Source organism: Anastrepha ludens, chromosome 4 (assembly GCF_028408465.1).
Source record: "Anastrepha ludens isolate Willacy chromosome 4, idAnaLude1.1, whole genome shotgun sequence".
Lineage (NCBI taxonomy): Eukaryota > Metazoa > Arthropoda > Insecta > Diptera > Tephritidae > Anastrepha > Anastrepha ludens.
Window position 1 is genome coordinate 111,717,963 of NC_071500.1, and position 72,089 is coordinate 111,790,051.

Below are 72,089 nucleotides of genomic sequence, written 5' to 3' on the forward strand. Positions count from 1 at the left end.
TACTTACTTATTTACTGCTATCATCTTCTCCAAGTGCAAGTTTGAAATGGCTAAAAAATCGCGTTGATTCTGATTTCCTGGCGGTCTGGTGCATTTTTTTGAAATAACGAAAGCTTATTATTTTTTTAAACAGAAAAAACATCCGACATAAAATATATAATAAAAAATAAGTATAAATATATAATGAATAATAAGGTCGGTGGGCGATTCCATACAAAAGCAACTGTCGCCACTGTCCATACATATAACGTCTCTCTGATACATGCAGATACCAGCACACTTCCCCAACTTTCCCTTACTTTTTCCGACATTTTTGTTTTGTCTTCGCAGTTACAGCGCCCGTCGTCTACTGCGTTTATTGGTGCGGCCACCAAAACTGTCCCTCCTCCTCTTCAGTTTCATGCTATTGGCTCGTTTTCTTACGTCTCTATGCCGAGGTCTATCTTTTCTCCGCCATACGTTTTCAATGCATCTTTTAACCGCATTCCGGCTGTCCTCCTCTTTAAGTATTTTGCTGATTATATTGGCGATGTCGCCCATCTACTCCGTCAGAGCACCTCTTTCCACGAGCCGCCTGTCGCTAAGTAAAAAAAGTGCACCTGTGATCGCTTACCTCACCCATGCCGTATATGTATTTCCGGAAGTGTACGTGGACCGAGTGGATATGAGGCATGAAATAGTTCACTCCCCTGAGCACATTTGCTTATTGTTAGAATGAGTTTTGTCGTCCATCTGCCTCTCGATTCAGTGCCCCACCGGCTTTGCCGTCGCTGCACTATTAACGACGGAGTACCTAAAGAAATAACTGAAAATGTAAACAAATATATAAATGTAACAGTAAACAATGAACTATACAAAAAAGTCACTCTAAGCACTTAAATAATAAAATAAAATAAATTTAATATCACCAAAAAAATGTTTATTAACAATTTCGGTGTGCAGTTCAATAGCCAATAATACAAAAAGCACTCAGCGGTGTTTAGCTACCCAATGCTTTATTAAATGCATAATTTACTCTAACTATGCACCCACACACATACATGTGTACATATTAGCATACAAATCAAATGCTTGCGCACACGTGCCACTCAGTTCGCCTTAAGCAGCCAGGGCGTATGCGGCAAAGCTGTCGGCTGCATCGCCGGGTGCGAGCGACAATCAATTTCCTACCTGCCTCACCTCAAATGCCCGCCCAACAGCGGACAGTTAGCAGCCACGCCATACTGCCATGCAACCACCACCCACCTCAAAATGCATTACAATTCGAATTATCTATTCAAAAATGGCAGTGGCATACTGGTTTTTGTTTTTGCAATAATTTTGTTGTTTGCTGTAGTTGCTGTTGATTTTATGGCGCGTGTGTGCACTGCATCTGGTACAGTATGCAAATTTAGGGGCACATGTGTGTGTGTGCGTGCGTGTGTGTAAGCAATTGCTTTACTCGACGACAGCTCGTTTTACTGCACTGCCACTATTCCGCACCACTTGCTTGCCCTTCATCTCTTATGCCAACCGTTAGTCAGTCACGATTGCACATTCAAAATACCTTAAATTCAATTTCACTACGTTTCATGTTTGTATAAATACATAAATAAAATTTGATTCGCTGCGCGTACATTACAGTCAGAGCCACATGTTGCACGCATGCTGCCACATCAACTGTTGCTTGCATTTGCAATTTTGCACCACAACGAAAAATCGCGCTATTCAAATTGCGAAACTACGCTGTACACACACCCATACATGCACATGCACATACAAAAATACATTGCATAGACTCGTAGATATATGAATAATTTAGTCTTTTTGCTATTGAATTTGGTTTGGTGTTTTAAAATTCTTGCGGTGCATTTCTGTTCTATTTTCTATTTATTCAGAGAACTGTTGTGCATGCTTGTGTGTGTACTCATATGTAAGTAGGTACTTGTATTCTGATTTCTCATTTCTGGTGAATTGGCGCCAAGCTCACGGTAAATTTATGTTGTTGCTCCATTGCAATTTTCATTGGGTTTCTTTGACAATTTGTAGGTGTTGAAATTTGGAATATTTGATATTTAGGTCATTTAAATGTGGGTGATTTTTTTATGCCGACATTTTGTCGCTTAATATATTCGTAAATAGTTTTTTTTTTAGCACATTTACATATTGGGCCGATTTACGGGCGCTTCTGTATCAAGGTGGTGTATTTTGCAACAACGCAGCATTCGTACCTGTGGCGCGTAAAACTAATAAAATCTGTGGTCAAAAGCAATAAGCGTTTAAGTAGAAAATCATGCTTTCGAGATAAAAACATTTCATACTTGCATGTAAACATTTACAGTACATATATTTTCTCTTAAGCGGTCATTTTTCTCAGTACCACATAAGGGGTTTTGTGAGATTTTTAAATGTTTCTCTTTTAAGCGTATACCCTCTCATACCCGAACTCACACACTTTTTTCCCCACCAAAAGCATTTATGTTCCCGCATAAGCGAGCAACTGTCAAACTCTGCCTTAGGGTTGTCAAAAATAAAAAAATGTGTTAGATGTTAATTTCTTATACATATTGGTCCTACGCTCTATCCGGAGTTAAAGGATATTTTAGCACCATGACGCTCTAAGTCAGCTGATTTGAGTTCTGTTTTTTTTGTGTTAGGTTGCCACTTGCCACTTGTGATCAACAGGCCTACCAAAATTGTATCGCCATTACTTGACATTAGTAAAAGTTACGCCGCCTTGAGTAAATTTACTTCTGCAGGTGCTTTCGATATTTTACAGTTCTAAAAATTGATTTGAATTTGCAATAACGGGTTTGTATTGTAAATTTTGCGTTAAAAATGGTGCGATCACTTTAGAAATGTTGGGAAACTGTTTCAGTAATGAGACTCTAAAAAAATACGGCTCTTTAAGAGTAGCATGAATGTTTCAGAAGAGATCGTAAGTACATCGAGGATGATAAACGTAGTTGCGGGCCGTCGACGTCGAAAACTGAAGAAAATATCAATAAATTAACCATCAAAGGGCTGGCAGAGGTCTTGAATATTGCTTATGGCTGCGTTCAAGACATTGTAGTTAATGATTTGAGTTTACGCCGTGTTGCTGCAAAGTTAGTCCTGAATTAAACGGACCGCGCTGATATCGCCAAAAACCTGATTTCCAAGGCAGAATCCCACCCAACATTCATGAAGCGCATCATTAGTGGGCACGAGAGTACGACGCGCAATCCAGACATCAGGTGAGTGAGTGGAGAGCTGCGAATGAACCAAGACCAAAAAAGAGAAAGCGATGCTCTTGGTTTCTATGGATTGCAAAGCTATTGTACACAATGATTTATTGCCAGCAGCTCAGGCGGTTAATGAGGACTACAATTTGTGCGTTATTAGGCGTTTACATGAAGTAATTCGCCAAAACAGGAAAGGATATGTGTGAAAACAACTCCTGGATTTTGCAACACACGCCGTCACACTGTGCCCTAATTATCCGTGATTTTTTTACCAAGAACGAAACGAATACCATTCAACAGCCATCCAGCCACCTGAAATGGCAAATAAGCAGAGTCTACGATACAAATGAGTCTAAGATTCAAAGAGTAAAATGACATAGGTGATTGGCATGACTCCTTAAAATGAATTGGAGTGCCTGAACCAACTCATGAAAATTTACTGAGCTATCCATCCCCCTGCATTATACTTGCTCAGTGCCGAATTGTGCAGCCTTAACTCAAGCATCAAGGTTCAAATCATCCACGCGTGGAAATTTGATGTGTATCTGAGTCTTAACTTTTTTTATAAAATTTTTAGTAAAAGTATTATTCATTCTACGTGTTAAATATCATGTGATATCACGAGTGAATTTCAAAAAAAAACAAAAAAAAAAGAATCCTAACAAAATTTATTTTAAACATTTATGAGATAACATTATCTCTGTTTAAAATTTGCAGTCAGCTCTAATACAGGGGTTTTCATTGAGAGCGCTTGAACTTTGAAATTAAATCATGTAAACAGTCTGCGCGATAGCTACAGTTGTTATATTATTATATTATATAGAGAGCTGGATTTTTCGATACAATGGCACTTCTTTGAACAATAGCAAAAGTGCATAAGTACGATGGAGACAGTTTTAATACAATTCTAGAATAATTTTCCAATGTAAGTATTAATTATTCAAGAACTAAAATTAAAGCCAAAAATTAGTACAAATTTATTACAAGAAGATTCATCTATTCGAACCTGGAAAATTTCCTTGTTTACGAAGCCTTTTAACCAGAAATGAGTCTCAACACTGGAGACAATTTTTTTCCCGAACATTTGGCGAACAGATGACTGATTTTAATAATAAACTTTAACAATTTCGATACGTTGTTAAATTACGAAGCACCCATTAGATAAATAACAAGACTCAGTATAGCGATCACCTATATCTCGCACAATTTGTGAGCGCACCTATTGAAAACCCCTTTACTTATTCCAGGCTAGTTAACTTAGGAATTGCGAATAAATTCACAATCTATTTGAACGATTTAAAATTGCGACTTTAATCTGCGACTTTTGTGTAGTAAATTTTTGCTTTTCATTTTATGGCTGAGTAGAATTTTTGGGAAATTTGATAATTAGACGATGCAGAAAGGGCCGGAAATGGCATTTAAATTGTTAAAGCGGTTATATCCGTTTGTAAGGAAATTCCAAATAGTCGGGTAAGATTTACAGCAGGTGTTTTTCATTGTTAAAAGTATTTCAATGATTGTGTCATAGGAAAATCATTTGAATACTTTGCTTTACTGTTTCTATTCGACACTTAGGTATACGCCATCGCTTCTAGCCCGCGAGAAATGATAAGAAACGTCTAGCGATGGAGCACAGAATTTGACTTTGAGAGCCAAAAAAGTTTCACAGTGCCGAATCGAAGGTAAGTGTTATTTGAAAAAAAATCTATATCGATTTAAGTATTTTGGACATTTGTCGTCAATTCTTCTAAAATTTGCTTTATTTATAGGAATAAAATGAAAAACGATTGAAATTTTTTTACTAATTTTCAGATTTATTCAGAAGTGAAAATTTTGGTTAGATTTTTTTTTAAAGAGAGGAACCTTAGATTTTTTTATTTTTATTTATTTTTTCATTTTTACATTTTTTTTTAATTTTTAATTTTTTAAGTCGAAATATGCCTTCAAAAATAATTTTTTTTCCCAAAAAATGATTTATTTTTAAATTTTTGAATAGATTTTTTCTTATCTTTTATTAATAGTTTTGACTATATAAAATTTCCAAAAACACCTCTTTCGTCAGATTTATTTGGTATTAATGACACATTTATTAATATTAATTTGACTAAGCTAAATAATTCCGTCAGCTTTCATAACGGCATTCGCATAATTAGTTTATAATTTTCAGATTTATTCAGTATTGAAAATTTTGGCTTACAATTTTTTTTAAATTCAAATTTTGTTTTTAAACTTTTGTTTTTTTAATTTTTGAATAAATCTTTTTCTTAGATTTTTATTATTGTTTGACAATTTAAAACTTTGCAAAACTCCTCACCCTCACATTTTTTTCAAATTAGTTTTTTAATAGTTTTCTTTTATTAGTTTTTTATTATTTGAATTTGAATTTTATAATATTGACTAAAATTTAATGCGCTATGAAGCTGCGTACTCAGTTTTTTTTTTAATTCTAAAAATTCTAAAGCGCTAAATTTCATTGATAATTTGCGGAATTTATGGTGGTTTTTGTTGTAGTATGAACTGCATTTTTACTTGGTGCTTTTATAATTTTACAACGGTGTGTGTTTCCAAATTGCAAAAATTGCTTCAACCAAAAACGGAAATGTGTTTTCCGCATAGTTTCATTAAAAGTGGACGATGTGGGACACGAGAAGGTTACTTTACAATATTTTTCGCAACCGGTCAATCAACATTTTGAAACACTGAACTGGAGTGCCTCAAACCCACAGGTTAGAAATTGCTCTTTCTGACTATCACAATTGCCGGCAGCGATTTTATTTTTCAGAAGAATCAAAGAAGCAAAAAAATATCTCTTTGTGGTTAACGAGGCTTTTAGTTTCATTTTTTAGTATGGTAATACATTCATTTGGACGAGAAAAACGTAGAACTGCCATTAGAAATTCCCCATTAAAGCGTCAATTTCGTTAGCATCCAAGTATGGATTTGCGAAAACCTTTCTCAAACAATTTCTCGCTATGCATTTGTATGTGTGCTTTAGAACACGGCATTATCAACATCTCATTCAGTGTACTGTCTAAATTACAAACTATTTAATCTTATCTACTCGGGAAAAAGGAATGCCAAGCTCTTTTGGTTGGTGTATTTGCAAAAAGTACAAGACAAGTCTTGGATATATTTATTTTAATAAACAAATATCTGCAGAATTAAACAGGTGCTCTGTTTTGGCACTGGATATCTTTTTAATGACTTGATTCAAGTGCAGCGCTTGGCATGTAAAGCATACCCATTTGACATGAAATAACCGTCAAACTCCTGATAAAATTCTTGGCCGTGACATGTGCCTTTGAAAAATCTCGCAACATGTTGCCGGCAACATGTTTTCATCGCTGTTTAAATAACATTCGCTATTTAACATTCAATCAATCAATCAATCAATCAAAAACTAAACAGCTGTTCATCGAACTAAACAGCTGCAATATACACACAGCGATTCAGAATCAATTTTTTTCTTTTAGTAAAAAAGTTATTCAAAAACAAAAATTTATGATTAATTTTGCGCCATCTAGCACACAGTACGTGTAGTTAAAAGCCATAGGTTTGGACTTATACATATACTCGCACTTATACATATGTATATACATATTTAAAACAGTTGCAAAATTAACGAGGCCTACGGCACGTCTAGAAATCTCGAGTACTTTATAATTTCTCTGCCTACACTTCAGTCGGCGCGAATCAAAATATAAACATTTGATAAGCGATAATAGAACCTAACAATAGCAATAAAATAATGTCGTAAGACCGCAATAAAAGCAAAGCCGCTACGCCAAATTGAACAAATCGGATGAACTGAAATGTAAGCGATAGCGAAATATAGTGCGGTAGTTTTTACAATCCACCCTACTCTCTGATCACTAAGTATAGGGTGGGCCATGTAAAATTTGCTTTTTGAATCGCCTATAAAAAAAACGAATCAATATTTTTTCAAACTTTCTTTTTATTTTGAAGATTGAACATTGTCATTTATGAATAAAAAATAATATCGTTCAAATGACTGCCACGACTGGCTTTACAGTAGGCCAATCGATCAATCCAACTTTTAAGCACATTTTCGATTGTTTGGGCTCCAATTTCATGAATGTGTTTTAAATCACCAATCGTCTCTGGATGGTTCGCATACCATTTGTCCTTAACGGCTCCTCACAAAAAATAGTCCAACGGGCTTAAATCACAGCTCCGAGGCGGCTAATTGATATCGGAATTTCGGCTGATTATTCGGTTTTCAAAAACGGTAGCCAAAAGTTCGAGTGTAACTTTGGCAGTGTGACAAGTTGCACCGTCCTGTTGAAACCAAATGTCGTCCATGTCATCCTCTTCAATTTTTGGAAACAAAAACTCGTTGAGCATGTCACGGTAAAGCCCGCCATTTACTGTAACCGTAGAAGAAGAAGAAGACTCACCACTTTGGAAATAGGTTTTCAATATTTCCCAATTTTGTTCAAGCGTATAGCGTCCCATTTCGTAAATGTCAAACCTTTAATTAAATTATGAACACATTTGACATGTCATTTGTGTTACCATTCTCAAAAAAATAGGTGGTTCAAAAAGCAAACGCTATATGGCCCACCCGTTATTAGTTATGACCTATAGTCGGAAATTCACGAATTCATACATAATATTATGGAGTAAAAAGTGCTGACCAATTTCCGTTAGATATGTGCCTCATGAGCCATTGCATTTGTCCACACAATATGAGCGTTTAAAGGTAATATTGCGCTACAAAGAGACAGGTCAAGGTTCAACCCGGAGCGTCACGCCAATTTGATGATGATTACTATATACCCCAAAAAATTTCTTCAACAGTTTAGTATTTAAAAGAGAAAACTCTTCAAAACTTCAATACCACAACGACCGAGATGAAAAATCGGCGCAGATGGCCAAAAAAAGTGTGCCATTTATGAGCCCAATATAATGTCGAAAGCAACAGCAAAGCGGTGATTCGTGATTTCGTTTCTAGTAATATAAACCTCGAAGATGAGGTCTCCAAACGAAGCGGAATGTTTGAGTGCAAAATACTTTTCGGACTATATTGACGTATTTGCTGAAACGTAAAGAAGTCGATTTTTTAAGAGGATGGTAACTGATGATGAAAAATTACATATTACGTACGAGATCTTAATTGCATGTTAGAGACTAAATACTTCTCACGACTATGGAAAATTGCTCAAATTACCGCCATACCCAAACCAGGAAAAGATGCCACCAAAACTGCCTCATATCGACCCATCAGCCTATTGCCAATTCTTTCAAAAGTGTTTGAAAAAATATTGTTCGACCGACTAGAACCAATTTTGACAGCAAAAAAAAGTGATACCAAGCCATCAATTCGGATTTAGACGGCAACACTTAACAGTCCAACAAATCCACAGACTATGCAATATATATATACCTAGACATTGCAAAAACCTTTGATAAAGTTTGGCATAAAGGACTTTTGCATAAGCTAAAACGAATCTTTCCACAAAACTACTTTGAACTTTTGAAGAGCTACATAACTGATCGAAAATTTTATATAAGATATGAAGACGAATATTCCGATATTCTACCAATGACAGCTGGAGTACCGCAAGGCAATGTATTAGGTCCTCTTTTATATTTAATATACACCGCAGATGTGCCAACTCCGACAACCGATAATACAATGATAGCAACGTTCGCGGATGATACTGTATTAATGGCCTCAAACAATGACGAAAAACTGGTGACCTTTACACTTCAAAAATTAATAAACAATACAGTAAATTGGTTTGACGAATGGGGTATAGAAGTTAATAAAGACAAAACTATACAAGTTATATATACAAACAAAAAGACATAAAAATATAATCTTACCTTAAAAAACAACAAAATAAAAATCTGCCCAGCAGCAAAATATCTTGGAATAACTATTGACGAAAAACTAACATGGAAGCAGCATATCATTAACAAAAGAAATAAAATCAAGGATAAGTACCGGCAATTAAGTTGGCTAATCGGACGAGCATCAAAACTATCACTTTATAATAAGGTGACTATATACAAAACAATTATTACTCCTGTCTGGAAATACGGAATAGAAATATGGGGAACGGCTAAAAACACAAATATTCAGCTCATACAGCGAACACAATTCAAAATATTACGAAATATAACAAATGCTGGATGGTTTATTTCCAATGAAGCCATACATCGATTCTTAAACGTAGACCCTATCCGAGCAACAATTACAAAATGTAGCACTAAGCATATACGAAGAAATGCGTAAAATAGCAGAAAATATCAAACGAAGATTAAAGCGACTCACACCGACTGATCTAACTATAAGATTTACAGTGTAATCACAAAAAACAATAATAATATTGTAATAACAGATTCTTCTTACATTGGTAAAAGAACGTAATAGACCCTAATTGTACAAAAAATTGCATATTGGTAATATATAACAGACTGTAATAAATAAAGGGGAGATATAAAAAAAAAAACAAAAAAAAAAAAAAAAAGTACGAGATCTAAAGCCGAAAAGCATGGTGATAAAATGGCGGTGAGTCGGCTCAAACGAAGCCCACATTAATGGCCAAAAAGGTTTTGTTGCGAATTGCTTGTGGGATTGCGAGAAAGTTATCCACTATGAACTGCTCGCATCGGATACTTAATACGGATATCTACTGTCAATACTGTCAACAACTAATGAGGTTGAAGCAGGCGAGTGCCCGAAAGCGGCTAGAAATGACGAAAATGAAGAGTGTTGTGTTCCACCAATACAACGCCAGACCGCATACATCGCTCATAATGCTCTAGAAGCTATGCGCGCTGACATGGGAAATTCTAACACATCAGCCTTATAATCCAGACCTGGTACTAGGCGGTTATCACCTTTTCAAGCATTTACAAAATTCTCTTACCTGGAATAAATTGTTACCTGTAATAAATTTTAGCACATGACGCCCCCCGCCTCCCCCCATACTAATGCTGCCTAATGCTGTGTTCTACGGCACGTAATTTGCTCTTCCATTCGTAATTCGTTCCCCCGTTCGTAATTCACTTCCCAATTACCCTTCGAATTACGTAATTCGCCAAACAAAATTTTTAGAGCGAATTACCTAATTTTAAGTAATTCAGCCTCAATTACCTTGTAAGACTATTCTCCATAGACTTGTGCATTTCGAGGGGTTCCTGAAATTCAAGATAATTTCACCATTCAAGTGGAAGTAGTACAAATTAATAAAAGTATAAACACTTGCTGGAAAAGTTTTGCATTCGCTGAAAAAATAAAACACACTTTTATAACAACTCAGAAAGTGGAGTCTACGTGACAAATTAGCTTATCGCTTATCAGATGGTAAAGCGCCACTGGGGGCCGAGCGTGTGCTTGCATATTTCGCAATGAATGCAAACTGGGAGTTCAAGTGCATACATACATACAGTTTGCAAAGTGTACATATATTAGATATGACTTAGGAATTTGATAGCTTTCTTTGGCGAACACTTGCATATGTAAACAAATAAAGCATTCCAGTTAACGGGGAACTTGAACTTTTTGTACCCACTGCATTTAGTTAACAGTGAGTATTACTATGTTTACGTGACACTCTACACGCATATCTTTAAGATGGGTAGACTTAACCTATATTCAAAAAAGCTTTTTAATTTGAAAAAAAAAAATGCAAAAATTCAAACAAAAAAATATTTTTTGTTTTCATAAAATGTTAATATAATCCTTTAAGAATATGTAAAAAAAATTTTAGAACGTAAATTTAAGTATTTCTTATAAAGGGCGGTTAAGTTTCAAGGGCCGGTATTGATTTTGATTAATTTCTCTTCATTATGATAATACTGGCATGGCTCAATTACGCATGAAACAAAATATCGGCCAAATTTTTCGCGCAAAAGAGCCATTGTTTCGTTAGCTGTGTGACAAGTGTCTCCGTCCTGTTGAAATCACACATCGTCCACACCCATATCTTCCAATTCGGGCCATAAAAAGTTCGTTATCATCTCACGATAGCGAACAATATTCACAGTAACTGCCTCATTTTGGAAAAAATACGGCCCAATGATGCCGCCGGCCCATAAACCGCACCAAATAGTCACTCTTTGTGGGTGCATTGGGTTTTCGGCAATCACTCTTGGATTATCATTCGCCCAAATGCGGCAATTCTGCTTATTGACGAATCCACTGAGGTGAAAATGTGCTTCATCACTGAAAATGATTTTGATTTTGACATGAACGCCCGTTTTCATAATAAGCCAGAATAACTTTAACGCGTTGCTCGATTGTGTATCTTTCCATGGTTCAAATTGAGTTAATCTGGAATTGAAAAATGTTGAATGAAATGCAGAAAAAAATTTGACGTTTAGGTGTGGTTCACATTCAACATCGGCCCTTAAAATTTAACCAGCCTTTATTATAGATCGTCAACCGTGACGACTCTATTCTTTGCGTTCGAGCGCTGGGTATAGTTACGTTGTACTCGTATTCAAACTTTAGACGCGCACACGATAACTCGAAAAGTTATTGACCGATCTCCCTGAAATTTTGCACATATCTTTTTTATGATACTACTTTCAATGTGAATACAAGTTTTCGAAAAATTTTCCAAGCAAAAGTAGTAGGAAAATTCGCCCCAAAATTCATTTTTTTAAGCATTTTCTCCAGGATTTTTTTTCCATTTTTGTTTAATTCATGTAGAAATTATGACATTAATGAATAAGCAAATTTTTAGTTTTTTGTACTCAGGTCACGGACGCCGATGCTACAATGCCCGCCGATTGAGAAGCCCCGCTGCGACCTTTCTGGAAGAGTTGAGTGTACATCCGCCATTTTAAATAATTAAAAACATTTTTTTATATTATTTTAATGTATAAATAAACTGTATGCCAATTTTGAAAAATATATATTGACTTCTTCATTTCAAATAATTTTAATGAAAATCAGTGAAACTACGGCCGTTTACAGGAATCTGTCCCCTTAACAACTAAAAAGTGAATTCAATTTACCAGGTAGTGCTAAGACCATTGGAAGTCGAGCAGTGACGGCCAGACTGTTCAGTCGATGATCAACGAGAAAGCCATTTATTTCGCCCAAAAACACGAAAGCAAGACTTAAATTTGCCAAATTCCATCTTAACTGGACAGTTCAGAAATGGAAAACAGTGTTGCTTGCTTGCTGATGAATTCAAATAATATAAAAGATTCAGACGGTGTAAGGCGAGTAAGAAGGTCAAAACAGCAACGATTAAATCCCAGCTCAATTTGCCGATATCAATCAGATTGAGAACTTATGAGGGATTGTAATTTTGAAAATTTAGAGAGAAAATCATACAACAAAGGAAGCTCTGTTTGATGCTGTTAAAGTAGTTAAGTAGTTAGTAGTGGGAAGTTATCAAGAACTTAATTTCTTCTACGCCAAATGTCATAGACAATTTTACCAAAAGAATCAACACCTACGCTCTTCTACTCCATATGCCAATAAACAGACAATGATTACCCATTGCAGAATATTATCTTTAATCTAAATTAACAAAAAGATACACGAAATTGTACGATACAAATTATTTTGGGCGTAAATGTAAAACTATTTTTATTCTAGTCAATCTGTAATCCATCTGTTGGGTAACACTACCTTTTATGAGTTGTAGCCCACCTTTACCAACACAAATTAGGTGCATACAACTTCTAAGCTTCAATGCATTGGGTATAATAAGTATGTATGTATGAACTTGTGAGAAGCTACAATTATTATATGGAAAAACTTTAGTAACTGTGAATTACTAGTAATCATACTACTATTACACTAGTCCACAAGAGAAATGAACCTAGATGAAAAAGTGATTTCTAGTGCAATTTTGGTTCGCTTTTTTCTTATAGCGGCCGCCCCTCGGCAGGCAATGACAACCCTTCCGAGTGTGTTTCTGCTATGAAAAAACTCTCCATAAAAAATATCTGCCCTTCGGAGTCGGCTTAAAACTTTAAGTCCCTCTATTTGTTGAAAAACATCAAGACGCACGCCACAAATAGGAGGAGGAGCTCGGCCAATCACCAAGAAAAGGGTGTACACACCAATTATATATATATACTCGTATATATAAACAAGAAAATGTAAATACACATGTTTTTTCATAACAAGTTTCCAACCTTCACACAAACTCTTTGATAGATATATAAATAATATATTTTTTGTGGGAGTTGACGTCATATGCGCAAATTTTAAAAATATTTATACATCATGCAATTTTATATTAATTTTTGCATTCCATGTAAAATCGCTTTCGGTCTAAGATAAGAGTTTTTAATTAAATTTCTTAGTTTGTACTGCGTTGAGTCTTTCCGCAATCGCATCTAGCAGCAGTCACCTATCTGGCCTTCTTCTCAAGCCCATTCATATCGCTTTCCAATTGTTGTGATGCCCTGATCTATTCGCTTTGTTTAAGGCTTCAGTTCGAAAATGGAAAAGAAGAAAGAAGAAATGGAAAGAAGAAAGAAGAAAAAAATTACTAGTAACAAATACAAAATTACAGTTAATACACAAGATAGTACATTTCAAATAGTCTGCATCAACGTTTCTATTGTTTCGCAGAAAATCCCCATTTTGGTCAGTTGCGTTACACTGTGCCTGTACTACATATGCATGTACATACCTACGCACATTCATCCATGGCCTTGACCGTGCACTCATTTCTTGATTGAGTCATTTATGTTATATATACATATATACAAAGTTATCTTCTACCATTTTACTTTGCGGTGCATTATTATTATTTGGATATACACAAATGGTCATTGAAATAGGTGCCCGGCCTTTATGAATCGACATCCTTGCGCCCGACAGCCTGGAAAAGTTTAAGACCATTATTGAGACCTAGCTTTTTCTATAAATAGCATCACTGCTTTATTGTTGGCTTACACGCCGTGCCATCCTGTTGAAACCAAATGTCGCCTATGCCACCCTCTCCAATATGAGGAAATAAAAAATCGGTTAATCTGGCATGGTAAGACTCACTATTGACTATAAAGGCGGCTTCATATTCATTTTCAAAAAAAAAAAAATTTATACAGTTACGCCGCCCGACCAAAATTTGCAACAAATGTTGTAGATTTTCCGACCTCCAATGCGAGAATATTTTTTTTATTAAAGCGGAAAATGGGGAAAATTAGTCTCACAGTGTAAAAACGCTCACCCTCAACCAAGCTTTCTTCAGCCCTTTATCTTTAATATTTACAAATTTCGTTTAGGCCTAAAGTGACCCATTTTTTAAATGTCTAACTACAAACTAAATTTCAGACACATAGCGGATGTTACCTAGCTGTAAAAGTTAGAACAATCGATAGCTGAATTTGTAAACCCTGGATGGACCACCCAAATCTTTGGGAGCTGAAATAGTTTATAAGCGCGCAGTGCAGCAGTAGTTTTTATAAATCGAGTGATCATTAAAAAACTAAATATCCCCAACGCCACGAAAAGCATTATACGTTCCGGCCCATGCATTATGCAAGCAATTTATAAACTCTATACTTCAACACAACATCCTGATCTGGAAAAAAACAAATACATCCGCTTCGATTTCTTCCCTTTTTCATGCAGTTGCACTCGACTAACCCAATATTTGTAAACGAGTGTTGTCGCATGCTAGCATTTCCTACTGCTACGTGAGAGCGTGCACACCTATTTTATTTATAATTATCAGCAATTATCTCGGGCAAATAAATAATTTAAGAGAAACGTGCAGCGGGGCATATAAATTTTAGAAATAAGAATATCTTTCACTGACAGGTCTTTTCCGCATATTTCTATTTATTTATTTAAATATTTATTTAGTAAATTTAGAAATACCTGATTTCTTACAGACCACAAAAAAACGGAAATCTTGTAGTTTGTGCATAATTAATATTTATTTGAATAATTCATTAAGCGGTAATTCCATAACGAAAAATCGAAAGCCTAGGAATTTGAAGCTTGATTAAATTTTCTCAAAGTTCTAAGTACAGCAGCATAAGGGGCATAAACTGTTCCAACTCGTTCCAGGATGGACAAATCATAAATCAAAAATGACAAAAAAATCTCTTAATAATTTTTAAGACAAAAAATTTATTGTCTACAAATAGACACATTTTCAGAAAATCCGACGACAATATCCAAAATACTTGGATCGTGTGGCATGGAATCGCTCAGCGGTAGTCGAATGGATTGGTGGGTGACTACCATTCGGCAGTGCCTAAGTTCGAATCTCGGTGCATGAAAGAACAAAATAATAGAAAATTTTTTTTTCGAATAGCGGTCGCCCCTCGGCAGGCAATGGCAAACTTCTGAGTGTATTTCTGCCATGAAAAAGCTCCTCATAAAAAACCATTTGCCGTTCGGAGTCGGCTTAAAACTTTAGGTTCCTCCATTTGGAACAACATGACGTCACACACCACAAATAGGAGGAGGAGCTCGGCGAAACACCTAACATGAGATTGTAAGTCGCCTCTCAATTTCAATTAAATCAAATATTGTGGAACAGTTAAAAAGTGTTATTATTTCTATATCGTTGCGTGCAGGTTTTAGTCACAATTTTAATTCAATCACGAAATGATAGTCTTAATTGAGTAAATAAACAACTTTAACCTATTGTTAAAAATTTACCTATGCCTTGTTATATCGACCAATTCTTTTTTAATTCCACAAGAAGCAACCTTGGTTGGACGACTTTACGGACGACTTCTAGTATAGGCATGTAGACGCAGGCACGGAGGATTAACACTTCTGTATGAAAGGAGAGTTTGCATACCATTTATATGCCCTCAGTGTGAGACGGTGGTGCCATGAGAATCGGTATAAGATAATGTGTTTTGACATCTCTGAACTGATTTCAGGAGCTCAAATGCACGAAATTGGTGCTCCAAGATAACCTGCCTGCCTGTCTGACGCTTGCGTGGTGGCTATATACCTGAAAACATTTTCCCTTATTCGCTTCACCGATTAAAAGAGTAGTTAATTTCTCGGTATTTAGCAAAACAATACACTTTTGAGGTTCAACTTAGCTAAATCGGCTCAGATAATTTAGCTATACTTATCTGTGGGCCTATTTCATTGCATTAGGAGTATTGCAATCACCGTGAAAAAGTACAACAATATCAAAAACAATGCATGTACTTGTACATATGTATGTATGTATGTACATTAAATCGCATTTACTTGCGTGAACTTGAACACTTTTTTTCGTGTCACTCGATGCTTTGAGATAATTTTCTTGTAAATAGATTGCAAAATTATTTCGTGCCTCAATTGTTGAACGGTTGTGTAAGGTTGACATTGAATTTTACAAAATTTCTCACAATCTTAACAATCCTACAAACATACAAACACTTGTACATATCTATGTGTGGGTATCTACGTAGTATGCATCGTGCCAACAACACTTAATGGTGAAATGATAATTGTTCGAATGTTTGGATTTCAAAACTATGCATTCCCATTCATGAAATAAAAAATTGTGAATATACGAGTATAAAAAATTAAAGAGAACAACAATGAGTGGGTGAAAATTACGCCAAATGCGCCTTGTCATACCCAATTACGCGAATAAGCGTGACACTAAAACATGAAATACAAATATACTTATCACATCCACTCATGAGACTCCCTAACCCATTGCTCCACAAATCCGAAACGATTAACTAATTTCAATGCAGGTTTTTGTGTGAACTTTTTTTAACGGGTTTAGACATAATATGACTCAGAAACATTCCAATTTTTTAATTAAAAATCTCATTTTGAGGTCAGTTCATTCACAGATAATTAATAATTAACACCCACTGTGCGGGTGTTGTAATACGCACTCATGAGTGGCTGCGAGTACGAGTACTTTAATTGCAGCTATTCGGTGCATTTCAATCTTTTTGAATTGTTCAATGAACTTGAAAATGATGTAGATGTGTATGTGTGTGTGCAAATCGAGCTTACGTCATTTTTGGCATGTGTACATCATGCATTTTCGTTATCAGGCCTGTAGGCGCAGACCATAAAAAATTAGGCGTGTGAGCTGATAATAAATGAAGGTGACAAAGTTTTTTTTTTCTTATTACATACGAGTGAAATGTTTGGGAAATTTTGTTCAATTTAACAGAACAGAGTGTTGTAAAAGCACAATGCGATGTGACGAAATATTCCATTAGATTTTATAGCTCTTAAATTTTTGTCTTACTTTATTTGATTTAATTTAATTGAAGGGAATTTAATTTTTTATTTCTTTATGTTACTAATTTATTTTATTATTTTTTATTAATAGAAATACAGTTATAAATAATGGTAGAAATACAGTTATAAAACGTTACATGTACTGCGAAAAGGCACTTGGTAATTAGACTTTCGACACTAGATAATAATTTTTTATTGCACTTTATTTTATTTTGTTTTATTTTACTTTAGACTCTACTATAACTTGACTTGTTTTTAAATTTATTTATTTATAGAATTTTATTTAATATTGTTTAACTTCATTTTATTTGATTTTATGCATTTTTTTATATTTAATTTCATTAATTTACTTATTCGATAAAATTCCTATGATAAGAAATTACATATAATATATGTATCTACAAGGAGCTTTATTTTATTTTGATTCATATTTTTATTTGGAATTTAATTTCAATTAGTTTTGTTTAATTTTTTTTTTCATTATTATTTTTTATTTTATATTTATCTTACAAAAAATAAAATGATTTTTGATTTTATTTTGTTTTATTTTAGTATATTTTATTATTATTTATTGAGTGTATTTTATATTTGCATTTTATTGAATATAATTAAATTTAATTTGATTTTATTCAATTTTATTTTATTTGGTTTTATTTAATTAATTTTAAATAATTTGATTTTATTCAACTTGATTTTATTCAATTTTATTTTATTTGGTTTGATTTAATTTAATTTCATTCAATTTAATTATATTATAGCTAATAGTATTTCATTATATTTTATTTTAATAATTTGCTTACTTGTATTTTTGTTTCCATTTGTTTTATTTTATGTTTTCCTCCCTATTGTACGAAAATTAATTTGTTTTTAATTTTTTTATTTTAGTGTATTTTATTTTTATTTAATTTACTTTTTTTATTTATTCAATTCTATTTTATTTGATTGTATTCAATTTAATTTCATTAAAATTTATTTTAATAATTTATTTATTGGATAGAATTACTTATACTTATATTTTCAAAGGCACTATATTTTATTTTATTTTTTATTTGTTTGTTTTGTTTTATTTTTATTTCTATTTTTTTATTTTTATTTAATATAGTTGAAATTAGGGTTGCACTGTTAATTGATTACTTTAAAATTTTAGTTGATCATAATTCAAGTTACGCAATTAATTCATTAATTCTAATTTTCCATTAATATTATTATTCTGTTTTCCCTTTTGCTCCCATTGGAACGTCGATTAAATTTTAAAAAATTTATTTTTCTTTAAAAATGTAAGTTTTATTACAACAAAATTCATATAACGCAAAGTTTAAATTTTTTTACCAAATTTCATCAAAACTTTTAAATCTTTAAAAAGAATTTTTAGAAATTTTCTGGGTATGCAGTTTATAGCTCATTGAATTTTAGTATAACAAAGTGCAAGTTTCTAGAGACTGCAAGTCTTGTAGTGCAAGAGACTACAAAACGCTGTTGAATTTTGAAATTTTTTTTGCTGAGATGTCGCACCTTTTTCATACAAGTACTTGCTCGAATTCGAGAAGAAATCGTACGGGTGCGAATTAATAGTGCTTAAGGCTGAAAGCCCTTTCGCTTCAGTTAGTTTTCTATAGCTATTTGATTTTTAAGCTTGTTCATGTAGGTATACGAACGAAATGAACAGTTTTTTGAATAAGCATTTTTAAAATTATTCAAGTAGTGTTCGTTTTAAATAATCAAAACTTTTGTCTCAACCGAATAATTCAATAACTGAGCAATAGTCTACTCAACTTACTCGAATATACGAATAAACGCACAGCCCTAGTAAAGGGTTTTCCAACAACAGGTGTTACAGGTGAATGGATTGCGCTATCGAGAGATGATTAACGATTTTTTATGGCTGGAAATGAATGGTATTGATCTGGGCAACGTTTATTTTCATCAAGACGGCGCTACATGCCATACAAGCAACGAAACCATTGGTCTTTTACGGGAAAAGTTTCCGGACCGTGTTATCTCTCGAAGAGGTGATCACAATTGGCCACCGAGATCTTGTGATTTAACATCTTGTTACTTTTTTCTTTGGGGCCACGTGAAAGAGGAGGTCTACGCCAACAGCCCAAGATCGATTCAAGACCTCAAAGATGGAATTCGTGAGGCTATCGAGGACATAGGGCAGCCACTTTGCAATTCGGTTATGGAAAATTTCATGAAAAGGATATTGTCCTGTAAGCGTGGTCGTGGTGGTCATTTGCCTGATGTTATTTTCCACTATTAATGGCATACCTTCCTTTTTATAATGAAATAAACATCCGATCATTTATATTAAAAAATAGCATATTTCTTTGAATATCAAAATAACACCTCTTATTGGAAAACCCTTTACAAATACTATTTTATATAAATATATCACTATACTATTTTCTTGCACTCCTTTATATTCTTATTTTATAAATTATTTTTATTTTTCTTATTTTTGTATTTTTTAAGTACTTTAACAAATTTTATTCCATTTTTCTTTTAAATTTAATTTAATTTATTTTATGTGGAGCGCAGCAGTTGAAATAAGTTCCTAGTGGTCTTTAAATATTGTATACTGTATACAAATGAACATACATTCATACATACATAGGTAAATGCATGTACGAGTATTCGTACTTCGGCCCTCGTGTAGTCGTTCTCTTTGTTGTACGTTTTCAAAGTCAGGTTGCGAAATTTTATTACACGTGTAGTACATGCACACATCCATGCACTTATAGTATGTGTAGAGTACAAGTATGTATTAGTATGTAGTAAGTATTTCACGTATTTGCGTTGTGTTTACTTGCCATTTAAGTTTATCATTTTACTAGAGAGCGACCGAACATAGACTTTTAAAGCCGAACCAAACTTCGGCCAATTCCAGCTGAAGACGAACTGAAACCGAAGCGAACGCTTTAAAGGGTCCAAGTAATAGACAATCATGCCTTTTTAAAGTGCAGTATTTTTATTAATAAAAGGGTACATAAATCTCAATCGCATTGATTAAAAAAAATTGTATATTGTACTGTAAAAAAATTGCTTATCGGAAATTCGCCACACTCGTGAAGGAGCAGTTCCCATGTCAGTCGGTTATACAGCACCATTTCCCGTTCATGTATTGGGAATGTTTATGCTGCTACAACAAAAAAGAGATGATATTTCAAAGCAATTAAAAAAAAATGGATTTAATATTAGTATTCGGCCGACGTAGCCGGTGCGTGACTACTAACACCTAACAGACCACCAATTATTTATTTATTTTTATTCGAAAAATGTTACAAAATCTATAAGTTGTTAGAATATTTGAACAAAGTTTTTTAAAGAAATGTTGGGTTAAGGTTTGCGTCTTTTTTGGTCGAAGTCGAACCGAAACCGAATAGAACTTTTATGGCCTAACATCGCCGAATCCGAAGCACTTGCTTATAAGCACAAAAAAAAACCAAAAAAAAATATCTACAACTTGTGATATAGTTCACGCGCTCATTTGCTCACACGCTAAACTCCAACGCTTTTGACGAGCTCGTTTAGCGTTCCCCATTTCCCAGTTTTCTCCCCGCTCCGTCATTCGCACCTATTGCTTCCAGTGCGAAGTGCGTCGAAGTGACAAAAAGCGCTCGTGTAGTCGCAAAAATGTTGGTGTGAACGTGACTTATTGTACTGAAAAGCGTCAGCACATACATTTTACTACACTCGCTGCCGCTTTTTTGGATATATCGTGGAGTTACGTGTGCTTTCATTAAACACGCTTTGTTGTTTGGCACCTCCCGTTTTTGCGTATCTTCAGTAAATTATCGGGGTAAGCTTATAGATTGAAACTCGTGCTCTTTGCAGCTTAAAAACATTGCGACTCACCAGCTCAGCTCAACTAGCCTAGCAAACAGCTTGTGCCCTTCGCGCCAGCGTCAACGAGCAACAGCTTTTTAGTGAATGAGTGCCAGCGAGCACGAACGCCAAGCACTGTGCCAGCTTACTACATTGCGCTAGCGTATTGCGAAATTGAATATCTGCATGGGTATCTTAATATGCGAAAACTAGACAATTTCTACTAAATATGATTTTTCGGAAAAGGTACTTCATGCTAAGCGATTTTTAAAGGTACTCAATGCAAATTAATTCAATTAAAATAATTAATTTCAGATTAGTAGACACTTACTTTCCACTTGTTTCTGATTATTGAAATGTAATTGAGTGTGTGTGCAGGTATTATTTATGTACATTCTGTAAAAAAAAGTACCGGGAATTGTTCAATAAAACAAAAAATAAAGGCTCCATTCAAAGCAATACACATATGTCAACGATAAGACCAGTAATCAAAGACCCTTTTAAACACGTTTGAAGAGATCTTCTTCAGCTCCTTCAGCGAATTCTCCTTAATGGTCTCTATCGACTCAAAGCGGCGTCCCCGGAGTGGCAATTTAAGTTTTAGGAAAAGGAAAAAGACACAGGGGGCTAAATTCGGTGAATACGGTGTTTGTTCGATGCTATTTGTCGAGTTTTTGGTCAAAAAAGTGTTCACAATATGAGCTTTCTGAGACGGTGCGTTATCATGGTGCAAGATCCATGAGTTTTCTTTTCACAAATTGTGCCGTTTCCTATGCACATTCTCTCTCAAACGTCGCATAACTTCCAAATAATATTCTTTATTTACCGTAGAATAGAACGAATTCCGAGTGCACAACACCATGATAATCAAAGAAAACGAGTAGCATAACTTTCACTTTTGACCGACTTTGATGTGGTTTTCTGGGTTTCGACTCATATGGATAGCCTCATTTAGCCGCCTGTTGAATGGTTTGCGTGTCAAATTCGCCACGTCTCATCACCTGTGTGATGAGCTGGATAAACTTTGTGTCCGAGTTCACTTGCTCAAGCATGTCTTTAGTCACCTTCTTCCGATGAATTTTTTGAAAGAAATTCAACTCTCTTGGAACGAGTCGAGCAACCACCCATCTCATGCCAAATTGATGGTGTAATTGATTCGTGAGATATGCTAAGGTCACTAGTTTCCCCCCTCAAATTTAAATGATGATTTCCAGCACTATCATCCGTCATCTTCCACGACTTCTCGGCCCTCTGCAAACGCCTTATACCACTCGTAGACCCGTGTTTTTGCTAATTTACAGATCACGCTCAAACTCTGCGACACTATAGAGGGCAGTTGTACCAACATTCCAGCAAAAAAATTTAGACATATGTGTAACGCGCGCTTTTTAAGGTACTTGACCACCTTGGAAAGCTAAAAAGTACAACATATTCAATAATTTTTTTTTCATGTTCTGTATAATATATTAAAATAAATTTTTTTTTTAATTTTTATTTAGAGCTTATATAATACAAAAAAAAATTGATTTATTAAAATTTCTTTTTTTAACATATATCCAGGAGGCGCCAAAGTCGAGGCCTGAAGAAAATCATGTCTTGCAGCGGACAGTTAATCTTAGAAATGGTAATTCTAAAACAAAAGAGAGAAACAAAATTTTCAAAAGGAAGGTTCCTTGCGTGAGAATTTACCACAAACTGACAAAAAAAAAATAAATAAAAAAATGGCGGATGTTTGAAAAAAAGTTAAGAAAACACCCTGTTTTTCACAATGTTATGCTTAAAAAGCAATACTTTATTAACTTTTTTTTTGCAAAATGTGGTAAATTGGCATACAAAACATCTTAACAAATAAAACAAGACCAAAATCATTAAAATCGGCTAAGCAGTTTCGGAGATAAAGTGTCCGCCATTCGAAAAAAAGTAATTTCTGGAAAAACGCGTTTAAAGTTAAAACTTGCTATTTTCTTTCAGCTGAGTCAGCAAGTAATGAGTGCAGGATGCGCCTGCACATTTTCACTGATTTCACTTTGTTAGAATTCGAATTTAAAAAAACAGTTTCAGGTGATGATTTTTAAAAGTATAAGGATTGAAAAAATGTAAAAAAAAAAATTTTATTTTTTGAAACTTATAAGGTGGTCAAGTACCCTAAATGAACAATTCCCGATATTTTTTTGACAGAATGTATATATGGTAATTACAGTCATTGTAAAAATTGAATTGACTTCCAATACTTTCATAAGAAATAAATTACACAGGCCTGCAAAATCTCGCTTTTTTACAGCTTCTAAAACCGCTATGGGTGTTTCCTGAAGGTTGTTTTATGCTGAAAACGAATATGACCTTGAAAATGCTCCAGCACGTCAGGATTTTTGGCAATTTGTGGTTAAATAGTAAAAAATGCAGATTTTGTCCATTTTTTTAATTTTTTTTGAGCAAGTAAAGTTTTTTTTTATTTTCCACAACGGCATCGCAAAGTACTACTCTTTAGCTTTAAGGTCCTTTTTTAAAAATACTTTTATAATTAATACAAAAAAAATTATTCTATTATGAATTGGAGACTTTTAGATATGCAAATTCAACCTTTCTAACTCTCTAACGCCCCTGTAAAGGGCGAATTCAAAATAGTATAACTTTGTTTATATTAATCACAAAAATATTTTTAAAAATGGATTTTAAAGCTAAAGAGTAGTACTTTGCGATGCCGTTGTGGAAAATTAAAAAAAAAACTTTACCTTGCTCAAAAAAAAAAATTTAAAAAATGGCCAAAATCTGCATTTTTTGACTATTTAACCTCAAATTGCCAAAAATCCTGACGTGCTGGAGCATTTTCAAGGTCATATTCGTTTTCAGCATAAAAAAACCTTCAAGAAACACCCATAGCCGTTTTAGAAACTGTACCTCGCAGGACTGTGAAATATATCCGATACATTTTGGTACATAAACTTTATTTTTACTTAATTGTAAAATGTGAAAAATTGATGGGTGATATAACTTTTTAATAATTTTTTTCGTAATCAGGACACCAAATTACAAAGTAATTAGTTAAAATTATCGAAAAAGTTGTTTGGTTGTTGGCCTGTGTTATTTAATAACGTCTTATTGAATAAATTACTTACTTTAAAGCAATGCCACTTAAGCTCATTAAAAAGTAAAACCAGAATTTTTGCCTACGATAAACCCGTTCGAAAAATGTTATGCATTCGTTATGTGGAGAAAATATGAACACCGTCTGGGGAGAATTTTTTTTTTTTAGCGTCTTCAAACTTGCACTTTATTGAGCTAAAATTTACGAAGCTATAAACTGTAAAATTGTTTCTTGAAGTTCTAATTCAAAACTGTGGTATTGGGAATGAAAAGTTTGTGGATTTTTTTTCTTTTATTTTTTATAAAATTTTAAAATTGGATTTACATGGTTTTTGCTAGGAAATGAGCTATAATTTAATATAAAATAATATATAATATAAAAAGAAAAAAATAATAATAAAGAAAAACTGTTAAATCTGTTAAAAATGTTGATGTGCTATCGTTTGTCGCGGCCTGCCACACATGACAACCTCACAATTATTTATAACACTGTGCAAGAATTTGAGGGTCATTATCTGGGTGTGGAATGATTCCAACTCCGGATGAAAGACCCAGACCCATATAGTAAAATTAATTTGCATGCTTTGGCGAAATTTCTTTGCTATGGCCAGTTTAAATTTTCAATATTTTGCCTACGGGTTTTTATAATAAAGGGTTTTCCAATAAGAGGTGTTATTTTGATATTCAAAGAAAAATGCTTATTTCATTATAAAGAGGAAGATATGCCGTTAAAAGTGGAGAATAACATCAGACAAATGACCACCACGACCACGCTTACAGGACAACATCCTTTTCATGAAATTTTCCATAACCGAATTGCAAAGTGGCTGCCCTATGTCCTCGATAGCCTCACGAATTCCATGTTGGCGTAGACCTCCTCTTTCACGTGGCCCCAAAGAAAAAAGTCACAAGGTGTTAAATCACATGATCTCGGTGGCAAATTGTGATCACTTCTTCGAGAGATAACACGGTCCGGAAACTTTTTCCGTAAAAGATCAATTGTTTCGTTGCTTGTGTGGCACGCAGCGCCGTCTTGTTGAAAATAAACGTTGTCCAGATCAATATCATCCAATTCCGGCCATAAAAATTCGTTAATCATCTCTCGATAGCGATAGATAACACCTGTTATTGGAAAACCCTTTACAATAGAATAAATTAATAAAATAAAGAGTTAAAATACATATCGGAGAGAGCCTGTAGTAAAACTTTACAAGGAATATTTTTTGAACATTTTAATCCTTTAGCTCTCTCATTTCATTATGGCCCCGCATAAAGCGTCATTTTGAAGGTCGCTAGAGGGTTAAATTGTTCTAGTTATCTATATATATAAATGTGAAAATCTGTCCCTATATTCGCTTAAAACTCGAGAACGGCTGAACGGATTTATCTTATCTTGGTCTTGAATTATTCGTGGAGGTCTAGGGAAGGTTTAAAAGGTGAGAAAAATTCGAATAATTGCCGGGAAAATGGTCAAAACGTGGACCCGGGTAACCTTTGGTTGTGTATGTACAATATGGGTATCAAATGAAAGCTGTTGATAAGTGCTTTGATACGGGGTAATTTTCATACCTATTGATGACTAGGGTCTCGAAATATATGCCAAAACGTGGACCCGTCGTGTCTTTAAACCGAATTAAACCAAACTTACACACATTGTTAAGGAGGTATTGAAGATGGTTTCCGTATAGTTTGGATACCTATTGGTAGATACGGTCTCGAGATATAGGTCAAAACGTGGACCCGGGTAACCTGGGGATGTGTATGTACAATATGGGTATCAAATGGAAGCTGTTGGTGAATGCTTTAGTTCAGAGTATTTCCATCCGCTCCGTGACTAGGGTCTCGAGATAGAGACCAAAACGTGGACCCTAGAATGTGTTTGTACAATATGGATATCAAATGAAAGCTGTTGATAAGTACTTTAATACGGGGTAATTTTCATACCTATTGATGACTAGGGTCTCGAAATATATGCCAAAACGTGGACCCGCCGTGTCTTTAAACCGAATTAAACCGAACTTACACACATTGTTAAGTAGGTATTGAAGATGGTTTCCGTATAGTTTGAATACCTATTGGTAGATAGGGTCTCGAGATATAGGTCAAAACGTGGACCCGGGTAACCTTCGGACGTGTATGTACAATATGGGTAGCAAATGGAAGCTGTTGATGATTTCTATAGTATAGAGTATTTTTAATACCGTTCCGTGACTAGGGTCTCGGGATATAGGCCAAAACGTGGACCCGGGTAACCCTAGGATATGTATGTACAATATGGATATCAAATGGAAGCTGTTGGTGAATGCTTTAGTACAGAGTATTTTTCATGTCGCTCCGTGACTGGGGTCTCGAGATATAGCTCAAAACGTGGACCCGGGTAACCTTCGGACGTGTATGTACAATATGGATATCAAATGGAAGCTGTTGGTGAATGCTTTAGTACAGAGTATTTTTCATGTCGCTCCGTGACTGGGGTCTCGAGATATAGCTCAAAACGTGGACCCGGGTAACCTTTGGTTGTGTATGTACAATATGGGTATCAAATGAAAGCTGTTGATAAGTACTTTAATACGGGGTCATTTTCATACCTATTGATCACTAAGGTCTCGAAATATATGCCAAAACGTGGACCCGCCGTGTCTTTGCACCGAATTAAACCAAACTTACACACATTGTTAAATAAGTATTGAAAATGGGTTTCGTAAAGTTTGGTTGTAATTCGGAACACCGGCAACGCGTACAGCGTTCTTTGAACCAGCCATAATGTCGTTTACTTTTTTAACGCTTGGGGCGGAACTGAACTGTCAAATTGACAGTGTGAGTTACAATGTGTCAATATTTCTTTCAGATTTGGACGCCATAAGGAGAAGACGTAAGTGCAAAGTGTAAACATTTTTTGTGAATTTTTTTGGAGTGGATTTTCGAACAGTGAGTAATTTCTTACGAAATTTGAGAGTTTAATGTGAAATCCGAATGTTCAAATGAAATTATGTTTTGTGGATTTATTTTTGGACTTGGGCTTTTAAACTAATATGCATCGAAAATATAATCCACAAAATTGAAAAAAAAACATGTTTTAAAATCTCAGAATACCATAATTACAATCATGTTTATTACAGTACAAATGCCAAGACAATCACGTAATCATATTGGTCGTTCGACAAATAATAATAGGCGCATGAGAAATGCCCGGAATAACGCGACATCAGAAGAACGTCAAGAACAAAATGAAGTAGTCAAACGATTGATGAATAATGCTATCCAAGCAACTATTTTAATTGGCAAATTCAAGAATGAAGACGTTCTAATACCCAGAATTCCTATGATTCCACCTGAATTGCCATTTGAATTCAAGCGTTTGCAACTGCCTATTCGTTTAGCATTTGCAATAACTATCAATAAATCACAAGGGTGAACTTTAGAAATATGCGGGATGAATTTACAAGAACCAGTATTCACTCATGGTCAACTATACGTTGGCTGTTCACGTGTTGGGAAGCCAACAACATTATATATTTACTCAAAAGCAAATAGAAAAACAAAAAATATTGTTTATGCCAAAGCGCTTGAATAAAGAATAAAGAAATAAATAATATGAAAACCATATCTTTTCTGTTCTAAACCATATCTATTCTATTTTAGTGTGCCCAGCGAAGCGGGCCGGGTTTGCTAGTTTGTCATAAAATTTCACAAAATTTCAGACAAAATTGTTGTACAAAAAATCTGTAAGTCTAAAGTCGGTGTGGGCCTTTCATCCTGCGTCTTTCACTATTACGGCCGCAAAAGTGTTGTTGCACCGTGTGACCAACAGACTCGCACCCATTGAGATCTTCGATTCGTCATCCTTGGCAGTAAATATAATACAAGAATGATAGAATATAAGAATGAGTTGATTGAAGTCGAATATGAGCGAAGGGCTTCTTTGAGGCACGTAATAAAAACTTGCAACAGCGGCCGAATTTTCGACAACTAGAACGCTGTACTTTTGCCAAAGTTGCCAGAACTTCACAACGAATGTGAAGCTTGAAAAAATTGTGCAGCACGGCGGCTGCGACTGTGCAATTCCAACAGGCTTTAACCTTACCGTGACGTAAATGTAGATGACCTGTGTTAAGAGAACCAAGAAACCAGTGTCAAATTAGGCTATAGGATTTTAACCTCTTTGTTGACTTATTGTGGGGCCCTGAAAAGGGCCGTTTTGTTGATATACTCGGCAGAATACATGTAGATGGTGTATTTGGTGGCCCCTTTGAAATTTTGACTACCGGTTTATTTAGCCAATTCTACAGGCAAAAGTACACGTACGGGAGATGAAATAGAAAAATTTGTATTAAAAGTCAAGGTTTGTTGGAAAGAATTTGAAAAGCAAAATACAGGTTGGTTGAAAAGTATGGAAAGCTGCACTTATTAACCAGTGGATGAATCAAAATTTATATGCTTTTTAATTTTTCATTTGAACACAAAAAATTTTATTTCGATCTATTAATTCATTCTTCGTTTACAAGGCAATTGAAGTTGAATTCAGTGTTTTTTTTTCAATGGAAGGAAGCGAATATCGTGCAGTGATACGATTCTTTGTTTTGGAAGCATTATCAGCATTAGAAATTCATTACGGAAATCTGCCGCTTCAACTCCAACTTCAACGCTTCAACTTGAATATGCAGGCTTTATACGTGGTCGTACAAGGTCGTCTAAGAAGTTAAACAGCAACAGAAATTATCGAGCAAGTGTACAATATTCTTTGTGAATATACAAGTTTGACTAAGCGTGCAACTAATGATACCATAGAGACTCAGATGAACGATTACTCCCTTTTACATGAAGAATAGCATATGAAAAAGCCTTTCGGAAACTTAGACCCAGTTTTTCAGTGCTAGTTTGACTTTGCAGAATTTTTAAATTAAATTTAATTCGACAAAATGGAGCCTTCACTCTTAGTTTGGCTGGAAAGCAGAATTAAATTGGCTCTGAAAAAGTTGACCTAACCCTTTTGCATCACCGCTCGAAATGCGCGATGTACTCAAAAAACCTGCGTCGGCAAGACTTTGTTTGTTCTAATGAAAAAGAATGTTACAGGATTACTAAAATTATTAAATTATTGTGGGAAAGCTATTCCCCAAATGCTTTATTACGAGAACGTTATTATTGGAGGGTCATTGGAGTAACTGCATTGAAGTTGGAGGAGATTATATTGAAAAACGAAAAAAAAATTTGAAACTCATTCTTTTATTTTTGCTTTCTTACTTTTTAGCCAACCTGTAAAAATGGCCTATTCAAAACTCAAACTGAACTTACTTGCGCATGATTGATATGCATTTTGATATGGAGTTTTGGTTAATATTTTTTATATTCAATATTTTTTCTCTATGTCCGACTGAAGTCGGCAATTTATTCCTCAAATTCATATACAATTGAAGAACAAGAATCTATAAAAAATGTAAAATATGTATTAATTTATTTTATATTTACTATTTATTATCCAAAATTCAAATCTGTGCTTTAAGTTTACGAATACCAACTGGCTGACCCAATATGGCGGCAAATTCTTAACCGTCCGTTGGGCACCTGGATCTGGCTTTTCGACTTTGGACGTGAATTTAAAATATTTCTATTATAGTTAACGACTTGAGCTTCCAGATAGCTTCCTAAAATTTAATTTTCTACCGATTTATGGATGTAACCTTTTAAAAAGGATCCTCGAAGAGGACGAAAAAAGGTCAGACCCTGGCGCCCAACCGAAGATTTTAAAAAAGATGTCCAACGGAGGTTGTTGATTACGATTCTAAAAATGCTAAATGGCGAGAAAAAAATCGCAAAAATACCACCAGACTTTCAAATGAAACTAAAAACATTTTGAAAAATTGATGCCATGATCGGACCAAGGACTGTCACTCATACAAATGGGCAATGTTTATGCTGGTATAACAACAAATTAAGAAATTTGTTTTTGAACCTGCTTCATTCTCTTGGGACTTGTAACTATTCGAACAATTTTTGCAAGGCTGAAATATTTAAAAGTTTAAATTAATAAATAAAGATAAATATTTGTTGCGTGTTTCTAGAACTTTCCAAAAAAATACGTAAAAGGTTTAAGGAAAACAAACAGCGAACATAAAATGACATTCAAATCACAAACTAATGGCAGACGACAAACTAAACACACTAAACTAAATCGTTCAGATAATTGTTTATACATTGTTTTTATAATTTTTAGTGTTTTCCTCTTCTTTCTGTTTAAATTTAAGAGCCGTGTGCTATTACATTAATAATAAGAAAATTAAAAAAGAATTAAAAATAAAAAAATTATCAACTTCGTTAACAGCAACCATTTTTCGCAAAACCCCGTGTCTGTGCTGAAACCGTGCACTATGAAACCCATTAGACGCCATGCAGGTGTTCCTTTTGCGCTCCAACTCAAATTACTCTTGTCGCAGCACTCACTAGGTGCTTTTTTTCCCCCCAAGTGTAAGTAAATAAAAATGCATATAGTTTTAGTTCAAATGAGATCAAATTTCATATTGTATTTTGCAACTCTTTTTTAATTTCTTTCCATGGCTTCATTTGTTTTTCTTTTAAATTCCTGATAGTTTGAGGTTAACTTTTTTGCCTTTTTTCATTGTATATATCAATTATTTGTAAACGATTTAAATAATCAATCAATTCTAAACAAATTTTCAATTCAAATTTGAAGCAAATATTAACTACAGTTCGAACATACAAAAACTGTTCACAAATTTTCACATATAAAATTACTTTAAAAAAGAAATACTAAACATTTATTTTGAAATAATGGAAGGGGAGTGATGTGAGGAACAATTTGTTACACTATAACTAAAAACTTAATCGTTTTAAAAACTCAGCGCTGTTACTTTTGGCTAAAACTATGATTGCTAGTAAAGCAGCGAAAAATCTTTGGCGTCTCAACGAGACCGTATCCGCGCACGAATAATTCCGTTGCTGCTGCAGCCAGCTGAGTAGAACGCCATGACGTTGAGAGTGAGCCACCTTCCAGCTGGCAACCGAAAGGCAAACAACAATACTATAATGTACACATCTATGCTAGTGTGTGTGTGCAACTGCTGAGGAGCTGGTGGAGCGAGAATGAATACAGCGCCAGCGCTTGCATATCCTGCCACATCCGACCACCACAACAACGACCACCCTGACGTCTTACTGACTAGTATCACCATAAGTTATGCTGCATCAAAAAATACACACGCGTGTGTAATCATCTCGTGTCGACGTCGTCGCTTAAATGTATGGCTCGGTTAGCGGCGGCCACTGTGTGGGTATGCAACGTATGTCGGGAGTAGTTGAGAGGTTCCACAGTATTGTTGTAATCACAGTCGTCGGAATCTTGGCAGTCTTCAATAAAGTGGCTTGCAGAAATGTCGCTATTAACATTACCTTGGCAGTCTTCCTCGAAATTCTTTTGCTGCTCCGTCTTCGCGCTCGATGGTGCTTGCTCGCTAACATCAGTCTCATCATCTTCCATTTCTAAATCATCTAAATTCGTACCGACGTGGAGGAACACGTTACCGTTCGGTTGCTGACTCTTAAGCCAGGGCGTAAGAAATACTTCTTCGGCAGTTAAGCGTTCATCGTAATTTTTCGATAGCAGTATTAAGATCAGCCAACGCAATTGTTTGGAGACGAAAACTGGTATTTGCACCTGACAATGGCGGATGATAGTTATGAGATTGCAATTGGCCGTCTCGTAGAAGGGGTACTGCCCGACAAGCATAGTGTAGAGAATCACGCCCAGCGACCACATATCGGCTGGCTTGCCTTGGTATGTGGGATTGGGGCAGAGCAATTCGGGAGCGGTATAGAGCGGACACCCGATTTTGTCACTCAACGTGTCATCCATAGCATTGTCGAGAATCATAGAACCTTCCAGCGATTCGTATTGGATTTGCGTTCTACAAAAAGAAAAGAAGAAAAGAGAAAATTTATTAATTTAATTATTAAAATTTCAATTTACTATACACCACAAATAAAAGAAGTAATCGCAAAAAGTATTCTTTTTAATGTTATAGAAAAATTATTTATGTTCATATAATGAAAAAAATTTTGTGCAAAGGTCTATTTTTGAAAGTTTTGAATGCATAATTCAATGTCGGCATCGATCGCTCAATCGTACATAATTGTGTAAGCTACAACACAACCAACAACAGCGCAAACGAATTAAAATCAATTATTCAATTCCATGTTAAGAGCGGGCCACCGCAAAGCTCCAATTCGAGTAGGCCTCTTTACTCGTTTTGTTTGTAGCAGATATGGAGCAACAGATCAGCGCTATTACGTTCACTGATCTTTCAACTGATCGCCAAAAGTCGAATACATGTGGAATTAAATAAAGCGAATGTGTGAAGGGTTTGGCTTTATTTGGTCATCGCACAACAGCGCGCGAACGGCGGAGGTGGTGGCGGTAAGGGCACATGTGGATGATGACGACAGCCACCGCAACCGCCATTGCCGATCAACCGCAGCAGCAACAGCAACAGCAATCACACATTGAATTGCCAATAAAATGTATGTATGTATATTTGTTCGAAACTGTGAAATAATTGCAGCAAACATGACGATTGATTGAGTCAAAAACGCCAAAGTAATGAGTGGTGAGCAATGAATATTGTGAAAATGCGACTGGAGCGACCGAAACTAATCCGCAGAGTATTACGTATACAGGCGCCTATATATGTGCATATGTACGCTACTAATGCCTAGGACTGCCATGGGCTGAATGTGCTATTGAAACAATTATTGAGCAAAAGCAAATCAATCTTGATTGAAATTAGCCAATCCACAGCGATGACGTTCATGGCTATGAAATATCAACGAAGTACATATGTATATGTGAAGGCAAGTGGCGATCAGCGAGTGTTGATGACGTAAACTACGGGCCGGTGACAAGTAGGCGTTCGCCAGAGTGACCAAGTGCTGCGCCTTGGATGGCTTTGTATGAGAGAGAATATCTGCAATGACACAATGACCTGAAAGAGAGGTGTGTGACAAGGAATAAGCGTATAAGACCACCATGACTGCTTATGTCAAGAATGATAGAAACAAGATTGCGCCCATCAGAGCGTACGTGACGTCACGTTTGCTGAGTTGGGCAGTATTGCCAACCATTTGCTCTTCGTTGCGCCCATCAGAGCGTACGTGACGTCACGTTTGCTGAGTTGGGCAGTATTGCCAACCATTTGCTCTTCGCAATAAATTTAGTGCTTTTTTATACCGAAAATGCGACAATTTTTAAGTTTGGTGTTTGTTTCTTTTTGTTTTTAATTTAAGGCTAGCGAAACTTTAGGTTAAAAAAAAACTGTATTATTATACAAAAGAAGTTTAAAAAAGGCCACTCTGAAAAGATTTTAGTGCTAATGAAAATTTTTTTACTCCTATAAAATTTGATAATTTGAAAGTGCAAATTTCATTTTTGGCTCCATTTAAGGCTATGCAAAAATATTAAATGCCCCGCTCTCAACTCTTCTTAAGATTGAAAACCTTTTTACACATTTTAAAAAGCCTTTGAATTTATTCAATGCGAATTAAAACCATAGAGGTGTAATCGTTTCTTCCGGTCATCAATCCTTAGTGAGACATAGAGCATCAAGAGGTGTATTCATAGTAAAAATAAGCAACAAAATACCAGAAAATACTAAAGAAACCATACTGACATTTTTACAAAAAGAGTACCTTATCTAGTTACATAACTTCAAATATAGCAAAAAAGTCGTTCCCTTAATAAAAGAGTCTCGCTTAACAAACAAAACTCATAAATTAAATTGTACATAAATAAGCATAACACATTTATTTAAAAAAAACGCATATTCTACAGACAATTTGTCACGCATACAAAGTTCTTTAAGTAACACAATAAAAATTTCGTGTTTTATTTTCTTTAAATGGGCATTTAGTGCGTTTTTATATCCAAAGCTAGGCAACTCTGCAGTAGCGAGAGAGAGATTTGACTGCCGAAAGCAGAAGAACACCAACAACACCGGCAATCGCGGGCAATGCCACCAGATGTTAAAAAAAAGTGAAGCTAAATAAAACTGAGTGAATTATTTAAATAATTATTAAAAAATTTATATTTTACAAAATTATAAACATTACTTTTAATTAGAATAGGCTAGAAAAATGTCATGTGGAATGAACTAAAACTCCGAGACAAAAAATAATAAAAATAACAAAAAAAAAATTCTAAATCAAGTTACGAAAATGGTAATCTGGCCATACTGGAGCTAAAATCACGTAACTAGTTGTCAAATTCGCTGAGCGCAAAGTAACGGGACCACGATGGGCGCCATCTCATTATTCTTTGCATCATGGCTTATGTAGTATGTAAAGGGTGTATTGTTAGAGGCGGAATAATACAACTAGATTTACTGAAGAGCGTGTTAAAATTGCGCGAAATCATATTCAAACATATTTCAAATCAAAATATCTGCCAAATATGTAGAACCAATTTCGTTAATATTTAACGAATTTTGCTCCGCTTTATTTTCGTTTAAACTTCCTTTCCTTTAAAAATAACGCCTCCTACATTTTATTTAATAATAATGTTCATAGTGAAACCGCAGTATTGGCAATCAAATGTTACTGAAAAAAAGAGTGTCATAAATGAGCAGGGTGAGCGAAATAGAAGAGCACCTCGCGTACAAGTGTACTCCTCACCAGCGCAATAATTGGTAATGTACGCGATATAGCAACAAAACCGTACTTTAGCAATACACTGAATGAGTTGGATTTCGTCGTCCATTATAAAAGCAAAAATAAATGTAAATGCAAACAAAAACAAAAATATATATACCCGCACACATGTGAAGCAAACACCGCAGTCAAACAACAACGAAAAACCTCGTGCTGACCCTGATACTACCACTATATACCAACAGTGATAGTCACAGCTACAAGCGGTTAATGCAATAAAATTACAACAACAGCACATACACATATACATATAACTACTAAAGGCACGAAAAGCTAACACAAGACGATATAAAAGCATACAATCTCACTAGAGAAACGGCGCAGCGAAGAGTGAAGCGATCTTCACCATCTGACCTCGCTATAATGCGTTGTGAAAAATAGCTAGAGAGCGCAAAGAAATATGGAAAAGTGAGAGCGGCTCTTTTCTTAAAACATTAGCAATGTAATACCAATTTTATTCAACTAAAATATGAATAACTTTGAGGAGGCACGGTGGCCACATGCTTCGAGCTCATAAGAATCGATGTTGTAACTTTTGGTGGCTCGCAGTTGGCAGCAGAGAGTGACTATGGTGCAAGAGACACGTGTCGAGAGCCAATGAGTGTATAATGTTTACATTATTTTACAATTCTGATTTTTTCAAAGCAAGCAGTTTAACATTAATGGCGTGCGGAAAATGGCAAGCAGTTTAACAGCCATGCAGCAAACCTGCATACATACATATGCGAGACAATAATTAATTTGAAGGACTTTTTGGTAATGTTTGTGCTTGCGCGGGCGCAGCAGAGACGCGATTGACTACATTTTCACACATTTAAATTTTGCGGCTAAAAGTCTCGATTTTTAATTTATTTAAATGAGTTAAAATAATGCGGCGAAAATAGAGATGGGAACAAATTGCAAGATGTAGATCAGAGTCAGGGACAGATATTGTTGTGGGTCTAAGGTTAAAAATGTAACAATAATAATTAAATAAAAAAATAAAAAAATTATTCAAAATCTAAGTTGAAAAAACAAATAGAAAAATGTGTTCAAAACTCAGACTTAAGCTAATTTAAAAGAACAAGGGCATTTTAGTAACAATAAAAACAATAACAAAGTAGCAAAAGTAAAACAAAACAAAAAACACCTAGCGAGCCAACAAATGGCAATGCAAATGTAAATGCATAAATTTCGAATGAACCTTGCATGAAAATCACCACAGACATGCAATTTTTAATGCGTACATGAGACAAAAATATTAAAAGCTTGCAACAAGACAATGCCGATGACGGTCGTGCTAATAAAAATGAACTTGAAATTAGAAACGTCGAAAGTTTGATGTAAACTTGAAATAATAATGATAGAAGCAACAGGTTGTGAAAATAAATAAAATAACTGTATTTAAGAGCCAAAGGGAGACTTTGAAAAAAATATAAAAAATTAAATTATAAAAAGCTTTTGCGGTACATATCAGGTGTATGCCCATTAAAACGGAAAACTTGATACAAGTTTAGGTCTTAAAAACAGTAAAAAATATTTTATTTAAAAATTAAAAAAAAAAAAAATAAGTTTAAAAAAAATTAAAAAAGTATATAAATAGAAATAAAAAATGTAAAAAAATAAATAGAAATAAAAAAATTTTAAAAAACTTAAAAAAAAATTAAATTAAAATCAAAAAATTAAAAACAAAAATGCATGTATTCGGCTTTCCCAAGTCAGCAAGATTAGTGCATGAAAGCTGAAGCGATCAATCCAACAGTTTATCAATAATTTGTGATTTATGCTGATTGATTAGCGTAATGAATGAACATTTACTCTTTTGTGGAAAATTTAAGGAAGGTGATACGATCAGGAGAACAAAATCTTCCGATCGCCTAGTGCGATCACCAAGATATCTAAGCACAAACATCTACTATGAAAGCCTTACCGCTCGCGAGGCCACCAAAAGTTCGATAAGGCAAACACGCAATAGCTGGTTTTAACGCTGAATAATAAAGTTGGACTATAGAAGAAATGTGGCGATTTAGAAATCCCATAATTTACATATCAAAGCCAGTGGAAAAAAATGAAAGTGGAAAATGAAAAGCTAGCAAGCAGTGCCAACACAAAAGAAAAGCAACACACAACAGCTGATAAAGGATCAAAAAAATCAAATACAAAAGAGAAAAACTAAGCTGCATACACAAGCGACATATAAAAGAAACATAAATTAAAAAAAAAAAAAATGAATTCAGAAATTGCGCAGATATGTAAATTCGGGAGTTTGACTAAGCGAACAAGGATAACAAGTTGGAAGCAAATTACATGCTTACACGAAGCAAGCAGGAAGAAATACGAAAGTAAGGAAAACAACCCTTCGAGACGGTGACTCCTTTTAGCCTCGCGTGACTTCTAATGTAACAGCTGAACAAAGAACAAGGACAAAAGGCAAAAATGCATGCTTGAGTGTTTTCACTTTCGTGTTTTTTTTGTATATATATTCCTTTGAGATTAAAGTAATCGAGTTGAGCGACACGTTACTCCTCACAAGCCGATTGGCAAAAGAACGCAACAATTGCAATGTGGCGGAGAGGCAACAAAGACAAAAGCGCGTTGCGGCACAAAATTTTCGCAAATTGTGAATTGCATGTGAAGCAACAATTGTCTGACAAGTGACAATGACAAAGTGTGATGGCGGTGTGCTGCAGGTAATGAGTATGTGCTGGTATGTGGTTACAGCAGCGCTGGATTAAGCAGCCAATGAAGCATGAAAACATAGTGCGGCGAAATGAATAATGAATAGTGAAAAGCGAGTTGAAAGCTGCAGTTAGTAGAACATTACAGCGGTGCATACATATTTATTAAAATTGACTGACTGCTGGGGAAGCCTCAACAACGGAAATTATGGTAATTAGTGCGAGGATTAATTCATATTTGGTTGCAACTCACAAAATGGTAACGTTTACCTTAATGCTAAATGAAGCGAACCCGCTTTCAATGTTTTCAGATATGCAAATATGGAGCGCACATTTTATTTTTACATATAGAAAAATTTAATATATTTAAATGATATCATTGATATTTTTAATTGATATGCACTTATAACGCATCAAGAAAGGGTGCTTGAGCCCCTCAAAGTATGCACTACATTTTTGATACCATTAAAATGAATTATTTTTTCCAAGTGTCAGCTTTTCAATGCAACTTCTAAAGTGATGAAGTAATGCTGCTGCCCTATTGTGGCCTTGTCAACAGTTGCAAAACTTAAATTGAAATTATTTTATCATGTCAGATATTGGGTTGTTAGAGAATGTAAATAGCGAATCGATTGCAAAACCAACAATTAACAATTAACAATTTATGTGACTTAATAAGTGCAAATGTTTATTTCATAAATAATTTTTAATTTTTTTTTTGTTTCATTCCAATTTTTTTCGTGTCGCAAACGCCGAGAATTTAATTGATTTCATTGCCTTAGTTCTTGCCAATCAGTAGAACAATCTTGTTGACGCTGCTGCTGTGACCTCAATAACGCCTACGTCACCGAAACAAAATACAAATAATAACAAAAACAAAAAATTTAAAAATAATAAATAAAAACAAAACAAAAAAATAAAAAGCAATAAATAAATGAAACAAAATCGCGATCGACAACCAACAGCGCAACCGTCAACAATTGTTGCGTTTGCGCCTATTGCCACATGCCAACAACAGCAATAACAAAAGCTCTAAATGCGCAATGGCAACAGTGATGGTCATCATTATTAGCTGGCAGCACTGACAGTGGCAACCACACAAAACGCCAACATCAACATCAACAACAACAAAAACAACTACAACATACACAACATTGTATGTAGCAACAGCGACCAAAAGAGCGGAAAGAGCCAGCAATTTACAAATTGCAATGGCAATGGCACCAAAAGTATAAAGCTCGTAAACGCAAAACCAAAACAGCAAACAATAAAAAAACGTAATTTACAAATATGAAAAAAAAAAATCAGCAAAAACAAACTGAATAACAATACAGTAAATACAAGCGCAAGGCGGAAAAAATGCTACAAAAAAAATTTAAATTGCTGGCAACAAGTCAAGCTGATTGCGTTATTGATGCTAGACAGCAACAACAACCAAGCGTTAATAACTAGAACATGAATTGCAGCATTCGCAATCGCAAAAATTCTTGCCGCAATAGCAGCTGCGGCAGTATGTTGCTTAAACACGGCATAGCAACAGCGATGGGATAGTGTGCCCACCAACAAGAATGCTGCTGTAATGTTAGCAACATTTTGCATTACAAATGTATTTATGTATGTTGTTTTTATTTTTTCTATTTCTGTTGAGTGTAGCGACAGATTGTGAGCGAGATGTGTGTGAAGAAATCATAAAAGAGAAAAAATGAGCGTTCATTGTTGCAAAAAAAAAAAAAAACAAAAAATACAAAGTGGCTTTATTATTGGAAAAGTCAAAATGTTAGTGGTTAGCATTATTTTGTATTAATCGTTTATAATATTTTTATTTAATATTAAAAACGCGCCAGCACAGCTCAATTCATTACAACATTAAGCAAACGTAAACAATTAGTTAAGAGCGCATAGTTTTTTGTTGTTACCTTTTGCTTAACCAATTCGTAAAATCACCAGAGAGCCAAGTGCCAACACAGAAAAATGCACAATATTACCACAGTACAACGATCATGTGAAGTTTGCTGACTCAACTCCGCTGGACGAGTGTTAAAATGTCCGACTTAAAATGAACGGCGAGCAGACTTTTGTTTGACCGGTTTTTTGGGTGCTTTTAGCCCACTTGTGTGTGTGTACGTGTACGAGAGTGTGTAAATGGGTGGGTGGTTGTATTGTATTAATTACCGGATAGGCAATGATAGTGTGGGTATTGTATTACAGTGTGCACACATCACATTGCACAAATCATTTGCTGGGAAATCACCAGAGCGATTGCGGCAATCCCGAAATGCTGTGTTGCCGATTTTTTATTTAAACAGTCATGAAGAGCTAGCTCTCAATGAAAAACGTTAATATGTGAAATACAATAAAATTGGTGTATAATTCCTTATAATCTGAAGGCAATTCATTTGTTTAGAATTATTTAGAGTGTACCAGCTGCAGTTGTTTTTATTTATATATTGTATTATGTATGGAGATATAACTGGACTACTGCAGGAGAAGCTTGATTGCCAGAACGCATAAATCGTTAAATTGCAATGAAATTCTTAAATATTATGCCTCGAAGTATTTCATTTTAATTCAAAAATTGTCTTAATTATTTGAAGTTCTTTACATATTTAAAATGCTTCAATGAGCTGACTAATATCTCAAAATAGTTTTAAAATGCTCTTCTCTTGCTCTGTAACGCTCTCCATAATCTCAAAAACTCATATCCTGAGGCTTGTTATTGAATGATTTCAATAACTACAAATATATGTACCTGCTATTTCTCATCATAATTGCGGCATAATTAAAGACCCAATAGAAATGCCACTGGCGTCTTAAAAAAAAATAGCAAAATGTATACACTCAATAAAGAAATTCAATGCACAACTAAAGTTGCCAGAACCCATAAACCAAAATTTTATAATTCAGAGACAAAGCACATAAAGAAATATTTAATACTTCTGTTTTCCAATAATATTATATTTCTGTTTGGTCAGTTTACATGCACATATTGCTAGTATAAATCATATCGTAATTTTAAAAATATTTTGTATTTTGCTGTTTTTGGCTATGAACAGCTGCCTAGAATTTACATAAAACATTTGAATGGCTTAGATAAATATGTACTTTTTATTAACATTTTGTACTTAAAAACTATTTTCATAACATTAGTATTTTGAGCAAATCTGTAGTTTATTTACACATAACATTCATAAGATGTGGTTCACAAACGAATTAATGCGACAGCAAGATGATTATGTATTAATAGAATAACACGCACAATTCTAAAACAGGTAATTTTTAATGTTTGAAATAAGTTAATACTTTCTATATTTTTATTTATTTTTAATCAAAAAGAGTAACCTGATAACAGTACGCATAATGTCGGCACTGAGTGTATGTCTACAATAAAAAAGTGGCGTAGCTTCGTGTTACTTATGAGATTTGCTTTCAGCACTGTTGAGGGCGCACCTCGTTTCTCTGACTGGACTGCACACATTTAACATATACATAAATGCTGCAATTACGAACAGACAGATGTGTTTGGAAATATTTTCGATTGTCGGTCATGTCTAGAGAATTGCTTTCAATGATAAATGAGGGCGTACATATGTACGTACATAATATCAGAAAAAAACATTTATTGAGCACGAATTTTGAGTTCTTGCACAATTTGGCGCTCTCAGTAAAAAACAATGGTATTTTTGTTGTTCTTGTTACAGCATGCGTATACGCACAATATGTACACGTGCGCGTCAGTCTGCCTCAATAAACCATCGGCACAATAAATCGCCAACATTGATTATCAGCTGCCGCTCGCTGCAGACAAGTTAATAAATGGCCTCCATACAAAACCAAGCATTGTAGTGCCTCAAGCTGTTGTTGCTGCAATAATGACAGCGCGTTGCACCATACAACTGCATTGAGTGTGTTCCGCTCGCTCCCCGTCCACTAAATGTTGGCTCACATGCGCTGCGCCCACCACCACAGCCATTACCTCTGCCGATGCTGCTGCCGCTGCTGCCTTGCCATTCAATGTTATTGCGAATGCGTGCCGAGTTTTTGGGAGTGTAATCGCAATAATGATTGGAGCAGTGAGCTAAGTTTCGGTAACTATCGAGTCAAGTTTGCTCCCGTTAATGGCAATACGAGTTTTAGCAGCTCTCATTTCACTACTCTGTGTGGTTTTTCGATTTTGCTAATACGTGCGCATGTATGTATGTATGTACATATGTGTGTTTTTAAGGCCGACAGTTTACGTGTATAGCTATTTGGCGAGAGCAAAGCCCCGCAAACTTCTCACCATAACTGTAAGCTATAGTGCATAGCTCAATTTCTGTAGCGATCATAACGAACAGACAATTTAATTGTGTATCATTGCTTGCTGTCCCTAATTGCAATCAAATATGAAATTTATTAAGAATACTTGAAAAATAAATCAAGTAATCAAAATATGCAAAAATACCCACGGAAGAGAAGAAGGTGGCGGGTGGAAAAGGGGTGATGAGAAGTACATAATCCTAAATTGAGATTTTGCAAGAATTTGACAACTACTTCTTTTGGACTTTGCTAAATACTGCGGTGTAAAATATATACTTTTTGCAATTTTTTGCCGCGTTTTTAATATGTAGCATATTGTTGATTTTTTTTGTGATACTGGTTTGTTAACACTTATGTTGACATTACAGTTTAAAGTGCGTTAGATAGGCAATATACTTACATATACTGCGACAATTTACCTACAGTCATATAGAAAATAATTTTGAGGGATCGTGATTTATATTAAAAATCGTTTTGTTAAAGAAATACAAATGTAGTAAGTAGGTACGTACTGCAAATATTAAAAACTCTAACCTGACTATAAAGTATTCGAATTTATGTAGAGCTTGATGTATGTATGTACATGACCTGTAAAACCAAGCAATATTTTATTTGCATATTCAATTTGATCTATTTTATTACGCAATTTTACTCAAATTAAGAAAAAACTTTAGAAGAAAACTAGTCTAAGTAACCTCTTATTATTATAAATTTTATTAGGGCGTATTTTTTAAACTTACCGTGCTTCATCTATGAAATAGAACCGTTTCAGCTTCAGGTCCCGCAAGATGACTCCTTTGCGATGGCACAGTTGCACAGTTTCGGCGATTTGATGGAACAGCATTCGCGCCTCCTCCTCGCACAGCCGCCGTTTATTCCTTATGTATGTATGCAAGTCCTCATACACGGCTTTTTTACCATCCTTTCCTTTTGGCATTGGAATTAACAAATATGAATGCTGCTTATCTATTGGCACGACATCGTGTACATCCCGTATCAGTTTATGTCCAAAAATTGAGCATCTCGCTATATCGCCAGCTACCTTTATTTCATAGTAGGCACGCTGCACTTTATCACAAGGTTGGTTAATAACCTTACAAATTAAATCTTCGTCCGTTACGACATCGGTGCATGTAAGGCTAGGCACAGCGAAATTGACGAGGTGACGATAGGAGGCGGGCGTATTGGCAGCTATTATTGGTGGTATTTGGCACACCTGTGCGGTTATCAGGAAACGATTTTTAATTATTTTGCAAGTCTCTTGCTCTCCACCTTGTTCCCAGCGCAGTGCATGCATCTCACAAGCCCCTCTCGGAGTGCTTCGCTTTCTGCGTATGCGCTCCAGCACTCCAGAATCAGCCAGCGATTTCTTTGGCGTACAAAAGTTATAATCGCTGTCATTCTGGTTAAGCAGACCTGTTGTAGATGGTGATGTAGGAGAGCAAGGACCAGATGCCGTTATGACAACATCCATCGATTCAGAGCTAAGAGAACAGGCGGGCGATGGTGGTGAATAACTTATCCTCGTGTGCCTTTCTCTGCTGGGTGATGAAGACATGGATAGGCGTTGTTTTTTAGCATTACTGGTGGTATCCATTTTATATTTTATATTGGTTTTAATTTGTATATTTGTTTTAGTTTTTAAATGTTCTTAACACAGCCCCTGGCATATATTTACTTTTGTATATATGTATGTATATAAATTTGCGTTTTATCGCTTTTTGTATTTTTGATTTACTACTTTTTTTTTCTTTTACGCTTCACCTTACACTCTTCGTCAACTTTTTAAATAAACACCATTTTTGCTGTCTGTTTCACTATTTACTGTTAGGTATAAGTTACCAGCTTACAAAAAAAAACTACTTTTTAACAAATTCAATTTATTTAGCAAACGTATTTCATTAATTATTTGAGCAGCCAGAGATAATTCATTTTACAACTCTCAAATTTATTTTCGACTTCCACGTAAAGAATAATACACTTCGTTTGAAAACAAAATTATGCTGCCGTCACTCATTTGCCAGCCCTGGCTTTAGAACGAAATAACTAACACGTTTCTTTGCTGGAAATCGACTGAAACATTTAGCTATCAGCAGCGCATATTTGAAAACATTTTTTCGGCAACAACGACGACCACCGACGACATGTTTGTTTCAATTTAATGCTTCTTTTCTACATCTCTTTCTCTGCAGCTTTATTGTTTTGCCTTCTCATTCGTGCGCTCTCAACGAGCTCTTTTCATATTGCGTTCAGCGTGCATTCGTGGCAGAGAGCTTGTGTGTATATGTGTGTGTAGGCACTTCTCTCGACCAGTGTGCTATTCTCGCAACACTCCATCAATGTTGCCAGACAAATTTTGTCGAAAATCTCTCAAGTGAAGTTGAAATTAAAAAAAAAAAAGAGTTTAAGCAATGCCGTTGCTATAGAATCCTACAAATGATTGATATTTGTAACTTTTGGTAGATGGACTATGTATTTTGCTTTAGTCGATTTGCAAAATACGAAAATCATTCAAAGAAAATTCGTCAATGAAAGTATGTTGCTAGAAGCCTACAAAATACAGCAACAAGTACTATAAAACTTGTTTCTATAAAAGTTTGTGAGTAATTATAAAAATACAAAAACAAAAGTTGCTTGCCTATTTAGCCTAACGCTTTTGTCAGAATTTCAAAACTAAATGCAAATACTACAAAAAGCTGCTACAACAACTACAATACTCTCTACCTCGAGTGCATTCCTGCGAAAAGTTATGAAATTATCACAAAACAGATACTGATAAAAGATAAGCGCAAATGCAAACGGCATTCATACAAGGTGATAGCAGTAGAGCAGCTGATTTGTTTTTTCTTGAGATATGGTGGTTTAAATGTTAAAGTGATATGTTTCTTTGTGGATGTTTCGCTTGCTTGTTTACATTCTGATTAAAACTTTGGCATTCACATCGCCAAATTGGTAAAGAAAAATACATGATGTTTTTGTTGTTGTACTACTGCTACCACCTTGTATGGATTCGCCTAGCGCTGATGATTATATAGCATTATTTATCAATTTTTGAATAAAATATTATGAAATACGAGTGAAAATCGTTCATGCATTTTTCGGGCTTCTACTATCAGCAATTGACCAGTTTGGAGCAGGCGATCATCCAGAAGCGGTCAGAATTAACGAATAGCGATTATGACCCTCTCAAGCTTTTGAAAATTTACTTAAAAAAAAATTTAAAATGAGTTGGTCAAGTATTTATTTTACCAATAGGGACGGAACGATAAGTATTTTTTCATTCGTAGAATTATGAAATTGTTTTCGAAATGGGCAAAAGTTATTGAAAAAACGGAGCATATTTGATCTAAATTGGATACTCATTATACTTTTTAAGAGATTATGAGCATTCAAATTATATTATTGCTTAAAATTATCTTAATATACATATATACATGTATATATTTTCATATTTTTTTAGAAGTTTTTCATATTGTCAATTCTCGTTAATTTTTTCGTATTGCAAAAATAGACAAATACATATTTCTTTTTATAATTTTTAAATTGAATGAATAACAATAGCGAATAGCTTTTGCCTACATTTTGAAATAAAAAAAATTCATAAATTTATAAAATTTACTAAACTTCATAAAATTTATTTATCATTCCTCGAAATTTTCTCGCAACACTCGCTAATTCTCAAAGTAAATTAAAAAACAAATTATTAAAACACCTTTCATAAGAAAAATAATACAGTTGAAATGCATCCCCTCTCATCTGGCACATTTACACGAAATTTCAAAACAAATATCTATATTTCACATTTCCATACAGTTTGCTACGCTCTCCTCTCAATTCTGCATGCCGCATGTTTTCAACCCTCGTTACATACATCTGTACACGCGATTGTATTCTTATTGTCTTCGAAGTCCAAATTTATGAGTACAGTTGACGCTACGAGTATACTGTCCTTCGAACTATGCTTGTGAAGGTATGCCTTTGAAAAAATCTTTTTCCTTTGTCAACATGCAACTGATTCGAAGGAAGCGTCTCGCAACACAGGCGCTGGTAACATTATCAATATCAATGCGTTACTTTTAAATTTGTTAATACTCGTACACTGGGGAATGTACTAGATATGCTAGTATAAGCGGTAATTGCTGACCCCATCGTCCGATAGGATAATCTAGTAATCTTAAATAATCCTTCTAGTGATAAATAAATAATATTAAATCTAGTGAAAATTTCCTATGTACAACTGTTTTTTAAGTGGAGGCATTCTGACATATTATGCTTTGATTTTAAATAAACCTAGCTTAAAAGTGAAGATTAAGATCTAATTTGTGGGCATTCGTTCTGCTCGTGCTAATTTCGAGCATTTCGTAAAGTTGTATGCGTGCATTTTTGTAGTTCAAAGTGTATCTATGTACATAAGTATGTACATTTATGCATTTCTTTAGGCATGTTGAGAAGAATTTAATGTTTAGAAGAGATTTTGTTGCAGCAACATTGTCTAACATTGTTTAGCACTCATTAAGTTAAGACCGAAAATTTATTTTTAAAAGGCAGGATGCATCAATTTTTTTTAATGCTGACACCTAAACGTTGTATGTAATGTTAGTTAAAAATCTCAATTAATAATGTTAGCGTAAACTTTAGTATTTTCTTTAGCATTAGATAAATATTATATTATAAAATTATAAGAATAAAAACAATTTATTGGTATTATATAATAATAAAATTTAATTATTTAAAACTTAAAAGAATGAAATGCCTTCATGGTTTGTTTTCTAATATTGTATTTGTTTTTAATATGCTTTTTATGTCAGGAAGGTAAGGTTTTGTAAGTTAGAACTACTTATTTGAAACTGGTATGGAAAGGAATAAATATTATATAAAAACATAGTATTTCTACATTAATTAGATTTTATTAAAAAAAAGGGTAAATGTTTTTGGTTGTTTAGAAACTTTAAAAAGCGAAATTTTATAGAAATAAAGTCTACTCTTCATTTTTATAAAACAGTTTGTGGTGTACGTCGATGATACGAAATATTAACCCAGGTCAAATGAGGAAACAAAAAATAATTATATGTAACTAAGAAATTGGAAATTTACTTACATTGTTGTTATGTTAATAAAATATTGTATTCTTGAAATTGCGACGAGAGGAGCGAGCGAAAAAGTTCTACAGTAATATGTTCTTTCATAGAAAATTCTTAAGAATATTTAAAATGTAACTAAATTTGTTCTATGAACACAAACTGATAGTTGATAGGTTTATCAGGTGATAGTAAAATGAAAGCAAAAATGAATACGATCCATAAATAGGTGTGATAATTCGTGAATTATTTATAATACCGTGAAATATGAAACGATTTTAACCAGACTAATTGCCACGAGGTGTTTAATCTATCATCCTTGACTAATTACCTCTTGAAGGTTGTGAACGCATTAATTTCAATATAAAATATTTATGCATACTTCATGACCACTTATCATATATCCTCTAAATAAAGTCATGGTCATCCAAGAATGATATAAACAAGATTGCGCCCATCAGAGCGTACGTGTCGTCACGTTTGCTGAGTTGTGCAGTATTGCCAACCATTTGCTCTTCGCAATAAATTTAGTGCTTTTTTATACCGAAAATGCGAAAATTTTGAAGTTTCGTGTTTGTTTCTTTTTGCGTTTAATTTAAAGCTACCGAATGCTTCAATGCTATCACTAGTAAAATGCTTCATACATATAAAGCTCGTTTTTCGATTGAAGGTATTTCCTCGCCGGCAGAAATGCATCCACTGTTTGCAGAGCGCCTCATCCTTTGGAAATATAATATAAAAAAGCTTATATCACACGCTTTATTGAGGTTCTTACTAGCACAATTTTTCACTGCACATTTCATGTTTTCTTATTTTTCACTTATACGAGTACACTTTCACGAAATATCTTATTTTTGCGTAAATATTCACTAAAACGTTTGTTACCGTTTGTTCTTATTAACGCACATTTCAAATAAGAAACGAATATTCATAAACATCAACAATAACCGCAATCATGGGCAATGTGACCAGATCTCTGAGAAGATTTTAGTGCTAATGAAAATTTTTTTACTCTTATAAAATTTGATAATTTGAAAGTGCAAATTTAATTTTTGGCTCCATTTAAGGTTATGCAAAAATATTATTTGCCCCGCTCCTAACTCTTCTTAAGATTGAAAACCTTTTTACACATTTTAAAAAGCCTTTGAATTTATTGAATGCGAATTAAAACCTTAGAGGTGTAATTGTTTCTTCGGGTCATAAATCTTTAGTGAGACATAGGACATTAAGAGTTGTATTCATTGTAAAAATAAGCCACAAACTACCAGAAAATACTAAAGAAACCATACTGACATTTTTACAAAAAGAGTACCTTATCTAGTTACATAACTTCAAATATAGCAAAAAAGCCGTTCCCTTAACAAAAGAGTCTCGTTTAAGAAAAACCTCATAAATTAAATTGTACATAAGCATGACATATTTATTTAAAAAAACGCACATTTTAAAGACAATTTGTCACGCATACAAAGTTCTTTAAGTGATTCAATAAAAATTTGTTGGGTTATTTTCTTTGAATGGGCATTTTAATGCGTTTTTATATCCAAAGCTAGGCAACACTGCAGTAGCGAGAGAGAGATTTGACTGCCGAAAGCAGAAGAACACCAACAACACCTGCACTCGCGGGCAATGCCACCAGATGTTAAAAAAAAGTAAAGCTAAATAAAACTGAGTGAATTATTTAAATAATTATTAAAAAATGCATATTTTACAAAATTATAAACATGACATTTTAATTAGAACAACTAGAAAAATGTCATGAAGAAAGAACTAAAACTCCGAGACACAAAATAATAAAAATAACAAAAAAAAAATCATAAATCAAGTTACGAAAATGGTAATCTGGCCATACTGGAGCTAAAATCACGTAACTAGTTGTCAAATTCGCTGAGCGCAAAGTAACGGGACCACGATGGGCGCCATCTCATTATTCTTTGCATCATGATGGTCATCCATTGCGCCAGGGCAGCAATTTTTGTAAAGGGTCTTTCAAAAGTGACACCTAAATGTCAGTAATGAATAACTCCTAGACGGTAACTTTTTTTATGTCATCCTTGACATTTGTCAATGTGAAATTTAGCACAATAGGATTTGATAATATATAAATAAATAAATTATTGAAAATTATTATGAAAATGATCGATCTTTTAGACAACATATCGCAAAATTCGTGATTTTTTGTGATGGAAATAATCATCCGAATTAGCCGTCAATTCATAGGTTCGTCAAAAAATGTCAAGAAACTGGTACTGTTGTGGATAGCAAAAGGACTAGGCGACCAAAAGCTGGACATTCTATTGGGAATACTGCTGTTGTAGCGTAAAGTGTTGCTGAACAACCGTCAACGTCGATACCTTGACGTTCTCAACACTTAAGCATTCATGGATTGACTGTTTGACAATTTTTACATACAGAAGTGCTCATGGTGAGCATTTAAATAAGGTCAGTTTTTTCATGCACACCTAATTCTCGTTTTACATGATAGATACGTTCCCAAAAAAATCGTGTAAAAAGAAAATTAGATGACAACAATATTAAAAAATTCTTTTCAGAGATCTCTTAAGAATTTATTTCGTGCTTACACATTTTATTTCATGAAATATATTATAAGAAATAAATTATACTTTGAAAAAAATCTCACCTCATAGAGCAAGGTTCCAGAAAAATTCATATAATATTGAAAATCGTTTAAAACAAAACAATTCATGTAAAAAGAGAATTGGGTGTAATTATAAAGATACATATTTTGAATAAATATACTGAAACCGGAATCTAATCTATGTACACGTTTTATTGAAAAAAAAAAAACATCTAGGCGCGTCTTTTGCAAGGCCCTTTAATTCTCAAGTAGAGCGAAGTAGTCGTAGTTGCCAACCTTCTGTTTTAAACACTAAATTTAGTGTTTTTTGAAAATTAAAGCGCCAACAAATGGTTTAGTGCGTAGTGCCCAGTCTTTTTTTTTGTTGAACTGAAGTGCAATCGACAGGTATTTCTGCTAGATGGTTAAAAATATGAAATAATTCGAAATATTTAAAGCTGTACGAGCACTGAATTTGCGGGAGTCCACAAAATTAAATGCACTAAAATGATTTCAAGTTAAAACGTATAAAGCCTCAGTCGGTCTGAATCCATTTGAAAATATGGTAAATTCAACAGTTCGGCTCTTGAAAAGGTTTGAAATCAAAATTAGTATTCATTTACCAGTTCTTTCAGTAAAAGTATTGTTCCATTAAAAATGGTTTGGAATGAAATTGTTGTTGTGATAGTTATTATACACCAGATGATATAAATTGTTACCTCGAGAATAAATACAGTTATCGAAATTCAAAATATGACTCAAAGTCAATTTATTGGGCACAAGTTGATAATGATGAGGAAATACATAGATCTTAAAACTATGTAATTTGTGATATAATTTGAACATTTTAAATGCCATGTCCAATTTTTTGCAGAATCGTAAATTTTATATTATTGAGTTACATATCATCAGGCTAATGCATCAGGCTTAATTTTTGCTTTTGTTAAATACAAAATGTTATGAAAAAAGTATTCGTCCGTTTTTTGAAAAGTTTAGTGCTTTTAGTAAGAATGCAAGTTTCAAGTTTTGTTACTTTTTGAAATTCAAAAGTTGGCAACACTGCATGTATTACGTGCAAATTTGCACCAGCACCGTACAATATCTTTGCCCTTGAAATGTGAAAATCTTTTCGAAATATGATGAAATTCAAGAGGTATCTTCTCATCAGAAAGCGAGTAAGCAGAACAATGAACCGAACCAATAAAAAATGTATGTATGTATGCATGTAAATAGCACTGCGAATGGAGTACCATAAAAGCGAACGACTACTAAGTAGATGTTCCATTGCATTGCGGACTTCCCATCGAACCATTTCACAACTTTTCTTTTTATATTAGAGCAGAAGGGGTTACCTTTTTAAGTGAAATTTGGGTTGAATTATTTCACAATATTCTCCGAATTCGCGAGCAGACAATCGTTCTGGTTCCACATCAGCTTTTTTTATGGTTAATGGTATTCATTTAGATATTTTCGCAAACGTGTAGTATTCCGGTTGGTTAAAAAAGTATGTAATACTCTAATGCTGAAAAGAGAAAAAAAGTAGAGAACAGTGTTATCTATGGTAGAAGTAGTAAACAGATTCCTGAAAATTCAGCAGAAACAAATTGAATCATAAATAATTGAGTGAATCATTTAATAAACAGTTTTTTTAAGATCAGCCTGTTATTATCGTAAACACTTGACATATGTATGTACATACATATTTGTCCAAAAAAAATTTCCAAATTCATATTATGTGCTACAACTGGCATCCCTAGTCTTCTATCGCGAAGCTCTGAGAACATTCTCTCTCACACTCATTGAGAACAATAGCTGATAAGTGGCTGTTAAAGTTTTCGTAATAGGTGTAGAAGTTGAACAGCGTCAAGCCAACAATAGCAATAACAATGATAAACAAAGATCGCATTTTCATTTTCAATAAACAAAAGCTGACGAAATCATTGCGCTAATGAAATGCGAGCTATGAAAAAAATTGTTTAGAAATTACGCTAGAAAATAGATTATAAGCTGTTGAAGAGTTGTTGTAACAGTAAAAATATTTTCCATAAATATTTGGGGAATGCCCCTGGAGTGAAAGTTCTTGGGCAGATATGAATTCGGTTCGTTCCGGTCGCGTATAACCGACTGTCGGGAGAGCTATTAAACATACACGTCATTAGACACAATGTTGCTGAGGAAGTGATTCAGCAACAAATCTTTTATTCTACATACAATGAAAATGAGTATTCGTCTAACAGTACACAACGCAAAGCACCCATATGCATGTGATAGGATTTACTAGCCTTGCGTTCCTTTATTTATGAATTGAATTATTTTACATTTTACATGTGTGCATGTGTGTGTGCATAATTCAATAGTTACAAAATTCCTCCTTGATACTAATTTACAAATAAAATTCGTTAATACACACCCCTGACAGGCAAATTGGAATTACTGCGCCCATCATACGGGCTCATGTGGACCACCATGCGGGTAACCAGGGATACCAGTGCACAGATCCTTTTGCTATATAAATATTCGTGCACATAACTTAAATTAAGGGTTGCAAGTTGCTTGTTGCACAGGTAGTTGTTAAACCACCTCGCAGATGCCCATGCCCATTATACAGATGCGATGCCATCCTGACACCGTCAACCCTCTAATTTATACAAACTTAAGCCAGCTGTTATCTTGCGCTGTGTTAAGTGATTTTCGCTGGTTGATAATAAAAAATGTATTGGCATGCTGGCGGTGTCGGTTGAGGTTGAATTAGATGTTGTTGTGTTTTATAACGTCTCGAGTTTTGGTCATATGTCCAAGAACTTTTATGACGAACCAATATTAGAATAGTTTTAGTTAAACAAGAAAATTTATAAAATTCTGATTTTCCTAAAATATCGCTTTTCTTTTAGCTGCATGAAAATTATCGACAGTTGAGAATGGCAAACTGTGTTGGCCTTTCTGTTCAGTAGGGTTTGGCAAATTGACTTTGAAAATTTTGAAAATTTACTTTGGACAAAAATAGTAATAAATCCATTCGCGGATCACTGACTCTTATTTCTTTTGAAATGACAAAAGAGCTGCCGTTACGGTGAATGGCGGGCGCGATCGGGACATACTGACCGAATTTATGTTTCTAAAAATTTATCAGCTAAACATCGACGAAAGGACTACGCAACTTGCCATACAACGCGCTTAACAATCGATTTATTGCAATATTCCAGCCCCTGTTGACGTCATACAGCCTGAACAAATGGAGTAATGCGAGCCCCTGCGTACTTATGTATGCAGGATTTCACTTTCAAAATCGAATGCCATGAAATTATCTACCAGAATATAATAAAAAACAAAATTATTCAAATAAAAAATTATAGTTTTAAGACCTCAAGTTCTTAAAAAACACTGCAGTTTTCTTGCTTTTTAAATAGTTTCGGTATTGAAATTCAATTTAAATGGAGTTATTTAAATGGATTGATTGGTGGATAAGGGAGAGTTATAAATAATTTTTGTTTGCGATAATTAACAGCAATGCTGAGGATAAAAATGATATTCATACATACGTACTAAAATATGCACAGAAATTAACATTTAGGGAAAGTAACTGGGAATATTCAGATTTCTTTTGTTCTAATACAACTTAGTTTACTCACAAATTCCTTCATAGCCTATCAAGAGATCTCTGTATGGTTCAAAGACGAGCTATCGTAAAATGTTTCTTTTCTCAGCCAATAGTTCAACTAAACCGAATTTTTTTTTTTAATTAAGCTGTGTTTAAGATTTGTAAATATTTAATTGAACAAAATATTCGAAATTCATGGGATGTACGAACAGTTATGTCCCTAACTGTATAAATATATATATCCATCTATGCATGTTTATATTCAGAAACTCCCAAGCCAAAAGACGTGAGTTTATTTAAAAAGTAACTGCCGCTTGATCGCTGCGCGCAAAAATTCAATTCAAAATCCAACGTCTACTGTCCCAGCAACAAAAGGCGCGCACTACCTAACTTAACAGTCTCTGCTACTTTAACAACATTCATACACACGCCACACACACTTACTCATGCTCCACAACGATCAACAAACAACGTGCCATACAAAAAGCTTGACGTTGCCTTGGCAGCTGGCTATGCTGTCGAGAGTATTCGAATTTTGCATTTGTAACGAAAATTTTCAAAATTTTAAATTCGCGTAAGCAACGTTAAATTTAACTGACGCCATTGAATCGCACTGAATGTGTAAAAAAGAGCGCGCTCCGAAGCTCCAACGATGGAGAAATCACAGCGATGTGTTACTTTAGCAACATTTGGCGAACGGCTGAGTAATAGAGTAACCCAAGTGCAAAGGTAAATGGGCACACATAGTACACTTTTTTACAGTGAGCAGCAAAGTGCGCATACTATTACAGAAACTTGTTGATATTGTAGCTCTCTCCCCTCGCAACACGCGATCGTTGTTCTCCAATTACTCTGCCCATGAGTGAGAGCGGTCACAACAAAATGATACATACATACATATGTATGTGTGTTTATGGCGGTTGGGAACGAATAAGAAACGGGCGGAGAAAATGCGCACTAGGAAGTAAATGAAATATTCCATAAGATCACAAGTTTTTTGTTTTTCTACACACATCTTAATGATTTCGCGAATGGTTTTCTTCCTTTAGACGCGTTCTCTTTGTTTTTATTTCTTACGAGTATTGGCTTGTTATAAAAGTTGGAGCGTGTTGGGAGCAAACCAGGTACAGCAGTCGACTGTTGTTCAATTAGTGAGCAACTAGCTGGTTAGTTGTTGCTAAGTTCTCAAACGTCTCAAACTGTACGTTTATGGTTGACGCATGCGTTGCTGATACTACTTTTTACTATTTTATTTTTTAAGGCTTTCAGTATATCACTTTTGTATTGGTCAGTTGATTCTGGAAATTTAATGAGTGACTGCCAGCACAAACAGACCGAGCGTAAATATCTACATTCATACATACACATGTATGCACATACAAACCGGCTGCAAATATCGTCATTGGTTGTTGTATGCGTCATACTTGCTACGTCGTAAAACTGGGGAGACTTCGTCATCAAGCGTCTGGGAGGTGTGTACTTTTGTGCTCACGTCTGTTTTAAGTAGTGATGAAATTAAAGCTACTCAAGCATGATGACTCCAGCATGACCATATTTCGCACATTTAGTACATTACTGTACCGCCGCCTGGCATGAGAGACGAGTGCTGCGATAGGCGGCCAGCTCGTATTCGCCTGCGGCACATGCTCGAATTTCTAGAATTCCAATCGTTCGAGTTAGTCAGCCAGCCAAATGGAGTGTCAGGAAATTCTTAATTTTTTATTCCCACTTCGTTGGTCATACGATGCCAATTGTTGGCTGCAAAATGAATGAAAGCACAAATGAACGAGCGAATGCTTTATAAATAAATCAGATTGTGTCTGTCATGTGCCATTTCACTGCTTTTGGATTGTCTGTACTCCACGACGATGATCATTTGCGCGCCTGTGAAGGAATGCATTGCCTTTGAATTAATCGCACAGTTGTTGTTGGTTGGCTTTATTCCCATCATGGTTATTTTTAAATAATTAATTTATGTGCCTTTGTATCGAACTTTGTTACTTCATTTCCAAATTCAGGCAAAATTTAGGAGCTAAATAAATACACGCATGCGTATGTACAGATGTATGTATAGATGTATGAATATTCGCTCCACCTCTTTTTGGCAACATTGCACTCATTTTGGTGCTTAATGCACAAAATGATAAGCACGAAAGCCTCTGGTCATAAATACAAAGCTGTCTTGCTATAATTTTTGTAAACATAATTCAATTTTACCCGTTTTTATTCCTCATTATTCATGTGATTTGGCACGTGTGCACGTGCGTCTCTTTCCATACATCACTAATAGTTCTTGAGTTGGGTTATCGTACCCATAGCAATTTTTCTTTTCATTTATTTTAATGCTACTCAGTTGTGGCGATGTTTTTCGGTCTCGTTGTGTGCCATTGAACTGTCCGGTAAGTGAAGGTTCAATTCATAAATAACTATACAGATCATTCGCTTTTGCGACGTACATATGTAGGTATGCAACAACAAAGGTAAACACGCATTTACTTATACTCCCGACCAACCAGTGTTCGTTCATCTTTCAGGTTTTTAAGTGTTGAGGTCGTTTTAATTAATTTGTGGTGTGAAGCGGTGCACGCTGATCTCTGGGGCAATTGACAGTGAAAGGAGCTGAATGTTTTGCTGGCATTTTACTTATAAAAAAACGGAATGTCATGTCTTTTACTACACATCTTTGAGCAAAATTAAAACGTTGCAGAACAGTTCTGATATATGAATGGTGCAAGTCAATTGAAAATTCTAATATTATTTTACTGCTAAAAATCACGAGACTTAATTTAATGCGATTGTATGACCAGACATGGATTATACTAACTATGAATGTTATAAGCATCCACGACGATATCGAGAATGATAGAATTCTAATTGTGCATATTGAAGGCGCAAGATTGTGAGAGTAAAGATCCAGTTACAGGGGCCGTAACCATAACCATATAAATCTGCTAATCGAACCAATCTATGGGCGCCGGAGGACCATCAGCAAGACAGCACGGCTTTAGTCGTGGAAAATCTACAATAGGGACAATCGAAACTGTCATAAACAGCGGAGGAGCAGCGAATCGGAGCAGTATACAATCCAGAAGCATAGTTGTCCTTGCCATGGTTGGCCGCCTTAGAGCTAAGGTTCAAAATTCCGGCATACCTTCTGTGCATAATGAGGAAATACATACTTACGAGACCGCAAACTCGTCTATTAAACCTTAGAGGGTTTTAAATGTATAGACGTCACATCCGAAGCCGACCTGTGGAACATTAGTTATGACGAGATATCCAATATAGAAATACCCGATACTACCTTTCTAATCGGATACGCAGACGATATCGCAGTAGTTTTCACAGCACGAAACCTTGAAGAAGCTGGGAACAAGAACGTTGAACGTTAAGGAATACAGCCGGTCACATAACCACTGCGAATAAACGTGGAAGATCATTAGCGGTTTCGCCGAAAAAATTCTCCGGATGAAAGAGCGAGACCTGGACGCAGGCACATGTGCATAGATCTTGTAATGAGGAAGATGGAACGCCACTTTAAAGTAATACGAAAGCGGTTCCAGAGTGGGCGACGGTTCCAAACGAGAGCGAGTTTTAGTCTGGCAGCGTTGATGATGCATTAGGCATTTTAAACCCTCTCATCCGCAAAAAACAAAAAAAAAAAAACCAACAGCTGATAGACGAAATGGCAAGATGCGGGAAATGAAAAGTCAACGGTTTCTTTCTTTTTACGGTAATGTCGTACGTAAATATTTTGCAGGAATTTATATTCAAATAAAAGGAAAAAATATAAATTAAGACGGTAAATATTAAAGTGCAAAGTTTATAATTTAACCGAATAAATTTTATTTTAATGCTGTGTCTTAGGAGGAAAATGTCAAAAGTAAATTATAAGTGGATTCGAGGATGCGTCGTGGGACAATGAGCTTTCAACTTTCCAAGTCAGGAGAAGGAGATATATAGGTTCTATTGGTTCCGCGAGGGCACGAAGGGCCACAACAAGCTTCTTCCATTCGCTTCTGTTGAACGCCAGCCAGCTTAGTTCGTACCAACTTTTGTTTGTCCTTACTTTTTCCGTTTGTAAGGTTTTTTCCAGGTTAGTGATGCTCTGCCTCTGCGTCGGCTACCTTGCGGGTTCCAATCAATCGCATTACGGGTGATGTCGTTCGGATATCTTCTTAAAATGTGTCCCAGCCCCCCACACAGGAGAAGGAGATAATGGAATTTCAATTGACTTGTGACCACTTTAATTTGTGATGTTTCTGAATTCTTGTTTTCTCTGTTGTCACACTCCTACGATTCAAGAGTTAGAACTCCAACCAATGAAGAAATAGGGAATGGAAGCCAAGGCATGCTGATTTCTTAACAAGAATTGAATGCGAAACTCTGTCAAAAGCCTTAGAGAAACCCGTATGCAACATCGACCTGGAAACCTTTTTGAAAAGCTGATATTCAATATTCTGAGAAAACAGCCAAGTTTGAACCAGTAGATCTACTTGGAATGAAACAGTGCTGATTGGGGAAAATTAAGCTTTTGACTGCAGAAAACATCATATCTTTTGCAATACATTCAAATAACTTAGAGGTAATCGCAAGCTTGGAAATATGTAGGTCCACAATTACTTACATCATTCTTGTTTTCGCTTTAAAAAATTGGTGTAATAAAAGCCAAATTCTACTCATCAATAAAATTACCTGTAGGTAATGAACTGTTGAAGATCAACTGGAGAGGATAGGAAACACAATTTTTAAGCAAAACAGCCGAAACATCATCAGCACCTGCCTGTAAAAGTTCTTTAGTTTAGCCTTAGTTAAACTTTTGGCAACATCACACAAAGATATTAAGATAGGGCCCAAGTTAACAGGCGACATAGAATGTATCCAGTATAAACTTATAAATTCTCCTCAAAATGAAATGCCACTTTGCGCTCTGAATTTCTCCTTCGTTGCAAGTTGCTTGGGCAAGGCCGGCAAAACGGGATAGTTAGTAAAATTTGCTGCAAACTATGACGTACCGGAACACATACGCTCAGGTCTATCTTAAGCTTAATAAGGGAACTGGGTCTGGATGAGGTGTTTTGATGAGTAGAGGGCACAAAAGAAAAAGAGGTCTAAATGTAAACCTCTATAAATCTAAATCTAATGGCGTACGAGAATATTACCATTATTTCCGAACATCACCATTGGGCCGCTTGTTGTTGAAATAAATTTTTCATCGTTTCATGTTTAATGCTCATAGTGAGCATCGAAATCAGTAGCAACATAAAAGTGTTCACAACAAATCTATTCGTATACTGCGATCGCCGTGATTCCGCTTGCCGCAAAAATAATGACAAAATAAATCAAAATCTGGCATAAAATTATTAAAATGATTCACTGATTTCGCAGCATAGATTTTAAGCATCATGGACACAAACATACATACATATGTACATATAAGACTTACATAATTTCACACAACAAATTCAAATTCCCCCGCATTTTGTGTGGCAACTTTTCACCTGAAATTACATACACACATATGTATATATGTATGCACATACATACATACGCTTTGATTCATTTGCTTGAATGACACGATTTTACACACAATTCAGCGAATTGCCGCAACTTCACGAATAATCGCTTGCCCAAGTGGCGACAACGGTTGCGTTGCGTTGGAGAAAGTATTTCCAAAGCGCACGACTGGCGTAAATATTCCAATATCTCACGAGCAACCCGCATGCGACGTTGCAATAGCAAAACACAAATATGTACGTTTTAATGTGTGTATGTTTGCTTGTGTGGGCATATTTTTTATTAACCGTGCGGCAATTAATAGGAGCAACACAGCAACAGGTGCATTGACCCAATGACGGTGATAAGCCGTGACGGCGCACGCAACTTCCACGTCAACTGCCGGCTGCTGATTGTTGCTGTCGACGTACATATAGGCCGAATCATTTCGCAGCTATCTTTTTGTCCGTCCACGTTGTGGCCCCAAAAAGCGCAGCGCTCAATGCACAACTGTAAACAGAAAACAGCTGAACCGACAACAAACAAAAACAATTGGCGGTAAATGGCCGAAAAAAGAAATTTATTACGCCAACAGCAAAGTGGTAACAAATCGTATATGTATGTGTATGAGTGTTTTGGTTACTTTGCGTGAAAAATTTCTGCTGGAGAAAGAAACTTTCTTTTGTGAGATCAATGAACTTCTGCAATTTAAAGTTTTTGGTGAATTGATAAATACTTGAGCGGAATAGGGCAAAGCGAATGTATGTATGTATGTGTGTATGTAGATGTTTGTACTTTTATGATTGTTAGTGGCATCGCTTGGTGTACATTGTGGCGAGCAGTGGGTTTAAAGTGGTTTCAAAAGGTTGCCAAAAAGAGATGTTTATTTTAAATTAAAAAATATTTTTTGATTACAAAAAAAAAGTTGGAAAAAAAATTATTTATGGAATAAGCATTGGCGGATTTATTGAATTGGTTTATTTATTGAATTAGATTTTTATTTTAAATAAAAAAAGAATTTTTGAATTGCAACAAAACAAAAATTAAAAGTAAAATACAATTTTTTTTATAAAAAATTATTTATAGAATTGGGCTTTTATTTTAAATAAAAACAAAAATTTTTTCAGTCACAACAAAAGAAGACTTTGAAAATAAAATATAATTAAAAATTATTTATAGAAAGAGCATTGCCATATTGGTGGTTTGAACCCCTTACATTCTACAGCTTTAAGCCAGTCTACAAAAAATGGAAAACGTAACAGCAAAATATAAATCAAAGTATGAAAATTAGCGGAGATATTTTTTTATTTTTTTTACTTAATGTATTTTTTTAATTTATTTTATATTTCAAATATTGACGTAATAACGTCTTATAATTCGATTTAGCCGGCTGCACGCACGAAAAAATGTGTCGTTATCTTGCTCAATCGTCGTTACCTTGCTTGAACTGCAAGCGAGAGCGCAGAACGAACGACAAAGAGCACAATCGGCCCCGCGTTCGGCAACGTTCGACATCTGGCTCTCTCCCACTTGAGTGAGCATATATATGTATGTATATGCGCATATGTATATAAATTCCAATATTTGTATTTGCATATGCCTTCTTCCTGTGTGCATGGTAATTAACCATTTCTCTGTTGAGAATAGGACGATGATAGGAAAAATAGGAAGTGAAAGGAAGTGTTTCGAGTGTAATGTTGCTTGAAAAAGTCAAATCGATGATGTTGCCTCTTAGTGTTGTTGACTTATTAACGTCTGATGCACAATCGAAATTGAACGTATCTTTCATGAATTTGATAAATGTTTCATCATTTTTCATGTTTGTGTCAATGTAACTTGACCTATTCCATTGCGATTCCATTTACCTCCATCTCTATATCCATACAAAATATCTATCAAACAAATAAAATTAAAATTTTGTTTTGAAAATTGCAACCATTACATCAGTATTTTCTTATGCCGTTGTCACGTTAAACTATCGTCAGTAAACCGACTTTACAGACAACCTTTTTTTTTATTACTTTTTCCTTTTCTGCATAGGCTTAAAATGGATATTTTTTTCTGACTTTCAATAGGCTTTGTAATTAATTTTTAGTGCTTTTAGTAATAAACATTTTATTTGCTATAGTCTATACGAAACTTGTATTTTCGTAGACTAAGTACTAAATTTGTAATTGACAGAAATAGTCATCACCATTGCATCTTTGAACGCCTATATCGCCGCAAATAAATACGTCTGTTAATGGTAACATGTCAGAGATTAACTGTAACCGCGCATCATACCTGCATGCATGCATATGCACATATGTATATACCACATTGTAGCAAAACGCTATCGAAGACCGCAATTGGCTATCTGTTATAAAATTCCATCAGCATTTAGCCGGGCAGCGCAACAATTCCTATTATTGGCAACTTGTTGTGTGTACGTCAACAAACAATAATCACGACCCCCAGGCCAAACATTAAACAACAAAAGATGACACATCTACATGCATACACATACACTTGTGCACGTATGGGCGCCACTATGTAAAGTAAACAAATGAGCGCCAGAGTGGAGAAAATGTTCATTACGCCATGAAGTCTGCGTTTTTGCGGCGAAATTATTTCACACGAATTATCATCAGACTACAGCAATAACAATTGAACAATTATCGTTAACTAATTAAACGGCAAGGAGATATGAAATAGACTTTGGAAATTTATTAAACGAAAAGAGAGCTATCTTGATGAACTTAAATAATAAGAAAGTTTAAGTTTTTTTCTTGTCTAATTTTTGTATGAATTATTTGCGATTGACTGTATAGAAGTTATTTTTGTGCAGCTACATATTTTTAAAGACGTGTATACACGCCATGTATTTATATATGATAATGTGTGCACATATGTATGTACGAAATAATAGAACGGTATTGAATTTACTTCTAGTTGCAAACGGTTGTTTTTCAGTATGTGTTAATAAATATTGAATAAATAACTTTTAAATAAGCAAAATTTCTAGCTACTTTGGTCACGTTGTACTTATGCAAATATGACACTTCATACAAATCTACTCAGATTGCCTTTCAAAACGGTAGATTTGCTCAGCTTGGCTTTTACACTTGAAGGTATTTCATTCCGTCTACATAATCACGCACGTTCAACTAAATATTCTGTATCTCTGGAAGTTTTATATCCTCTATATATGTATATATTTTTTTATGTTTGAGTGGGTCAAATAAATGAGAAACTAATTTCAAAAATGTCTTTAGTTTTCTAGATAAAATTGAAGCTGTTTATATTTTTTTAAGTTTTAAACCGTCCCAAAACTGTGCGAATATGACATAAGCTCAATCAAATGTCATAACGAGTCGCCAAACAGATTAAAAAATAATTTCAAAAATTTCTTTAGTGTTTTTGGTTAACATTTTTAGAAAATTTTAAAACTGTTTATTTGTACTTAAAAGATCTTAAACGGTATGAAAATGGTGCAAATATGGCATATGACAAGTCCATTCAAATGTCCCAAAGAGTGAGCCAAATAGATGAGAAACTTATTTCAAAAATTTCTTTAGTGTTTTTGCGTAAAATTTTGTGTACATTTTAAAACTTTTTTTAAAGGTCATAAACAGTCGAAAACCCTGTAAATACGATATAGATTCATTAAAATGTCACAACGAGTAACCACAGATGAGCAACTAATTTCAAAAATTTTCGTTATTGTTTCATGGTAAAATATTACCAGAATTTTGAAACCTTTTTATTTTTTAAAGGTCTTAACAGTGCAAATATGATACAATTGCCCAACAGATGAGAAACTAATTAAACTAGTTTTTTTTAGTGTTTTTGGGTAACATTTTTTTTTAATTTTAAAAATGTTTATTTTTTTAAAGCTCGTAAACGGTTAAGAAGTTTTGGGCAAATACTTAGGTTAGGTTAGGTTGAAGCGGTTGTCCATTGTGGACACACTCAGGCTCGTAGCCCATTGTGATGCCGCATGGGGAAACTAGCCCTTATCCCTCCTGAAACCACAGTGTACTATTCAAAAATTTTGCTAGATCCTTAATTTCGACAGAGCCGAGATCTTCTAATTCATTAAAGAAATGTTTGCCCAAATTGGCGAGTCTACGTCTGGATAGAGCAGGACAATGGCACAGAAGGTGCGGAATCGTCTCTTCCTCTTCCTCGTCTAGACAACTTCTGCAGAAGTCATGTGTTTGCACACCCATTCTCTGGGCGTGCCTACCAATTAGGCAGTGCCCCGTTATGACTGAAGTCAGTATGTTGAGACTATGTTTGTCTCTCCTTAGTAGAAGTTCTGTGCGTTTAGCATTGAGAGTCGGCCACATCTGTCGGGCTATATTGCAAGTGGCTTCGTTTCGCCATCTTTCATTCGCTATTCTTACAATTTCCTCATGGATATGTAGTCTATATGTTTGTAAGGGTATACCTATATCAGTGTCTATGTGCTCATTAGTCAGTTTGGTGCCGATTTTCGCGAGTTCATCAGCTCTGCAGTTCCCCTCTATGTCGCAATGGCCAGGAACCCATGCTATCGTTAGGTGAAATGACTCAGCCATCTCGTTAAGAGATTTGCGGCATTTCATGGCTACCTTAGAGGTTGTCGACTGTTTAGTGAGGGATTTTATCGCCGCCTGGCTATCAGTGAAAATGTAGATATCATCACCAGATATCGCATCACACTGTACCAGTGTCACGGCTTTCATTATTGCCATCAGTTCAGCCTGAAAGACACTACAGTAGTTGGGGAGCCGAAAACTGAAGGAAATCCCCAGATGCTCGGAATACACACCCCCGCCCCGCAAATACTTGCTTTAAATATTTCTTGATGCTAAATTTTTATTTGATTTCCGAACCTTGTCAAGATTTTTTTGTTTTGCGTTTACCTCAAAGCCACTTTCTCTATTTGTGGGTAGCTCCACCATTTCATTTACACAAGCGAATCCATCTAATTCGCCTTTCATAAAAAAATTGCGTTCAATTCTAATTTCATGCATCGATCGTTAGAAAGTTCGCTGATGCTATTACAACCACACCAAACGGTATTGGTTCAATGTGATTTCATAATGTCAATAAATTTTTGTATTGACGGGTTTTTGCGTATCGAAGCATTACAAACAAACAACCAAATAGCAAAGTGAAAAAATAAAAACTTTCACATTTCTTTTGATTACAACATTTCCGCTGTGAAAGAGTCAACATAAATGCGGTGACGCTTACAATGTGGCCGGTGCGTATGTGTACAACAACAATGTGGTAACGTCACATAACCAACATAGTTCAAAGACCTCGGCGATCGGCAAAGAGCCAACTAACCAACCGACACACCAGCCAACTAACTAGCCAAGTAATCGACAAACCAACTTTAATTGTACGACAGACACACATACACACATACCACAGGTAATACTTTTCACACATATCCACATGCACACAAAGTGAAAATCAAAGAAATTAAAATATGTTTGTATGTACTATAAAATCCAGCAAAGTCGTAGAGCTTTGCGGAAGAGTTTTCCACGTTCGCTGCGTTCACGTTTGGCGTTGCTGCGCTTGCTGTCGCTAAAAAGCCTTCCACAAAGACAGCAATTGCTGCCAACGAATTATGTAGTAGTTGCTTTTATTACTGCAATGCAATGGCGAAAGTGAAATAATTTTCGGAAAATGTTATGCATTCAGCTGCACATAAAAATACATCTACACACATTTAGTCTGTTGCTGTGGCAGGAGGGCCCGTAATACCACTATGGTAGCTTCATAAATATGTATGTAGCCAGGGGGAAAGCCTAGCTATGAATTGTACATACATACATACTTAAGGCATTACCGTGAATTCGAGGTGAATCACCTGAGTGATTGCTGACCTGCGCTGCTGCAGAAGTGACAGCACTGTCGGTGTTTCATGGTCTGCGGATGGTAATAAAACTATCGCTTTGTCAGAGTTTAATAAAGTGTTATGTAATCAATAGTTTTAACCACTTTATACATTTTTATCGTTTATGTGTCTACAACTAAATCACAGATGAACTCATTGTAAAAGTGCCATAACTTCCTCAATTTGCTCTGATTGGCCTGAAACTTTGACAGGTAATTACAAAAGCGCCAGCCTCTCTAAATATACAAAAATCATGAAAATCGCATGTAAAACAGCACAACAGTCAAAATACTTTCAGTAAAAGTGCTGTAACTCCCTCAATTTTGCATTTTCAGTGCAAGAACTTTCCGCGCGCGACTTAATTTCTTAATGAATTCAACGCAGGCAAGTAGTAGAAACCTCCCGCTGTTTCTCCCTAAAACAATAGGAAATAACAAAAAGTAGTGGGATGCTCAGGCATGATTCTTAGCAATTCTAATAGGAGCGAATTCATGGGTGAAGTGTAAGTGCTCAATTCACAGGTGAATTTTTTACCACTATTTTACTATTTTCATTCACAGGTAATTTCGATGATCTTCATCAACAGCACAATTGCAGTTAAAATTTTATTATTTAATTGTTTGCATTTTAAACAAATAAATGCAATAATAAATAAATAAAATTTTGCATTTACTTTTTTTAGTGCTTGTAGTATCGAGTTTCTTGACATTGCGTAGCCTTGCGTGGCAGTATTTCTGCAAGATATACCTAAAAAATCAGTTCTAATGAGTAAAACTTGTGAAGCAGGAAAAAATTAACAGTATTACATTTAGTAGTGGCGAGACAGTAAATGTTTTGAGGTTGTTGAGGATGTTGTTCCGTTCAGTACAAAAGGCATTGAAAGTTATGATGAAATGTTTTTTTCTTTGTTTTGCTTAGCATAAGTCGCATACCTTCTGCTCAAATATGAACGAGACGTTATCAATAAAACGGTCCGCGGATGACATATGGTAAACATAAATTTTTTGTTTTTTGGTAGGACTGTTATAAGCTTACATGTCAAATTTCAGCTTGATATGTCACATAGTTTGTTTTCTGTGCTACTGTAAACAAGTCAAGCTCGAGTGTGTTCTTCGAATTCGCTTTTATGACTTCAATTGTCTCAAAATGTTTTCCACGGAGCGGCAACTTGAGCTTGGGAAACAGGAAAAAGTCACACGGAGCCATATCAGGCGAAAACGGTGCTTGCGAAACGATATTAACATTATTTTTGTTCAAATAATCGCGACAAGACGTGATGTGTGAGCTGGTGCATTATCGTGATGCAAGAACCATGACTCGTTGTCCCACAATTCCTTCCTTTTAAGACGAATGTTCTCGCGCAAACGCTTTAAAACGTCTAAATAATATTCAGCGTTACCCGATTTTGCGATTTGTGCGATTTTCAAGCAGAATTTCCTTTACTTTTCCGATGTTTCCGTCGTTTACTGATGTTGCTGGACGACGTTCATGAGGCAAGTTTTCAACCGATGAACGGCCCTCTTTGAACGATTTGTACCACTGGAAAATGCGTGCACGTGCGATAGAGCAGAGTCCCCATAGGTTGTCTGCAGCATTTTTAAGGCGTCTGAAGCCGAAATTTTGTTGGAATAATAAAATTTCAAACAAATTCTTTGTTCAACTTGAATTTCCATCGTTAAATTCGAAGAACACACTCGAGCTTGACTTGTTTACAGTAGCACAGAAAACAAACTATATGACATATCACGCTGAAATTTGCCATGTAAGCTTATAACAGTCCTACCAAAAAACAAAAAATTTATTTTTGCCATATGTCATCCGCGGACCGTTTTATTGATAACGTCTCGTTCATATTTGAGCAGAAGGTACATTTTCTGTCTATTTTGCTATGCAAAAGGCATTTCTTGTTATATTTACTACCTACTGCAGAATAGTTTGTATATGTTTGTCTTTGCAATTGTGGCAAGCATTCCTTCATTAACCTCAACGATGAAAAACAATATTTGGGGTATTCCAAAGAAGAATATTTTGTGAAGAATATACTAATATAAACATGTGCAACGGTAAAAAATATGATTCGGAAATTAATTGTGTGCGATTTTTGTCAAAAAAAAATTACAATAAAAAATTTGAAATTAAAAATATTCAGCTAGCCAATGGAATGAATGGACTTGCCACAATTTCTTGATATAATAAAAAACTACATTTATTAAAGTGACGGTTTAAAATTTCACTACAAAAAAAGGATTTTTTCCTTTATATGTGTGTGTATGTATATATGTATATATGGACCAAAACATAAAATTTTCTATATTTTTCGGCTTCTACAGAATAGTTTGGGTTAATAGTTTGGGTTTATTTTGGGTTATGTGCTTGCTGGACAGCGTCGAAGGTACCTCTAAAATTCTTATTTATTTACTTATTGGCTGATTTTTGAAAAACTTGATTGCAGATCTCTTAAGCTTAAGCTTTTTTAACCTTTAATAATCGTTTCGCTTTTTTCATCTATCATTCTAGAGGTCTGATGATTAAAGTGAAAAGCTTTGGTTCGATTGAAAAGCTGGCACCCAAAAATAAATTTTTTTAAAATTTTTTATATAATATTTTTTATACTTAAAATTTTAAATTTTCTTTTTAATTTAATTTAATGCTTTAGTAAATTTAATTTAATTTATTTTTTATTGACGTTTCTTATTAATTTTGTAGAAGCGTTGTACAATTCCCCCTACTATACAGAAAATGATACTAAAAAGGAAGTTTTATTTTATAATTTAACTTCTTCAATACAATGATACAATTATTTTGAAATACTCTGCTTGAGATTACGAAATCCTTTGTTTAAGTATACATGTGTGTGTGTATACTATGTGAATCCATAGATAGGTGTTATTGTTCCTAGTTAATGCATTTCACAATATTGTAAAATTGAAAATATGTGGTATTCAAAAGCTGTTCAGAAAATACTGGGTTGAGCTTGATTGCAACGGCTGAGAATTTCAAAGTCATGTTAGAGATATAAAAGCCTTTTCAATTTACGTACATACATACATATATGTATATATACATGTGTATATACATATTTAAGTTATACATATGTATATAAGTTATATTTGTTACATATTTAATTATTCGGTATTTCACCAAGCGATGAATAAATCGTCACAAAAGCCAGTGAGCAATATAAAATATTAGGGTGGGTCACATTTTTCTTTATGAAATAAGGAACAACGCTTGCATACATACTTGGACATTTCTTATGTAGTCCATAGTTTGCAAAGTTACTTAGAAAATAAGATACATACACATATACTTACATATATAAATTATCATAGTAAATGCGATTTTAATTTCGTGTTACTCCAACCAAAATTTTTTATCCAAATTTCGCCTTTTCCAACACAAGGGTTCTGTAGAATAGTAACTACTAAAAATAACAATGATAAGGGTATTTCAATATTACTCAAATTAATTGCATTCATCGAAACGACGAGCAATGTTCTTTGTGTGACTTTTGCTAACAAAGTATTTTTTTAGGATTTATTTTCATCTGCCTTATACATACATACTTATACTATACATATTTAGTTTAATACCCCAAACCAATATTCATTAAATGATGTGGAAGTTGAAAAATATCTGGCTGGGGTCGATGACACCATTGGATCGGATGAGGATGATGGTGCGATTGACGAACTTTGGTATGACTTGGGGGAGCTACGTGTAGACGAAAATCTTCTGCAGACTGTTTTCCAGACGAAAACGATATCCCGTTGAATATTTTGCGTGGACGATCTAATATAATCACATTTTCGAAAACTATATTATGTGAAAAAATCCGTCATAAGTGGTCGACGCAAAAAGGCAAGGCCTCATAGATACGGACAAAATATTGTGCATGAAGTGCGTGACTCTACTCGTTTATCCAAGAATATTGTGAAGATATGAACTAAAAAATAAAATATATTTAAAATTAATCATTTAATTTTTTTGATTTAATCTCGCATTAAATTAAATAAGCAAGCATTCAAATTATTAAACTATTATTTAACATTATTAAAATTAAAAATGAAAAATCCAAAGTAGATACTTATATATATGCATATATGCATATGTTAAAGTTATTAAATTAACCTAAAGTTCCGTGAAAGAAAAAAAATTCTACACTAAGATGGACCACCCTAAAGTGCGTGCAATTCATATACGCATATTTATATGTATTTACGTTATATATTTATTTACACACAGAGATTTGACTGCGGGTAAAGAAATACATACGGGCATTTCTACACACATACATACATATAAGCACATACACACAAATAAATGCGTACAGTAATTTAGCCTAGTCACACTATAAAGTAGCGCTATGTAGACAACACCAACGCTTATCGTTGAAGATAGTTGATGATTAAATAAATTTTGCAATTCATAGCATCGAAATAGAGAGAAATTCGCCGCATGAAAGTGAAATTATACACACTTTTCCATTGTTTCTCTTTCACCACATTGCACCGGCGACCCAACTCGCTTTGATTGCTCGCTACCGGGTTTTGTGTAATACCAACTACAACTGCTACCCACCACATTGCTTAGCCAATTATTTCAGCTTATTGCGGTGCATTACGTTTTACGTTTAGCTTTTCCTCGTTGAAATGTTTATATGTTTGGATATACAAATACATGCATACATACCTCAGTTGACTACTTGCAAGCAACTAAATGCAACTTTCTTCGCACGCTTTCTTTGTTCGCCTCAGTACAACTGCTGTGTGTTGGGGGCACAGCTACAGACATACATATGTATGTATGTCTTTCATGTATGTAAGTATATACGTATGTATGTATGCTCGTATGCATACATGTAAATATGCTGTTATGAGTGATACCTACATCTACATATATGTATCTACATACCTACATATGTATGTACGTATGTAAGTACCCATAGATAAGAATAAAATGACGTTAGTTGCGGTTACTTCGATGAACCAATACTCAACATGATAATGATTTCGTTACTATTTCAACCACTTTATATAATATAATATAGGTACATATGTATTTGCAATACAACTTACATACATATATTGAAAATTACGCTTCTATTTCAGTTTTAAAAGTTTTAACCAGTTTTAAGTTTTTTTATTTCGTAAATTTGTTTTTTTTTTTTTAATATAGTTAAAGATTCACACTTTATGTAATATTTACGAAAATTCAACAAATTTTCTTCAGAGGAAAAATGTCGAGCATTCGTTAGATGACTGAAAATGTGTAGCACCGTCAGCAAAAAAAGTTCAAAACTTGTGGAATATGATATTAAAATGGAATAGGCTATAAAACTTGATGGAAGTTTGTTGAATTTTGTAAGTTTCGTACAAATGTGAAACTTTGAATTAATAAATTCGGTTGTCGTAAACCTGTATTTTATAAAATAGTATATACTTTTATAAACAATTTTTTATCAATACTAAACTAAATATAATATATATTTTTATTGAAAAAAAAATGTTTAGGTATTTTTATGTTTTGAAAATAATACTTTTTCCTCCTACTGACAGCAGCAGGTAAGTCACGGACGACAGACGGCTCTATGTTACCGGAGCTACTAGGATTTATATCCGGCCAAGTACTGTCACTCCGATTCAATGCTTATGTTACTCCAACAGACAATGTTTATGCTGCTACAACAACAACAACACTGAACATGAGAAATACTAAAATACTCACATTACCAGAACAACCCAGACTTATGAGTATAACCGGTCAAGTACTGTACAAATCCGCCATATTCATAACAAATGTATGAAGAGTGCTTTATGCTATTAAAACAACAAGTACAATGAAGAAAATTGACCATAATGGTAATAGGAACCCCACTATTAAACTTTCAGGAACTTTCATTGGGCATAATCTCAGCTATTAATGAAACAAATCGGAGGGAGAGCGCTCTTTTCAAATAGGACAAAAATTCTGAACAAAAATACATACTTTTTTTTTGTTTTGAAATAAAGGGTGGTTAAGTTTCAAAGGCCGGTGTTGATTTTGAATAAAATACAGTTTTTTAGGAAATTATTGTCATTCCTCTTTATTAGAATACTACTGATATGGCTCAATTACGTATGGAACAAAATATTGGCCAAATGGCAGCCGCCTCTGCGGCACACCTCCATTCGATGGTCCAAATTTACGATGACGCTGAGGCATAATTGAGGTTCTATGCCATTAATGTGTCGAATTATCGCATCCTTTAGCTCTTGAATTGTTGCTGGCTTATCGACGTACACCTTTTCTTGCAAATAATCTCAAAGAAAGAAGTCCAACGGTGTCAAATCACATGATCTTGGCGGCCAATTGACATCGGCGTGACGTGAGATTATTCGGCCATCAAATTTTTCGCGCAAAAGAGCCATTGTTTCGTTAGCTGTGTGACAAGTGGCACCGTCCTGTTGAAATCACACATCGTCCACACCCATATCTTCCAATTCGGGCCATAAAAAGTTCGTTATCATCTCACGATAGCGAACACTATTCATAGTAACTGCCCGACCGGCCTCATTTTGGAAAAACCAAATAGTCACTCTTTCTGAGTGCATTGGTTTTTCGGCAATCACTCCTGGATTATCATTCGCCCAAATGCGGCAATTCTGCTTATTGACGAATCCACTGAGGTGAAAATGTGCCTCATCACTGAAGATGATTTTTTTCGAAAATTGGCCATTCACTGTTGCCATTTCCTGCCACCATTCTGACCATTGACGACGCTTGAAATGGTCAAGTGGCTTTAGTTCTTGAGTCAATTGCACTTTGTAAGCGTGTAAATGCAAGTCTTTATGCATAATGTTCATCAACGACGAGCGTGAGAGGTGCAATTGTTGGCCACGACGACGAGTTGCGGTAGGCGGCTCTTCAACCACACCATCGCGAACAGCAGCAATATTTTCTGCAGTACGAGCTGTACGAGAATGCCCTGGCGTTTTCACATCTCCTACAGACCCGGTTTGCTCAAACTTGCACAATTTTTCCGATTGTACGCACATTTGGACGATTTGGAAGTGTGCGATATGCATTTTGATTTGAACGCCCATTTTCAGAATAAGCCTGAATAACTTTAACGCGTTGCTTGATTGTGTTCAAATTGAGTTAGTTTGAAATTCAAAAATGTCAAATGAAATGCAGAAAGAAATTTGACGTTTAGGTGTGGTTCACATTCAACACCGGCCCTTAAAATTTAACCTTTATATTTTATCTAATCTACACTAATATTATAAAGAGGAAAACTTTGTTTGTTTGTGTGGTTGTAATGAATAGGCTCAAAAACTACTGGACCGATTATAAAAATTCTTTCACCCTTCGAAAGCTACATCATCCACGAGTAGCATGGATTTTATTTTATTTTGGAAATAGGGCTCGAGATATAGGTCAAAACGTGGACCCGGGTAACCTTCGGATGTGTATGTACAATATGGGTATCAAATGAAAGCTGTTGGTGAATGCTTTAGTACAGAGTATT

General features: G+C 34.7%; 1 protein-coding gene across 4 annotated transcripts; it reads right to left on the reverse strand.

Moving 5' to 3' along the window:
• Positions 1-302: 302 nt before the first annotated feature.
• LOC128860625 (tribbles) lies at positions 303-44,043 on the reverse strand. Of its 4 annotated transcripts, XR_008454264.1 has the most exons (4): positions 42,695-44,043; positions 31,693-32,207; positions 29,581-29,711; positions 28,472-28,568 (listed from the first exon to the last, which is right to left on the reverse strand). XR_008454264.1 is itself a non-coding variant. In XM_054098262.1 (3 exons), exons 1-3 carry the CDS (start codon positions 43,549-43,551, stop codon positions 615-617), a joined length of 1,551 nt encoding a protein of 516 aa, XP_053954237.1. In that variant the 5' UTR covers positions 43,552-44,043; the 3' UTR covers positions 303-614. The 4 variants fall into 4 exon arrangements, 3 of the variants coding, with proteins under 3 accessions (XP_053954237.1, XP_053954235.1, XP_053954236.1); XM_054098262.1 differs by lacking the exons at positions 28,472-28,568; positions 29,581-29,711 and adding an exon at positions 303-793; XM_054098260.1 differs by lacking the exons at positions 28,472-28,568; positions 29,581-29,711 and adding an exon at positions 303-805.
• Positions 44,044-72,089: the final 28,046 nt, after the last annotated feature.

Excerpts from the sequence above, each read along its gene's own strand:
- LOC128860625 (XM_054098260.1), bottom strand. The coding sequence starts at position 43,551 with ATGGATACCACCAGTAATGCTAAAAAACAACGCCTATCCATGTCTTCA. Across the intron at positions 32,208-42,694 it reads TATTTCATAGATGAAGCACG|AACGCAAATCCAATACGAAT; the intron begins GTAAGTTTAAAA and ends TTCTTTTTGTAG. Across the intron at positions 806-31,692 it reads TTTCGAGGAAGACTGCCAAG|TTATTTCTTTAGGTACTCCG; the intron begins GTAATGTTAATA and ends TTACATTTTCAG.